At 34.6% G+C, this 72,089-nt stretch overlaps 1 protein-coding gene and 1 long non-coding RNA gene across 2 annotated transcripts; one reads left to right on the top strand and one right to left on the bottom strand.

Moving 5' to 3' along the window:
* Positions 1–40,565: 40,565 nt before the first annotated feature.
* LOC101263428 (uncharacterized) lies at positions 40,566–51,253 on the bottom strand. The gene is made up of 4 exons (XR_182919.4): positions 50,983–51,253; positions 42,603–42,708; positions 42,314–42,364; positions 40,566–40,809 (listed from the first exon to the last, which is right to left on the bottom strand). It is a non-coding gene; the product is annotated as an uncharacterized lncRNA (long non-coding RNA).
* A 7,187-nt stretch (positions 51,254–58,440) lies between these two features.
* On the top strand, positions 58,441–66,763 carry LOC101263039 (uncharacterized). Its single transcript, XM_004242916.5, has 7 exons — positions 58,441–58,845; positions 58,921–59,009; positions 59,113–59,251; positions 64,914–65,009; positions 65,437–65,559; positions 65,872–66,134; positions 66,243–66,763. The coding sequence occupies exons 1-7, from the start codon at positions 58,716–58,718 to the stop codon at positions 66,351–66,353; spliced, it is 951 nt and encodes a 316-aa protein (XP_004242964.1). The 5' UTR covers positions 58,441–58,715; the 3' UTR covers positions 66,354–66,763.
* Positions 66,764–72,089: the final 5,326 nt, after the last annotated feature.

The raw sequence follows: 72,089 nt of genomic DNA, 5'->3' as shown, positions 1-72,089 counted from the left end.
ATTGATGTATGTGCAGTACGGTGGGTGCAGGTGGGCTTCGACTGACCTACGAACCGTAGGTTAGGGTCTCATATGTCAGGTATGTTATGGACTGTCCAATTTTTAATGAAGCCATTTAATTGTTTAATTAGTTAGGGGTTTAATTAGGGGTTAAGGGATGTTTGTTTTAGTTATTTAAGAGACTATAAAACTCCTAACACTAATTAAACTAACCTAACACTCTTCAATTCCCAAAACCCAAATTCTCTACCCTCTCTCTACTTTTTTTTTCTCCCAAAAGAACACTCCATTGAAGACCAAGGTCGAGATTAGTGTTGCAAGAACTTCATTCTGTCTCCATCAATATTTAATGAATAAAAAGGTATGGGAACTCTTCATCTTTGAGACTCCTATCACCGAAGGGTTCTTTCAAATTTATTTCAAAAAGGTTAAGAAAATATGGGTTTCATTCTTAATACAAAATTGATGTTTCAAATTGTATTGTTCTTGATTTATTTTGATTATTATGAATTAATTATGATGGATTATTGTTTAACTAGGTTAGTTCTTGATTCTAGAACTAGTTTTATGAAAGATATCGTGAATTGACCCTATTTCTCTAACCGTAGATTAGGAATTAATGTTGAATTGGTTAGTGATGATGCAATTGACTTAGTTCTTGTGTTAATTACTATTTTATGATGTTATTAAGTCTATTATTGAATTAATATGGTTGGTTGATGGTAATACCATGGAGAAGGCTTGTGAAAGTGAATCTGTAATACCTATGCTCTTGAATCCTTATATCAATGGTGATGGCTTATACTTGATGATGGTATTCAATTGAAGTGTTGGTTGTGATTAGATTATATAGGTGATCGTATCATGAAATTAGTTGAAATGTCTTGATGATATGGATTTTGAGATTATGATAAAGGTGTAATGATATAGGGTTGATTATGAATCACTTATGCGCCTTACTATGACATGATGGTGATAGTGTGTTAATCTCACATATGAGTATTGTTATGAAAGGAGGTTCTCATGAAATTCCAAATGACCTAATGAATAAGATATACAAGGGGATAGTCCCCCATGACCTATACTAAGTTATGATGATAAAGGCTTAAATAAATTTTTAAAAAGGGACTTTAGATTAGCACCGAGTGAACTAGTTATGAGAGAGTGTCCCTTCCCAATGTGGGAAGGTAGGTTCATAATGGTTCTCATGATATAGAGATTACAATGCCATGGTGCATACAGAGGGTCTCAATCATGTCTCCTAGTTCTTGAACTATGTTTCCCACATAGGAATACTAGCTAATGTATCCACCTAGAATGTTATGTTAATGTTTTGGTACTACCTTGTCAAGTAGTCCACCTTCTTATGGTGTAGGGTTTCATGACACCAAATTCCACATTTAGCTCATGTGGTCTATGTTGGTTAAGGAAATTGTTACCGAAAGTAAAATGAAGTAATAAAGTGAACTCTAACTAGGGTGACTTAAGGGGTTTGACTTAGTCTAGGTAGTGGTATGGGACTCTACCTATACATTGCACTATTTGGCCTTGAGGGAAGTTCGAGGAGATTGCTCTTATGTTCTTATAAAATAAATTATATGCATATATTGAGTTTACATGTTGATGATCCTATATGGTGTTGGTTTTACTTATGAACAGGTTGTTTGTCTATATTGTTATATATGATGATGACTACTCATGTATGTTTATATGAAGTTAGACATTACTTTTTATCCTTTGGTTTGTTTTCTTGGTTGAGTGGGGTATGGGGCTTCACTTTGTCATTGCACTTGTAAGCTTGGTAATGGTTATGATTAAGGGTCTTGCCTATGTTGAATGTTATGAACTCTTGTGCATGCTTTATTGTTATAAAATGATGTTGGAGTTTCTTTGGTTATAGGTTCAAATATGCTACTATACATGTTGACTTGATCTATTTGATGATGTTGGTCTTGTGTTGGATATGGTCTTGTATTAAAGAATATATGATTATTGTCTTATATGTGTTATTGGTTGTTCTTAAGGTTTTTTAAAGTAACTTGGCATGGTTTTTGAACAAATGTCCCTTTAAGCATGATTTCAACATTTATGTGAATATGTTTCCATACTTAGTTCAAGTGGTGTAACTAACCCATATTTCTATGTTTCTATAATTATGTAGGTTCCAATCATTGAGCTCTTAGAAGGCCAATTGAATAAGACTTGGACCATTTTCCCTAATTGTTGGTAGGTCCACGTGTTCGCGGATGTTACCTTGTGTTGTCATAAAGACACTTTTCATTCCTTTATCATTTGGATATTGATGTAGGCCTATATTGGCATGTTGACTTTGTATTGGCTAAGTCCAAGATTTTGTACTCGTTTAGATGGTTCAGTATGCGATTAAGTATTAGACTAAAGCTTATGTATCAATTATGTTATCTGAAAGAGAATCCTATGTAAGCTTCATACGTGAGGAGTCTATGTAAACTCCATATGTAATATGCAAGAGGTCTATGTAACCTCACTATATAAATGCATGTGAAAAGTTTTAATTTTTCTGCATTTTAACCTATGAAATGTTAAAACGAATGCTAAGGGGCTAGTCTTAGTTCTCTCCATGGATGACGACGCTGGTCACGTCTAGAGGGTGCTCCACGGTCGTGACATAACATTTCACTACCATCATGCATAACCATATACAATCCATCATTCCAAAGGGAACTCCATTTAACTACAACATCTCTTAAGAAGCTAAAATCATATCATATCATAACTTCTCAACATAATAACTCAAACCTCATATATAACATATAGCCATAAATGGCATCGCATCAACATATATCAATTTTCACCTTCACATATACCCATGAAGCCACAAAATCAAAGTAAGCATCAAAATTCACCTTTTCTTCCTCAAGTTTTTAGACATCATCCCGACAAAGCAATCACGTCTAAAAGACCACGGGCAAGGAAACATAAGATAGAAATAATATAGATCTAAGCTCTATGTCACGACATAAGAGTAGTGAAGAAATTGAAACTCTATTGTCCTACAGCCTCTCGCTTATATATGTGTCGCGACTCATGATCGATGAACAATAATCTACTAGACATGGCAATAAGATACTTTGGACCCTAAATCCACTTTAAAATCTTTTTCTCAAATACCAAGTTTGTCATGACCCGCAAGTACACCCTGAAAGAAGGGAGCACTCTTGAGTCGTGACAAAGCGTACTTGACCTCTCAAAGGTCTTATTCAAGCCTTTAGACATCTTTCATTCCATAATCGTAATAAAAATAGCAGAAAATTTAAAAAAAATTCATAGCACATCATATGCTAAAATCATCACTTCATATATATATATATATATGTATATATGTATATATATATATATATATATATATATTAATATCATAAGTACATAACCAGACTCTAAGTCTCTTTGTCATCTTAAGACACAACTCAATAGAATAGAATAGGGTCAGACCCTTAAAAACATAAAATATAATCTAACTATTACATCATCATAAAGAAACGTCTTGACATAGGTAACCCTTGAATCATAATAGTTCCTTTAGTTGAACTTGGGAAATGTATCCATGATTTTCACTTAGGAGACATTTTCTATCCATCAACACCTACACTTTGTGTAAAAAGAAAAAGAATAGTGGTATAAGTACAATAATGCACTAAGTATGGCAACCATGCAAAACATGCATTTAAAGAGGACATTTCATTTGAAATCATGCAACATGTCTTTTTAGCAAAGTTCATGAACATAGGCACATATAAGCACAATATTGTTCTCATACAACTCATCATAGCACATAAAATCCTTTGTCATACTTTAAGGCACATTCAGTACATAACTACATTCAATAGATTGCCTCTCTTTTATCATACTTTTTTCCTTAAGTAACCCTGAAGTGCACTCAGTCCAATGTATCACCTTGAAGTCACCTTTCAATAGTCTATCATAGATATGCTTCATAAACATAACCACACATATTCAAAAGTCATAATCACATCATAGACATCAACTTCACATAGTGACCATCACCTAAGACAACTCCTAAATTACACTTGTGTCATGTGTATATGTTATTCCATTATACTACTTTCACAAAGTGTACCTAAGAAGTCACCCTAGACTAGGTATAACATACTTAACAAATCATAACATCTACATTTATCACTAGACATAAGGCAAATACTTCATAGTGTCATATAAGGACTTTGTCCTTTACTACAACCCTAGTCATAACTTATTTAATTCATACCATAAGTAAACCACTCTCATAAACCCTTCACATTCTTTCTTGTGTAATGTACACATGGAGTCCCATACCCCCACATATATTGAGTAAACCCATTTAGAAGCCATAAGTGCAGTTACGTACATACTCATAATTCATTTCTCGACATACAAAGTCACTTTACATGCATTCGTACAATTCATACATAACATCACATATGTCTTACTTACATATATGTACTAATCTTATCCTTTCTTTGATTCCACTAGTGAAATGCATGGGTAGGGTCCATAGTCCTACATCTACTAACTAACCTTCTCAAGGAGTTGTGATTAGAGCCCTTAGTCTTATCTTAGTTTATTTCTTACTTTGAGAGATTTATCCATAAACGACATAGACCATGTGAGATACATGGAATGCAGTATTCTCCCCCCACACCAAAAAGAGATGGTTAACACTTTCCTTAGGTGTAATCAATGATACATAGCTATATAGGTGGTATCCATAAGCTTTTAACCTACGGGGGCACGTAGTTATGAAACATACATATTTCTTCTAGAAACCTTGACTTATTAGCATGGAGGTTTCCATCTCATGAGACAACATCTATATTGGGAACAAGGACTTGCTAAAGGTGAAGGTTCTCTCTGAGAAGCCAGACTTAGTAAACGTGAAGCCCCCACTCTCATTTGTCATGTTCACTCAATGTTAGGCTATAACTTCCTTTTAAAATATATTTAAGCCTTTACTGTATTAATTCATAAAGAAGGCTTTAGGAGCATGCTCCATCATACATCATATAGATCAAAGGATTCTAAGATGAGAATGTCCTTTCATCATAGACACTAACTCATGTGATAATGTCCTCTCACATATTCATACAATCATACATCATGTGTGTGTGCGCATACAATGTGAGATGTACCTTCACATAAAAAACTCTAGTCGCACATGTTAATAAATTCATTAATCATATACTTCAAAGGCATAGAAATAGGTAATGATGCACATGAGAATTATCCTTTCCTTAATCCTCATAAATCTATTCTATTTCAAGGTATGCATGATATGTGTGTACATTGGTCAACATGATCACATAATGGATATAACGTAACCTTTAGTAATACACCCTCTAAAAATCACAACACATGTACCACATTCCTTAAATCGCAAGTCATACATATATAGAGCATTAACGACTATAGACTGCACACATTCACATTACATCATTGGATACATTAACATATTCATCCTTAGAAAGGATGATCCTAACATACATCGATAACACATTAATATAGGGTTCATATAGGTAGGGGTCATGCAACAAGAGTATTCATCATCATTAGCCATCTAGACCAATCCTAACCCTAACATATTCATCACATATAGACAAAATAATCCTCACACCTAGATCATGCAACTAATGTGGAAGAATATTCATATACTTAACATAACATCAATTTAGTTAAAACGTGCTATTAAAATAAAGGCTAAATCCTTCAACTTACAAAAAATGTAAATCATCATATTAATTCATCTTACATTTATGCCTTCAAATCCATGATCATACTAAGTAACAACCCGAAAATGACTATACTAAGTAATGCCTAGGTTAGACCGAGTTCACACAGCTTGATGAGCGTGGAACCAGACCTCAAAACATATACAAAAGCCATGACAACCAACTTGGTGAGTAAGTTGATATAGGCAAGGTTGGGTCCAGCCATGTAGGGCACCCAACTTGAAGAGATTCACCCGGATGAGTTTTAATTGGACTTGAAAGGGGTAATCTTAGGTTTGGAGTGTCTAGGGGTAAATGGTATTTCCTAGGCTAAGGGTATTATTATAATTACCCTAAATATTTAATTAATTAATTAATTAATATAAGGAATGGACAATTCAGGTAGGGTTGAGCCGAATTGACTCATTTTTGCGAGAAGGGCTTCACCCGGGTTCGATCCTTGGTGGAAGCAATATATAAGTTGAATTAATTGGTATTTAATTATTTGATTTAAGTAAGGGCATTTCAGTATTGTCAATTAAGACTTAGAAAATCAGTTTTTTATTTAAAATAACAAAGAACCTAGTTTGACTAAATCCTTACCTAAAACTCCTACTCCTAAGCTTACAATAACATCTCTCCACTCTCATTCTCACGATTCTCCACTCTCATTCTCACGCTTCATTATCAGTAAAAGAGCAAAATCAAAAGTTCATCACTCTTGAAGAACTTGAACGCAAAACGCAAAAGAAAAACTAAACTAAAAATGAAAAGCAAAAATATTGTTCTTCACGGGTGGTGTTTGAAGTTTAGTGGTGAGGCTTTGGTGTCGTGGGAGTTGGTTTTCCATTGGATCAGGTTTGAAGGGTGTTGATCGACAAAAGGTGTGGGTTTTCTTCCTCTTGGTCCCTTTCTCAAGAGACCCCTAAGATTCAGTCAATTCTAATCTGAAAACTAGGATTGTTACCCCGTTGCATTTTCTTGTCAGTAGTTCCTATTGATTGTAGTAGGTTGGGTATGTTTGCTTGTAGAAATTTGGGATGTAACATGTCTTCCTGATGATTATGTTCATGTATGTATGTTCAGATATATGTGACTGAGAATTATGTCTTTCCGGGGTTATGTGATAAAGTATGTGTGTGCATTATATAGGCCATAACTCGTGTCTCAAATTTAAGTGTGAAAAAGTTATGTTGAATCCTTGTATTTTATGTGCAAATGCTTGTAAAAATCGTGATGTTCATATGAGGTGTGATGTTGAATTGAGTGAAAACTCTTGACTAAATGTAACCACAAAAATGCACCTAAAAATGTACGAAATGCTCTTCGAATTGTCCTACAATCTAATGTATAAAATATGGAGAAATTGGACTGGAAACCGTAATCAAATTTCTAGATTGATGGAAATTTGGTTCGGCTATGTAACTTGAGGAATTGGAGAGTTAAAAATCATTTTTAAATATGTGAGGTCATTAAGGATTGAACCGGAGACCTCACTATATGTAGGCTGCTGAAAAATTTAATATTTAATGTGAGGTGAGGGGGATTCGAAATGGGGTAAGGCTGGGTGAAGAAACTAAAGAAAAAGGGAAATAAAATAAAATGGGGAGTGTGGGGATTGAACCCACAACCCCTCGAATAGGTGAGAGAAGTAGGAGAAATTAAAGAAAAATAAAATGAGGTTATGGGGGATCGATCCCACATCCTCTTGATCTCAAACGAAAATAGAAAGGAAAGAAAAGAAAGAAAAATAAAAGTGTGGGCATTGGGGATCGACCTTGGGTCACCAAGCCAAAAATGTAAACCAAAACAAATTAAATGTGAGACTAAGTGTTACTCAAGGGATTCGAAATCGGGTTCCCTTGCCCAATTCCATATTTATACATAAGTCTTACGTGATTAAATATTTAATGAATGATGCCTATGGGAATCAAAATTAAGACCTTGGCATATTTACAAGATGCATAAGTCTTGTACCATAAAATCTTGGGTAAGTATAAGTCACTTAGACGAATTATGAATGAAGCCTCATGACTTGTACGTATGGGTTCATAGGTCCAGTGTACCATTTAAAAGTAAGTAAACCTAAGATGTATATGATGAAATGATGTAATCCAAGAGGGTTAGGTAAGAGTGTGAAACACACCAAAAGGGCAAGTGCATTGGCATATGATGACATGAACATTCACGTAATGAGGTGAGTAAATATGAAGAGCTAATATTCTAAATGAAGAAAACTTACCCCAGAACAAGAACCAAGTTCTTGTAAGTTGCTTTTAAGTAAAGACACAAACACGTATTGAATTAAAAACCTTCCTCACTCAAAGAAGGAAAAACCTCGTTTTATTTATTCAACTATAAGATTTTGTGATTACAACTCAATAATCAAAAGTCTTATCTCTACTAACTCCTCGATTGACTGCAATCGATCTCTCCAAAAGGCCGAACCCACCTTTTGTTACAACTCTTACTAACACTCACCCTACAAAGAGCCAAACTCACCCTTTGTACAATAAACTGTAAATTACAATCAAAACAAAAAACTAGACAAATAGTTCTACACGATAAAACCTTCTCACTCAAAAATGTTTTAAACGTAGCAATCCTATCAACCTTGAAGACTTCAGTTTGATGAATAATTCTCCCTTGTTCTCTGCGTGAATTCGTGTTGTTTTCCTCTGCCTCGTGCTCTTCTTATAGAGTTTTGGCCTTGTACAATCCTTACTGATAAGGTAAGAAAGTTATGTTTAAACAAGGATTCTTTTTTAAATTAGAATCCTTATTATACACAACTTCCTTCCTTAATAATATATTTAAGGTTTTCATTATTTGTATTAACTTGTACCTTTAATATATTATTTTGGCTTTGACAAATAACTCTATTTTACTTGATCTTGGACTCTAGCTTGACTTCTTTTGTTGCGTACATTTGATACTGTTCTTTGCACTTTTTGTCTATCATCAAAATGAATTATCGATTCTATCATATTCCCCCTTTTTGATGAAGACAAACGTGTAACGTGTGATGCATGCGCAAATAACTCTTCCCCCTTTTGACGAATCAAAAAGAATCCAACAGCGGCTAATCAACCCTAATCAATATCCATAGCAACAAAATACGCCCAGCCAGTTGAGCACTATAAATTGTTCTGGCAACAAAACAAAGAGCAACAATACAGAGTGAAACCAACTAAGAGAACCAGGTTCAAACAACATGCTTTGTCACTGTGGAGGTTGACCAGGCTTAGTTGAAGCAGAAGCCAGCATATCCAAAACTCTGTCAACTCTTGCATTGTTAGCAAGTTGATGTTGCACCAACTGATCCTTCAACCTGTGTATTTCAGCATTTGAGAATCAAGCTCAGCACGTAACTTCTGGTTGTCTGATTCAAGAGAGACATTCTTTCCCCCAATTTAAAATTAATTTTTTTTATTTATTTATTTAAATTTTTTTATTTTTTAAATCCCCTTTTTTTTTAATTCCCTTTTTTTTGTTTTTTTTTAAAAAAAAAACAGATGAAATAAAACAAAATGTAGAACCAACTTAACTAAACCTGGTTTATATCTCCTTAGAACTTGGTTGGACAGAGATCAATCCAAAAAGATGAGCCCTAACTCAAGTCTATTTTTTTGAAACGACTCTCTTCCTAGTGGTGAAAATGTCTGCAACTTGATTCTCAGTTTTGCAGAACTCCATTACTATGTTTCCTTTTTCAACATTATCACGAAGAAAGTGATGTCTAACGTCTATGTGTTTGGTGCGTTTGTGTTGAACTGGTTTTTGGCCATGTTCATAGCACTTGTGTTATCACATAGAATAGGAATACAACCTGTTTCTATACCAAAGTCTTTAAGCTGCTGTTTTATCCAAAGGAGTTGGGCACAACATGAAGCAGCTGCAACATACTCTGCCTCTGCAGTAGATAGAGCCACTAAATTTTGTTTTCTAGTTGCCTAAGATATTAAACATGGTCCTAAAAAGTGTGCCATCCCAGAGGTACTTTTTCTATCAACCATATGTCCTGCATAATCTGCGTCAGCAAATCCCTTTAGATCAAAAGAGACCCCAGTTGGATACCAAAGAACCAGGTTCATTGTGCCTTTCAAATATCTCAAGATTCTCTTGACAGATTTCAGATTTGATTCCTTTGGACAAGACTAAAACCTTGCACATAGACCAACACTGAACACTATATCAGGTCTGCTGGCCGTGAGATATAGGAGTGATCCAATCATACCTCGATATCTGGTGTCATTGACTGGTGAACCTGGTTCATCTTTATCAAGCTTTGTTGTTGTCCCAATGGGGGTGTCATTTGACTTGGCTTCATTCATATCATACTTCTTCAGTAATTCCTTGATGTATTTTTGTTGATGAATTGATGTCCCAACGGGAGTTTGCTTGATTTGGAGTCCCAAAAAGAAGTTCAACTCTCCCATCATACTCATCTCAAACTCACTATTCATTAGTTGAGCAAATTCTACTCCCAGTGAGTCATTGGTTCCTCCAAATATAATGTCATCTACATATACTTGGACTATGAACAGATCTTTACCTTGTTTTTGAAGAAACAGTGTATTATCAATTTTTCCTCTTTTATATCCATGTGTGAGAAGGAAAGTAGACAATCGATCATACCATGCTCTAGGTGCTTGTTTTAACCCATAGAGTGCTTTGTCTAGTTTATATACATGATCAGGATACATTGTATCCTCAAAACTTGGGGGTTGTTTTACATACACCTCTTCTTGTAGGTAACCATTTAAGAAGGCCCTTTTGACATCCATTTGCTAGAGTTTGAACTCCATGTGAGCAGCATATGCGACCAATATTCTGATTGCCTCAATTCTTGCAACTGGTGCAAAGGTTTCATAATAGTCTATACCTTCTTCTTGGTTGTATCCTTGTACAACTAGCCTAGCTTTATTGCGCACTATTTGACCTTGCTCATCGAGCTTGTTTCTAAACACCCACCTAGTTCCTATCACTGTCCTTTTTTGGGGTTTGGGAACCAGGTTCCACACTCTACTTCTTTCAAACTGGTTGAGTTCTTCTTGCATAGCACCAATCGAATCAGAGTCTAGCAGTGCTTCCTTTATATTTTTAGGCTCAATCAGGGACACATAGGCAGAGAATGCACACATACTACATAATTTGGATCTTGTAAATATGCCTGAGTTAAGAGGAGTAAGAATGTTTTGAAAAGGGTGAGAACTTGGATGTTTCCAACTGTGAGTTGGAATGCATCCTGGTTCTTGAGGTGCAGATGAACCAGTTTCATTGGTAGACTTATCTCCTATTTCAGATGTTTTATCAGAGGGTATGGGTTCTTTTTCACCTATTTTTGGTTCTGATGGCTTGGAGCATGTTCCCTCATTTTGTTCATCCTCTGGATTTCCTTCTTCACTAGTATGTTCATTAAAGACAACATGGACACCTTCTTCTACACGGTTTGTTCTTTTGTTCAGTACCTTGTAGGCCTTGCTTTGTGATGAGTAGCCCAGAAAAATTCCTTCATCACTCTTGGCATCAAATTTTCCCAAATTGTCTTTGTCATTGTTGTGTATAAAGCATACACACCAAAAGTCCCTAAGATGTACTAGATTTGGTTTTCTTCCTTTTAGCAGCTCATATGGTGTTTTGTCTAACACTGATCTGATCATACATCTGTTTATTAGATAGCATCCTGTGTTCACTGCTTCTGCCCAATAGAATTTTGGAAGTTTGCTTGAGATTAGCATTTTTCTTGCAATATCTTCCAGTGTTCTATTTTTTCTCTCAACAACACTATTTTGTTGTGGTGTTATAGGTGCTGAAAAGTTATGCTCAACCCCATTTGTAGTACAAAATTGTAGGAATTGTGAGTTCTGAAACTCCAGCCCATGATCAGATCTGATGCTGATTATTTCTTTGTTGAATTTCTTCTGAACCAGCTTTGCAAAGATTTCAAACATAGTGAATGTCTCGTTCTTTGTTGCAAGAAACAATGTCCAAGTGAATCTTGAGTAGTCATCAACTATTACAAACACATATCTTTTTCCACCCCTGCTTAGTACACGCATTGGTCCACACAGATCCATGTGAAGCAGCTCTAGTGGCTTGGTAGTACTTACTGTCAACTTTGGTTTGAAGGATGACCTAACCTGTTTTCCTTGAATGTAGGTTCCACATACTTGGTTGTCCTTGAAACTTTTGGTTGGCAGTCCCTTAACTAGGTCTTTAGATATGAGCTTGTTTATAGTTGTCATGCTAATGTGTCCCATTATTTTGTGCCATAGCATAGAGCAATCAGACACTGCGCTTAGACATTTAAGAGTACCTTCCTTGGAGTCAACAATCTTGGCTTTGTACACATTCTTGTGTCTCTTACCTAGTAGAACCAGGTTCCCAGTTACTGAGTTGTTACTCTGCATTCCTTTTCTGTAAAAAGAACATTGTTTCCTTTATCACATATTTGAGATACGCTCAATAGATTATGTTGTAGGCCATTGACATAATATACATTCTCAATTGCATGAGTATCCATTGATCCAACCTTTACAATTCCCTGAATTTCACCACTTTTTCCATTTCCAAAGGCAACGTTTCCTCCTTTGATGTTCTTGAGTGAGAGGAAGCTTCTTTTATCTCCAGTCATGTGTCTGGAACATGCACTATCCAGGTACCATTGTCGCTGCTTCCTCTTCACTGATCCCTGCTGTTTAATTTTGGGAATTAGATTTTGGTACCCAAATCTACTTTGATTTATGCTTAGGGAATGGGTGGCTAAGATTTCTTCTGGCCCATCTAGGAAGAGATTTGACTTTAGGAATTTTTTTTTTGCTCATTGGGTTTCTCATGATGAGGTTTTCTCAAGGACTTCAAGTTTTTGTTATGAGCAGTTTGTTTTCTTTGACAATCATGGCTTTTATGTCCTTCCAGCCCACAGTGCATGCATAGACAATCTATTTTGGGATTTTTTACTTGAGAGCTAGTTCTATCAAAACCTATCCCATGTTTCTCAAATGTGCGATTCTTGTGCATGTTGTCAAGCAGTATGGAAGACCTGGTCCATCTCATTCCATTTTCTGCTTCAATTTTAGTCACAAGAAGCTCTTTGGAGAGTGCTTCTTTCCTTTTAGTTATCAAGTCTAGGTTTTTACTTAGTTTAGCATTCTTGGATAAAAGATAAAGATTCTGTTTTTCAAGAATCTTGTTTTCTTCTCTTAGTGATGCATAGTCTTCCATTATCAATTCCCTTTTTTAGTCTACGGTTTTATATGCATCAATGAGATGTAGAGTAGAGATTCCAGCTCCCTTTTTGAGTATGAGCTTAGATTGTCTTGTATGTGATGAAGACTAACCTTTTCATTCATATCTTCTTTTTCTTTCTCCTCTTCAGAATCTGATCCAGCCATGAGTGCTAGTATGGTTTCTTGTGATCTGCAAGTTTCCTTTTCTTCTTTGGTTTCCACTGCTACAAGGGCAAGAAAGTCATAATCATCTTCTTGTTCTAGTTCAAGAAGAGACTGGTTTACTGTCTCATCACCCTCAAACTATTCATCAGATGAATTCCCCATTGCTGCAAAAGCCCTCTTCATTGACATGTCTGGCTCTTGAGTTGTCATTCTTCTGTTTGAGGGGACAAACTTATCCTTTTTGATGTCTTTCCCTTTCTCAAAGTTTACCTTTTTCTGCTCCAAGGCCCAAAGTGGACAGAATTTGATGAAGTGATCTGGGATCCCACACTTATGACAAACCTGGTCTTTAGTGTTTTCAGATGGTTTTTGAAAAGCTTTCTTTTGAAAGGTCTGCCCTCTCTTTAGCATTCTAGTGAACCTTTTGGTTATGAGGGCAATATTTTCATCTTCAAAATCATCTCATGCTGTAGCCTTTAGAACCAGGTTCCTTTCCTTTCTTTTTCCTCCAATTTCCTTTTCTTGGTTTTTCTTATGTTCGTATGTGATGAGATTACCAATTAACTCATCCATTCCCAGTGAGTCTAGGTCGCGGACTTCAGTGATGGCCTCAACTTTGCTTTCCCAAGTTTCAGGAAGGACACTCAAGAGTTTCCTTACTGCCTTTCCGTTAGGCACTATCTCTCCTAAAGAGTACATCTCATTAATGATGGAGGTGAACCTGGTGTGCATATCTTGAATAGTCTCCCTTTCTGCCATCCTGAACAGCTCATATTGCTTGTTCAAGTTATCAATTTTAGACTTCTTGACTTACGTTGTTCCCTCATGAGCTGTTTGCAGTGTTTCCCATATGGATTTGGCATCTTGACATGACGAGATTCGATTGTATTCGTCTGGTCCTATGCCACATATCAGAATTTTCTTGGCTTTGGCATTGTTTTGAATTGCAAGCTTGTCTTCAACATTCCATTCTTTTCTTTCCTTTGGGATATTGGTGATTCCATCAGTTGCGGTTTTCATAGGTATGGTTGGGCCATCTAGAATTACTCCATAGATCAAGGTTTTCGCCAATAAGATGGTCCATCATACGATTTTTCCACCATCCATAATATTTTCCATTGAACAGTGGTGGTCGTGTTTGTGAAGCTCCCTCTTGTGGGGTAGGTGGTGCTGCCATTGAGTCTTTTCAAGGTGTGATTCTTTTAACGAAAAGACCTACTCTAATACCAATTGAAGAAAACTTACCCCAGAACAAGAACCAAGTTCTTGTAAGTTGCTTTTCAGTAAAGACACAAACACGTATTGAATTAAAAACCTTCCGCTAAAATTAACCTATACGATGCAACGATGACATATGTAAGCTTGTCTGTGACCTCTGAGAGATCAATGAAGCGGGTTTCGACTAGGGTCTAGACCCCGGTAGTGATATATATATGTGTGTGTGTGTGTGTGTGTGTGTGTGTGTGTGTGTGTATAATCTAGATCACAAGACCCAGAACATATCATAATTGATAGAATAAAGAAGATCACGGGTTCTTCATGGAATTGAACTTGAAATCATGTTGAAACCATATATTAATCACATATTAAACATTAGAATGCTTATGAAATCACTATAACAATGAACCCATGGCATGATTGAAAGATTGGATTTTCGACATAGAATCATGCTTGAAAAAGCTTTGAAAGGACTCCTTAAATGAATGGTTAACTAAGGATGAAGGATTACCATTCCTCTTTATATGAACGGACCACGAAATCTTGATGAAGAATACATGGAAATCAATCAACCAATTTGTTTTTGAGCTTTATCTCCCATGTAGGTTTATAGAGAGGATTTGTTTTGAGAGGGAAAGTCTAATTTTGAGAATGAACTCTAATTGGGGTTTTGATATTTTTAACTAACTTAATAAACCCAAAAATAGATAAAATAACTTATTAAGGTCTATTTTGAATGAGGGGTGAATATCTCATTCACCCCTTAAATGGACAGCACACAGGAAACAGAATCGTAGGTTTAACCTACATGCAGACTAACGGACCATCGTTCGAACAATGGTGTTGTACTGCACTTCCATAGTTGGTGACAGAAACTTCCTTTTTCGGGGATGATCTCACACGTAAGTTTTGAGAAATTCCCCCAATCGACAAGGCATTGATCAATGTACGATCTGTCATTTTCCAATCATAGATTGACGATGCCAAGGCAGTGTTTGGCTCCTTCTCAAGGACCTCTTACGTGGTCCTTGGGGATTCGTGCCAAGATTTTTGGAACCTTAATACGTCCATATAGAGTTAGGATCCTCACCTATAAATTTAGACCCCAAACAACACTTAAAACGTACCAAGGAACGCTAGAACACACTAGCACATCTAAGGTCTAACTTTCAAAGATGTTATTGGATGTTTGACCTCCAAATCACATAAAATCAAGTATACACATTGTAAATCACTTAATTAGTATGTTATTGACCTTTTTAGGCACAAGTGAGGTTCTAGACACCTAAACTATTTTTGAGGGTCTTGAGAATCTTCTTCACAAATTCATATAAATTAGGGTTCATAGTCATAACTCATATATAAATATATATGTATATATATATATATATATATATATATATATATATTTAAAACTTTAATATATCGAAGTCATTTTCATAAATTACAAACAGAAGACTTTTCTGACTCTTTTGTTCCAAACCATTTTTAACTTGTTATGAATAACAGTCTTTGGGAAGCAACCCATACAAAGAATTAAACATAAAAGTAAATGACATTAAGGTAAGTGAATGTTGGCCTCGAAGCTATGAGGACTCACCAAGATCTTCAGTCTTCTAAATCCTTGAAACATTATCCTTCAATAACAACTCAAAGCTCAAACCCTACATTTGGTTAGAATGTAGGCAATATGTGTTAGTACACAGGTACTATGTATGAAAGCTAACACAATGTCACAAGAGCATCTCAAATGGTAAGTCAAGATAAGCATCAGAGACAATAACATGGTCATAGTAGAATCATCATAATCACAGCACAGTCTCCAACATAAACATCATAGGAACATAATCCAACATAATACATAATTAATGAGCATAGGATAAACATCACATACATGGCATGGTCTCTACTTAGACCTACAAGGTTACAAACCTCCACCCTAAATATTTCGTATTACAAATTAACTACTTTACAAGCCACCTCGAAGTATACTTGTGTCATGCAAGGATAGCATCACCTACTACCATCCAAGCTAAGTACCTCTTTTTTGTCATTCTTGGCCATAGTCCACTCTCATCGTCAAGACCTAGGTTTACATGTCATCTTAACATAGTTTATATACATTATCTACTCTAAAGCTTCTCTATGACATAAGGGTATCATACTCTTAAGTAACCCCAAGAGACACTTGTGCAATGCATGAAAGGCATCCCATACTAATCTCCACACTAAGAGTAGTCTTGAAGTCATCATAGTTGTATTCACTCTACTTTGGCCTTCTTACTAACTACACACTCTAAACTACGGAAACTCTCTCCTTTAATAAACTATAACTAGGAAAGGAAACTCTAGCCTAATCCTATCTCAAGAATTCTATATAATGACCCTAAGTTATACTTTATGAAATGCACTCATAACGTCCCATAATACTAATCATGCTAAGTATTACTTTTAGGTCCTCTTACTAGTTCTTGTTTGTTGGAACCTAGCTCATTCCCTTATATCTAGAACAACATGAGGTACTCTCTCGTAACCACGTCTTATTTCATTAATAAGTAGAACCCTAGGTGATACTTCTTTCGCATGTCTAAGTTCCTTCTTCACATGGACCTATGAGATATCATCTTAAGCATGTCTAAGTCCATCTATACTCATACTCACTATGAGATACCACTTTTGGTATGTCTAAGTTCATCTATACTCATGAACATAATGAGTTACTGTGTTAAGTAAGTATTAGTTTATTATGCTTTGAACTCTATGAGATAATTCTCAAGCATATCTTAATTCATAGGATATAGAGATCTCTACTAGGAAACCTTGACTCAACTATGTGAAGGATCCCATCTCATGAGACTTATGTTCGGGAAAACCCTGACTCTACTACGTAAGGATTCCCCCTTAAACTTGGATAGTCCTCACATCTACTAGGTGGGGCTCTCCTTTCATCTTATAGTCCGGAACCAATCTTCAGTGACACTCCTTCTCATTGGCATATCCACTTGGATTCAAGAATATATTCTAAGGTTTACTTGTTAACCCTTGATAAACATTCATCTTATGGAAGGATGTCCTTGACAACAAAGTAATGTTCAAGTGATTCTATCACATCTAGCAAGCATTCCTAAGTAAGACTAGGTGAGTATAGACTTTACATCAAAATCCAACCTATTAGACATTTACACTCTTTCAGACTTTACTCTCAAAGCCTTAGCATAACTAGGTAATCACATTAGATTAACCATAAAGTCGTAACCATCACGATCACAACCCTACTCTCAAGGTTATTTCTTAATCTCTTCTTTATAAATAGATTTCAAGGTAATTTTATCACACCTCGCGTTACTAGGTTATTCAAGATTTAATTGATCATAAGGGATCAATTATAATATTTTATAAGCCAATATACTTCCTATTAAATCAATTCTAGGTCAATTCATATTTTGATGATCCTACTATGATCAATTAGCATTCAAGATAATTGAAAAAGGAAGATCACATTAGAATCTTCAGCATTGCCTCTATTGGCATAAACCACAAAGATCACCTTTATCAACTTGGATTAGGGTTCATCAAGAAATTCACACAAAAACATCATATATTCATCATACATACATAATTCAAACATAATTGAATGTTATCCACTACTTTGGAATCACAATGAAGCCCTACCCACAATGTAATCACAAACCTAGCTAGATTGGGGTATTTTGGATTCACAATTGAGGGATATCTACAGGGTATCCATGGATAGAATAAACCATGGATGAAGTATCTTCACATACCTTTAATCACAACCTTAAACTATGCTTGAGATCTTGGTGAAATCGACCTAGTCTCTTCCTTCCTTCTTCTGTTCTTCTTCTTCAATTCTACAGAGGGAAATTTATAGAGAGTTTCGGGGTCTTTAAATGGGTTGTTTAGAATGGTTAGTGTAGGTTTTATTTAGGCTTATATAGGTGTCTAAATAAATTTTTAAACGACCCACATTAACCCTTAACGAATAACTTACCCCACCCCTAACTCCTAACCTAAAACCAAAAGCTGAAAACTGGGCAGACTTACGAAGGGGGAACCTACGTACCGTAGGTCCATTTAATGTTTGTAGGTGCACTTCGTGGTATGTGTCTGACGGTCAAAAACTGTAGGAACCATAAGTCCTGACCCACTCCCATATCCTACCGGGCATAGGTGGACTTGCTGAGTGTAAGTCTATGTCGTAAGTCACCCATTTTGATAGTTTTGGGGACTGCTTTTGGGGTCCCCTTCACGGACCCCTTGGGTGGTCCTTGGGGGTTCGTATCCGGATGATTAACCCCTACTTATTTTATTCTAAGTGTATTAAACATTTACCTTGACTTTAAGCTTCATACCACACTCCAAAAGTCTACTACAAGACCCTTAAACACACTAGTTCATCTAGCTAGTTCAACTTACCAATTTACAGACGTCATGGTCGTTTCTTTAGATTTTACTTCTAAAATCGTCAAACTAACTTATACATCCATTTTTCATCATTTAAAAAAGTTTCCAACTATAAACTAACATGTGAGGCTCTAAAATCACCTACTTAGCACCATTAAACTCTAGCTTGTTCTTACTAGAAATTTCGGAGTATTACATTATCCCCCACTTGGGAGCATTCATCCTCATTTAATAAAGCCTAAAATCTAACTAAGCAGATCATTATGCATTAATTTCATATAATGCACATAATCAAGGGAAAAATCTCAATTACAAACTAAATTCATTTAATGTCATGAAAGGGAGTAGGAACTACTTTACCAACCTAAAAATGCATGAAACTCAAATTTTACTCATTCTCAAGGAGGAACTAAAATCTCCTAGCTAAAACATGCTCAATACATACACTTGGAGCATAAAATGAAAACCATTCTAAAATTGCACTTATTCAATGAGGAATCATTCAATTACAATACAAGGGCATGTTCATATGTGAATCACGAACTCTATATGTAAAACTTACTCAAATGCGAACATGAGGAAAAATGCATGTAAGTCATTTCTAACAAGATCTAAGCAATTACATGAACAAGCATATAAGGAAACATGAAAACACAAGGCTCACAATAACACACTAGATAAGCACACTATACACCACTTAGGGGTAAGCCTACACCAACTTTTCTAAACATAATATATGCTAAAATAACATCGAAATCCAACATAAGAAGTCATCAAAGATAAGAAATCGGGAAATTTCACAAAAGCATGATACACATAACAAAAGGGACATGAGCATAGAACTTATTTTTCGTTCGACAAATCTCATCCGAACCATTATTGGAAACATTATAATATTCTCATCCTTTATCCTTAAGAACCAGACAATCTCTCACTTTGTGACCATCCATTCCACACTCATAAAAAACATATGTGCTGGCTAGGCACTTACCATATTGACTCCTCCCACACTTGGAGAAAGTAGTCTTGAGAAATGGAGGCCCACAACCGTTCTTTTTATCAAACTTTTAGGTGTTCGAAGAATATTTGCCATAATATCTTGTTTTAGTTCTAAGCCTATAATGCCCCTTGGAATTAACATTAAAGGACTTATCACCTTCAAACCTAGACCTATTCTTTTCTATAGCCCATTCTTTCTTGAGTTTTACCTCCTCTATTTATTGTACAAACACCATACCACGTAAGATATCCATTTACTAACAAGCACTGTCATACACCATTCTTCTTCAACTAATTCGGACACTGCCTTCATGAACTTATTCGTTAAATCCCTATGATTGGCGACCAATCTTGGGGCATACCTATAAAAAGGTGAATTTCAAAGAGTACTCCATAACACTCATAATACCTCGCTTAAGGTTGTGAATTTTCCCAATTTTGATTCCCTCAACACCCGAGCGAAAAACCAATTTAAAATTTTTGACTTAAAAGCTTCAAACTATATTGGACCCGCTCTTATCGGCCTACTATCTTTCAATTACTCAGACCAAATTTGGGTAATATCTTTCAATTGATAAGGGGCTAGCTCCGCCTTCTCAATGGATAAACTACCATGATGCAAGCACCTTATAAGCCTCGTTTATGAACCCATTTGGATCTTCTTCAACCTTAGAGCCATTGAACTCCGTGGGGTTCATTCTCAAAAACTCTATCACCCTATAAGCACCCATTCCTCCTATAGGGTTTTCCGGAGCCACCACCTCTCTATTTATTTGTGTGCCAAGCCTTGAGCCGATATTTGCATTGAATCCCTAAGCTCACCAAAAGTATCATTCCAATTGGAGGGTCATTTGGAGATTGAATAGGTACTTCGTGTTGGCTTGAGAAGGATCTTCATTTGGAACTTAAAGAGGAATATCTTGCTCCCCTTCACCATCCTCAACTCTCCCTACATTAGCTCTACTATTTTCCATAACCAGAAAAATCATAGAACAACATTAGGAGAAAAACCTATTAGATCTAAACCTCTATGGCACGACCAAGAGAATGACGAAGTGACATTGTTCCTAAGCTTATGATAGCCTCATATTCATGATATGTGTTGCGACACACACCCATGAAAGACTCTACTTATATGTGGTTTGAGACATCCTAAAATTTATCAAAAAACCTGGCTCTAATACCAAGTTTGTCATGACCTCAGAGCAACCCCAAGTCATAAGACGGCGTACTCTACCTCAAAGAGGTTTTATACAAGGCCTTAGAATTCGTTCATCACATTGGCACTAGAAAAACATGAAGAATTTTAAAACCTTAAGATACACAATTGAAGTCATTTTCATAAATTGCCAATGGAAGTCTTTTGTAACTCTTTTGTCTCAAACCATTCTAACTTTTCAAGAATAATAGTTCTCGGGATGCAGCCCATACAAAGTCTTAAACATAAAAAAATTATGTAAAGGTAAGTGGATGTTGTCCTTGAAGCTATGAGTACTTACCAAGATCTTAAATCTTCTAAATCCATGAAACTCTAGCCTCCAATATTTTCCAACCCTATATTTGGTTAGAATGTTGGCAATATGCATTAGTACAAAGGTACTAAGTATGAAAGCTAGCACAATATTTAAAGAGTATCTCAAATGGTTAGTCAGCATAAGACATAAGCATAAGAGAAATAACATGGTAATAGCATTATCATCATAATAATAGCATAGTCTTCAACATAAGCTTCACATGAACATTGAAAGCTAGCACAACATTGTAAGAGTATCTCAAATGGTTAGTCAGCATAAGACATAAGCATAAGAGAAATAACATGGTAATAGCATAATCATCATAATAATAGCATAGTCTTCAACATAAGCTTCACATGAACATAAGTCAACATAAGACATAGTTAATATGCATACGAGAAACATCACATACATGGAATGGTCTCTACTTAGACCTACAAGGTTACAAACCTCCACCCTAAGTCTTTCGTACTACAAATAAACTACTTCACAAGCCACCTCCAAGTATACTTGTTCCATGCAAGGATAGCATCTTATACTACCATCCAAGCTAAGTACCTCTATTTGGTCATTCTTGGTCATACTCCACTCTCATCGTAAAGAACTAGGTTTGCATGTCATCTTAACATAGTCTATATACATTGTCTACTCTAAAGCTTCTCTATGCAGTGAGGGTACCATACTTCTAAGTAACCCCATGACACATTTGTGCAATGCATGAAAAGGCACCCCATACTAGCCTTCACAATAAATATAGTCTTGAAATCATCCTAGTCGTATTCACTCTACTTTGACCTCATTACTACCTTCACTCTCTTAATTATGAACCTCCCTCCTTTCGTCTCTTAACTATGAACCTCCCTCCTTTAGTCAACTATAACTATGAAAGGCAACTCTAGAACAATCCTATCTCAAGACTTCTATTTAATAACCCTAAGTCATACTTTATGCAATGCACTCATAGCATCCCATAATACTAATCATGCTAAGTAAAACTTTTAGGTCCTCTTACTAGTTCTTCTGGGGTTAGAACCTAGTTCCTTCGCTTATCTCTAGAACACTATGAGGTACTTTCTCAACAATGTCTTAGTTAATTATTAAGTTTAACACTAGGATATACTTCTTTAGCATGTCTAAGTTCCTTCTTCACATGGACCCTATGAGATTCTATCTTAAGCATGTCTACGTCCATATATACTCATGATCACTATGAGATACCACTTTGGTATGTCTAAGTTCATCTATACTCATGAACTATATGAGTTACTTCATTAAGTAAGTCTAAGTTCATTATGCTTTGAACACTATGAGAGGATTCTAAAGCTATCTTAGTTCATAGGTTATGGAGATATCTACTAGGAAACCTTGACTCAACTATCTAAAGGATCCCATCTCAAGAGACCTATGTTTGGGAAAACCCACACTCTACTACGTAAGAATTCCCCCTTGAGCATGGATAATCCTCATATCTACTAGGTGGGATCTCCTTTCTTCTTGGATTCCATACCTTATCTTGTGTTACAGTCTCTCTCATTTGCATATCCACTTGGAGTCAAGCATATAATCCAAGCTTTATTTGTTAATCCACGCTAAACACTCATATATTATGGAAAGATTTCCTTAACAACCAAACCATGTTTAAGTGATTATATCACTTTTGTATAGTATGCATTCCTAAGTTATATTAGGTGAGTATCTACTTTTCATCAAAATCCAACCTATTAGACTTTATCCTCTTTAAGACTTTACTCTCAAAGTCGTAACATCACTAGGTAATCACATTAGCTTAACCCTATATCGTAGACATCATGACCACAACCCTATTCTCAAGGTTTATTTATTAATCTCTTATTTATAACTACATTTCATGATCACATCCTTAAACAATGCTTGAAACCTTGATGAATTTGACCTAGTTTTTGCCTCCCTTCTTCTATTCTTCTTCTTCAATTCTAGAGAGGCAAATTTGGAGAGAGTTTTGGGCTCTTTATATGGGTTAGTTAGCATGATTATTTTAGGTTTTATTTAGGCTTATATAGGTGGATAAATAACCTATTAGCTGACGCACATTAAACCCTTATCAATAATTAAACCCACCCCTAACTCCTAACCTAAAAATAAAATCTGAAAACTAGGCAGACTTACGAAAGAGGAACCTACGAACTGTAGATCCACTTACTGGTCATAGGTGGCCTTCGTGGTTTGTGTATGAGGGTCAAAACAGCAGGAAACTACAGGCCTGACTTACGCCCATGACCTACTGGGCGTAGGTGCACTTACTGAGTGTAAGTCTAGGTCGTAAGTCACCCATTTTGAAAGTTTTGGGGACTTCTTCTGGAGTCCCCTTAAAGGACCCCTTAGGTGGTCCTTGGGGGTTTGTATCTGGACGTTTAACCCCTAATTATGTACTTATAATTCTATTAAAAATTTACCTTGACTTTAACCTTCATACCACACTCAAAAAGTCCACTACAAGACCCTTAAACACACTAGTTCATCTAGCTAGTTCAACTTTGCACTTTCCGAGTTTCATGGTTGTTTCTAGATATTTTACTTCAAAAATCACCAAACTAACCTAAACAAACATTTTTCATCAATTAAACAAGTTTCCAACTATAAACTAACATGTGAGGCTCTAAAATCACCTACTTAGCTCCATTAAACTCTAGCTTGTTCTTACTAGAAATTTTGGAGTATTATATTATCCCCCACTTGGGAGTATTCGTCCTCGAATGACAGTCTAAAAATATTATAAAGCCTAAAATCTAACTTAGAAGCTCATTATGCTTGAATTATATCTAATGCACATAAACAAGGAAGAAAAATCTCAATTCCAAACTAAATCCATTTAATGTCATGCAAGGGAGTAGGAACTACTTCTACCAACATAATAATGTATTAAATTCAATATGTACTCATTCTCAAGTAGGAACTAACATCTCCTAGCTAAAAAATGCTCAATACATACACTGGAGCCTAAAATGTAATCCATTCTAAAAGTGCACTTATTCAAGTAGGAATCATTCAACTCCAACTAGGACATGTTCATACATGAATCATGAACTCTATATGCAAAACTTACTCAAATGCACTAGAACATGAGGAAAATGCATATAAGTCATTTCTAACAAGATCTAAGCAATTACATGAACAAGCATATAAGGAAACCATGGAAACACAAGTCTCAAAATAACCGACTAGATAGGCACATTATACCCCACTCTGGTAAGCCTATGCCAACTTTTCTATACATCATATATGCTAAAATAACTTCAAAATCCAACATAAAAAGTCATAAAAGAAAAGAAATCAAGAAATTTCACAAAAGCATGAAACACATACCAAAAGGGACATGAGAAGATCATTCTTGAGCTACCCTAGATTTGAGAGCATAGAACCTATTCTTGTTTTTAGAAATATCATCCGGACAAATAGAGGTAATATTCTTATTTTCTCTTACCTTATGCCAAAGAATCGAAAATCTCTCACTTTATGCACATCCTTTCCATACCCATAACAACCATCCGTGTCGGCTAGACAGTTACCATAATGACTCCTCGCACACTTGGAGAAAATAATCTTTGGAAATGAAGACCCACTACCCTTATCTTAATAAAACTTAAATGTGATGTAAGAATCTTGGCCGGAATATCTTGGTTTAGTTCTAGGCTATCTTTCCCCTTAGACTTAACATTAAAGGGCATATCACCTTCAAACCTAGACATCTTCTTTTCTCTAACCCTTTCTTTCTTGAGTTTTAACTCCTCTATTTGTTGCGGAAACACCACAATAGGTGATATATCCATGTCACCAACAAGAATTATCGTACACCATTCTTCTTTAACTAATTTGGACACTCCCGTCAAAACCTATTCTTCAAATCCCTAGGATTGGATACCAAGCTTGAGGCATACCTAGACAAAATGGTGAATTTCAAAGAGTACTCTTCAAATATTACCTCGCTTGAGGTTTTGGATTCTCCATATTTATCTTCCCTCAACTCCCGGGGGAAAAACCAATCTAATATTTTTGACTTAAAACCTTTCCACTCTAATGGACCCGCTCTATCGGCCTACTATCTTTTCATTGATCATACTAAATTTGAGCAACATTTTTTTAATTTATAGGAGGATAAATCCACCTTCTCAAATAAAGAAACTCCCATTATTGCAAGCACCTTATAAATCTCGTTTATGAACCCATTTGCATCTTCCTCAACCATGGAGCCATTGAACTCCGTGGGGTTCAATCATAAGAACTTTGTTACCCTAGAAGCACCTATTCCTCCAATAAGGTTTTCCGAATCCACTACCTCTCAATTGGCTTGCACCACCAAGGCTTGATCCAATACTTGCATTGAAGCACTAAGTCACCAAGAGTAGCATTCCCAATTGGAGGTTCATTTGGAGCTTGAGAAGGTATTTCATATTGATCTTAAGGAGAATCTTCAATTTGGAACTTGGGGAGGAATCTCTTTCTCCCCATCACCATCCTCAACGCTCCTTGCATTAGATCTAGTATTTTTCATAACCTGAAAAATCATAGGCAAACATTAGGAGAAGTACCTACTAGAGCTAAACCTCTATGGCACGACCAAGAGAATGAAGAAGTGAGATTGTTCCTAAGAATCCAATAGCCTTTTATTCATGAAATATGTCGCTACTCACACCCATAAATAAGACTCTACTTAGAATGTGGTTTGATACATCCTAAAATTTATCCAAACACCAAGCTCTATTACCAAGTTTGTCACGACCTGAGATCATCCCTAAGTCGCAACACTGCGTACTGGACCTTAAAATGGTCTTATACAATGCCTTATCATTCATTCATCACATAGGCACTAGAATATGTGGAATTTAAAACTATAAGATATACAATTGAAGTCATTTTCATAAATTGCAAAAAGAAGTCATTTCGAACTCTTTTGTCTCAACCATTCTAACTTGTCATGAATAAAAGTCTTTGGAATGCAGCCCATACGAAGTCTTAAATATGGAAGTAAATGATTTAAAGGTAAGTGGATGTTTTCCTCGAAGCTATGAGGACTCACCAAGATCTTCAATCCTCTAAATACTTGAAACTCTAGCCTCCAATAGCAACTCAAAGCTTGAACTCTACATTTGGTCATAATGTAGGATATATGTGTTAGAAAAAAGGTAGAAAGTATGAAAGCCAGCACAACATTATAAGAACATCCTAAATTGTTAGTATATGTAAGACATAAGAATAAGAGACAATAAATTTTCATAACATAATCATAGAATAGTCTCCAACATAAGCTTCATATGAACATATGTCAAAATAAGACATAGTTAATGAGCACAGGAGAAACATTACATAAATGGCATGGTCTCTACTTAGACTTACAAGTTTACAAACCTCCACCCTAAGTCTTTCGAATTACCAACGAACTACTTCGTAAGACACTTTACAAGTATACATGTGACATGCAAGGATAGAATCCCATACTACCATCCAAGCTAAGTACCTCTCTTTGGTCATTGTTGATTATAGGCCACTCTCATCACCAAGTCCTAGGTTTACATGTCATCTTAACATAGTTTATGTACATTGTCTACTCTAAAGCTTTTTTATTCCATAAGGTTACTTTACTTCTAAGTAACCCCAAGACACAGTTGTGCAATGCATGAAAGGCATCTGATACTACCCTTCACACAAAGTATAGTCTTGAAGTCATCCTAATTGTATTCACTCTACTTTGGCCTCAATACTAACTTCACTCTCTTAACTAAGGAACCTCCCTCATTTATTCAACTATAACTATGAAAGGCAACTAGTCCAATCCTATCTCGAGACTTCTATTTAATGACCCTAAGTGATACATTATGCAATGCACTCATAAAATCCCATAATACTAAATATTCTAAGTATTACTTTTAGGTACTCTTACTAGTTATTCTTGGAACCTAGTTCCTTCCTTGATCTCTAGAACACTATGAGATATGCTTTCTCAAGCACATCTTTATTCATTATTAAGTTGAACCCTAGAAGATACCTATTTAGTATGTCTAAGTTCCTTCTTCACATGGACCCTACGAGATGTTATCTTAAGCATGTTTGAGTAAAAATATACACATGATCACTATGAGATGCCAGTTTTGGTAAGTCTAATTTCATCTTTACTCATGAACACTATGAGTTACTTGATTAACTAAGCCTTAGTTTACTATACTTTTAACACTATAGATGATTCTCAAGCATGTGTTAGTTTATAGGACATGGAGATATCTACTAGAGAAACCTAGACTATTAACTATATGAATTATCCCATCTCGTGAGACATAACTTTGGGAAAAATCTACAATGTAAGAATTCCCCATTAAACTTGGATAGTCCTCACATCTACTAGGTGCGGTTGTGACACCTTGAAAATGAAGGTGAAGCCATATAGTAACATGTTGTAAACAAGGTCTAAGGTCCTAAAATGTTTTGTAATGTGTTAATGATAGAGTGTCAAAAGTATAGGTTATTTGCAAGTGAAACATCAAGGGATGACCAACATGTTCGACGACTAGTCACCTATGTGCCTCATGCGTTGTTATGTGCCTATATCATTGTTTTATGATCTAATGAGGTATTTATATGATTTATTATAGTGTTTATAGTAATTGTTTCAACTTTCATGAAGTTTGGAGTCCAAACGTCCATGATGTTCAAAAGGTTTGCCTTGAAATGGCCTTGTGTGTCTTTGCATGTTTCGCTGAGTTTTATGTGTTCGTTTTCGATGATATTAGTGTGGGAGGTCCTAAAAATTCTTATACGGTCATATCCAAGTTGGAACTTCTGGGAAAACATATCCAAGGACCATTCAAGGGTCCTTCCTTGAGCCAAAGGTTGTCAAGACCAGCCCCAATCGACGGCCAGTAGGATGGTCGACGCCCCATCGTTGGAAGGAGTGAGTCAATACTTAGACTAGGGATATAAAGCTCCCAATTTCCAATATCAGTCCCAAACCACAGACCAGCAGGACGGTCCGTTGGTTAGGAAACACCCCATCTATGAACTCCATCGATGGGGAACTGTCTCCTGCGCACTCCATTGATAAGTAAAGGGGTAAACTTACCCCGCGTCCAAATAACAGTTTGGGTGGTTATTTAGGGGTATTTTAGGTACTTTAAGTGGATATATAATTCTAAATACCTATATGAAAATACTCTTCCAATTCAAAACCCCAAAATCTCTAAGAAATTATCTAGATATCTATTGAAGCCAAAACTCAAGGAAGGGCTTGTATTGGATATTTGAGTGGTGTTTCTTCATAAATTTTGTGTATTAACATGATTGAGGTATTTTTTTTAATCCTTGAAACTTTATTCATCAAGGAGCCCAAAATTCAAAGAGATTTCTAAAGTTTTCTAAACATGAACTTGTCTAATTTTACGATCTATCCATGGGTTATTGCACTAAAGGTTTTGAATCATTATATAATGATTATATTAATGTTAATTAGATGATTTTAACTCAATTAAAATATGACCCAATGTAATTGATGAACCCTAGTTTTTTACTACTTTATGGGTTAATTGATATTGTCTTAATGCTTATGAATTCTAGTGTAGTTTTCTATGGGCTATTGAATGATGTAAGAATTGTATTCAATTGATGTATAGGATGTCTTAGATTTATAAATATATATTTAATTGACCTAGATACATTGAGTATTATGGTTTTTATATTGAATTGATGTTCATGGCCATGGATAAGGGCTTTTTGGTATTGAATTGGATGATTTAACGATAGATTGAAGTGATGAGAATGGATTGGTGGTACACTTCCCTATTTCTACTTATTTTATGTAATTTAGATCTTGAATTATGTTGTGGTTGGTATGGTCCACTTATGGTGGCAGTGCTATGTGAATGATGTCGCCTTGTCGGCGTTAGTTTATGTATTATGATGTTAATGGCCTTGCCGACAACTACTTCATATACTATGATGCTTTGTGAAGTGATTTATGTGAAGTATCATCTTATCTATCTACATGTGATTAGGGATAAAGTATGTGTTCTTCTATTGTTATTAGGTGATCATGTTAGACTATGACTATGTCTTTATGTGTGTAGTCTTAGAGTTGATGCATGATTATTCATGTAGTGTATAGGGTTACTTAAAAGATTATAATGGTTATTCATATGTGCATCTAGAATGATATGCAATATGTGCTAAACTGAAGTATTGATGTCTTGTGTAGTTGACTTGTGTCCCTTACTTGATACATGTATGAATGTGAATATGAGATGTCTTGACTTAGGATGTTAAAGCCTCTTAGTCTTGTATGTATGAATGACATGAGACGTTGAATGATGCTAAGAAGGTCCTTTATGTGGACCTTAAACCTAGTGGTAAGGTTATGAACCTTGAATTCGAAAGTCGTAGTGGTATCCTTCTTGTATGAATAATGGACTTAAGGTTGGTTAGCTGGAATGGCATGATATTAACCTCAGAAAAAGTCATTAAGCTATCATCTTCGCCATTGTAAGGCAAACCTAGGGGACCTCTTTTGTTGGGTGAATGTGATTGGGTTATGAACTAGATATGGAACCTCTTCATGTGAATCCTTGATGTAAATTACTCTAAGAGAACAAAGGCTAGCACCAGTGAGTATAGTAAGGGAAGTAGCTCTAGTTAAGAATGAGTCTAGAGTGCAAATAAACTTTTCATATTCCTTAACCATGTGCCTACATGGAATTTGTCAAAGTTCTACCATTGGAAAGTAGAACACCCTTCATCGGAGTAGGTTACAACTCTGAATTCCATTCTTTGATACATGATCTATGACGGTTATTGTGTATTCTCATCATACGGGATACCTACTAGTATTTGAGAAGTTCTATGAAGTTTAGGTGATTGTATGGAACGCTATCTAGACATCGCACAATAGGCTTTGAAGATGTTAGTGAGAGTCTCTAGGTCTTCTCAAAGACCATTACTTGAATGGCCTTATATGTGATGAATGTATCTTAAATGAACTAATGAATGTAATGACTAAAGTTAGAAAGTATTATAAATGAATAAGTACTTATCTAGAATAGTTAAGGGTTGTCTAGATAAGGTGTGAAGGGGGCATAGGAATGGTCACTTCATATCTTACCTAGAGAAGTCTTAAGAATGAATCTTGTTAGGAAAGTTTGTTGATTAAGTAGACATGATCCAAATTAGGTGGTCTTAAGGATTACTAAGGTAATCTTGAAGAGGTCAAGTATGGACATTCTCTTCTTGATTTAATTGAGTAGGTCTTTTGATAACCTTTAGGAGGAGAATGTCATATTCTATGAATGTTATTGTGTTAAGTGAGAATGATCTTATCCTAGGTAATCTAAAGATTCTCTTAAGTGTGTGTGAAGGGATTGTATAGGCGGTTGCTTCAGAACTCACTCAAGTGAACCTTAGAATCACCTTTGGTAGAAAGATCTCATGTTTATATGTTGGGTGTATTATAAGTGTGTATATCTCATAATAGGCGGTCTTGAGGATCATTTAGGTGTGCATAGAGAGAATGTATGGATGGTCTCTCTTCGTCTTGCTTAAGTGAGTCTTAGGATAGCTTTTGTCACGACCGAAATCTAGACCCCAGACGAGACTGGCGTCATTGACCTCTCAAAGGTTGCAGACAAGACTACATACGTCGTCGTTACTTCATCTGGTTATTTAGCGGAAAGTTTGAACTTTTGTTTACTTAAAAATTATATTGGAAAACATTGATCTCGCATAATACTACCTACGTATACGCAGAAACATTCACAACAACCATCTAAATCAATATAATCAAATGAAAGATAGAGTAATAGAGTTGCCAAAATGGCACCAATACAACGTCTGAAAGTAAATACGAAAGAAACGCTAGTGGAACAAACTCCACTAGCTCATGACTGCTACGCTAGAATAAATCAGTAAGCATCCTCGAAAGAATGAGGGCCTACCAAATCCGAATGAAAGCTCCATGTCTGGATAACTTCTGCGTCGCCTCATAAGCTGTAAGTAGATAAATGTATTGAATTAGTACACACTTGTACTGAGTATGGGTATATTCAAGCACACACCACGGACATGCATGATTTAGAATGGCTCACTCCTAACGATATCAGTTATGGAAATTCAAGTTAGTGGACTTGCCAAAATCGGATTAGAAAAGTCATTCCATGAGAATAACATGCATCATCATATGTATCATATTGCACATATCACATAACATATTACATATAGCACATAACATATTGCATATAGCACATATCATATTTCATTTCATTCGTTCAAATGCCATGAGATCCTGCAACCATGGACTTAACATTAGGACTTCCCAAACACCTTTCGTATCGTTCATTTCATTGTGTGCATTACATGAGGCTGGCCTCATTCTTTCTTTGGGAACTTTAACTTTAAACAATATAGACAATGTGAGCATCATGAAATCCAGTGTCTACCCCACACCGAAAAGAGGTAGAATCACCGGCCAAAGTGAAATCAAAACATGCTAGCATATATAGGGAGTTGAACCTTGCTAGATCCCTATGTTGGCTGCATAGGTTCAATGACTAGGAGATATACGGAGACCCATACCCGTCTGGAAGGAAAATATCATCTCATGATAATTACACGAATCTATGCCTTCTCAAAAGAAGGAATCGCCACTCATAGCTAGCCAATCGGTGCTCAGTATAAAGTTCCATTACATTCATTTCATACATCATAGAAGTTGGCTTCTAGAATAAGGACACCATAGCTCATTAGATGATTTCTCATCTCATCATTAGTATTAAGTATATATTAACTTCAATACTTTCATTAGAGTGTTAATAGAGATTGGTCTCTTCATTAACTTTACACTCTCATAGGTGAGTACGTTTTGGTAACATTTACTTAGGCTCATTTGAGATTGCTCTCATATTTCGCATTAGCCTCTTATCATATTTTCACCACATTCATTAGCCTTAGCACATTGGCCCTTCATAATTACTCATCCTTTTTTACATGAATGTTCATTTCATCATATGTCAATGTAGTTGGCCTTTTAGTGTGTTTCACACTCTTACTTCCTTTTGGGGTCACATCATTTATCACATAACATCTTAGGTTCACTTACTTTATAAATGTATGTTGGAATTATGAGTCCACACACACAAGCCATGAGGCTTCATTCATAATTCGTCTAAGTGATTCATACTTATTCAAGGTTATGTAGTACAAGACTTATGCATCTTGTAAGTATGCCAAGATATCAGTTTCGATCCTTAAAGGCAGCATTCATTTAACCATTTATTCACGTACGACTTATGTGTCAATACGGAATTGGGAAAAGGAAGCGTATTTCAAATCCCTTGTACAAACTTAGTTTTCTTTATAATTTTTGTTGACATAAAATTCTTCGCTAGGGAACCCGAGATCCATCCTCCACACCTACACTTCCTTTCTTTCTTTTTCTTGATTTTTTTGTCTTAAATATTTCGGCCTGGGAGACCCAAGATCGTATCCCCACGCCCATATTCCTTTCTTTTTTTCTTTCTTTACTTGATTTCTCCATTTAGACCAAGAGGGTGTGGGATCGATTCCCCACAACCTCACCCTATTTTTATTTATATTTTCTCCTTACTTTTTCATTCAGCCAAGAGGTTGTGAGTTAGATCCCCACATACCTTATTTTATTATTGAATTGTTTATAACTTGTATATGGTCAGGTCTTGGGTTTAATCCCCACTGACCTCATGCATTTTTAAAAAAATTAAAACTAAATTTTTTTACAGTAAGCTGGCCGAAACCAAATTTCCAAAAAGCTGGAAATTTGATCACCTTTTTGCAGTCCATTTTCTCACCCTCTTTCATGTTAAACATTAAGACATTTCAAGTAGTTCTTAGGGAGATCCTTAGGTGCATTTTCAAGATTACTTTCAGTCAAGAATTATCATTAAATTCGGAAACTTTGAACTCATATGAACATCACGTTTTTAACATATCCGTACACACATAATTTATAACATTTTAACATGTCAATATCAAGCTTCAAACCGTGTCTAAATCACGACACACACATGCACAAACAAGTTAACGAACTTCACATTTTCGGAACACTTCTTTCATTTCTACATAATTCCAAATACACATTCAAACACGTAATCACAACCATCCCTAAAATCATCTACCAGAATTCATACCAACGCATACTTGAATCTTTGAAAGGATCTAATGACAGGGGTATGCAACGGGGACAACCTTAGTTTTCGATTGTGAACAGACTGAACCTTAGGGGTCACTTGGGAAAGGGACCAAGAGGGAAGAAAACTCATACCTAAAGTCGTTCAAAGATGCTATTACGTGTTTCCAAACCCCCTCCCCCACCCCCACCCCCCACTAAGCCGACGTCTCACCATCGAAACCACAAGCACAATCCGTCGAGAATTTGGTTTTTGCTTTTTGTTTTGAAGCTTATTTTGCTTTTGAGTTATAGTGTTCAAGTTCTTGATGAACTTTATTTTTTTGTTCTTTTATTTTCTTTTACTCAAAAATAATCATGCAAGTGAGGTAGAAGTAGAGAGAGACGTGAGAATGAGTGGTAGCTTAGGATTAGGATATTTAGTTTTGGAATTAGTCAAACTAGGATTCCTCGTAAATTAATAAAATCTGATTTTTTAATGGCTTAGATGAACTTACTAATTATACCCTTACTTAAATCAGCTAATTAATATAAATTAATAAATTTAACATAGCTTCCACCAAGGATCGAACCTGCGTGAAGCTTAACTTGTGAAATAGGGTCAAATTCGGCCAACCCTACCCGAATTGCCCTCCTCTTTAAATTAATTAATTAATTAATTAAATACTAAGGGTAATTACAATACTACCCCTAGCCTGGAAAAGACCATTTTACCCTAGACCCTCCAAAACCTAAGATTACCCCTTTCAAATTCGGTAAAGACTCATACGGATGAATCTCTTCAATTCGGGTGCCCTACATGGTTGGTTCTCACCTTTCCTAGATCAACTAACTCACCAAGTTGGTTGGCTTGGCTAGTGCATAGGTTTTGAGGTCTGGTTCTACATGTAACAAGCCGTGTGAACCCGGTCTAATCCAAGCATTCTAGGTACATTTAAACATTACTTAGCGTAGTCAATTTTAGGTTGTTACAACTTTACTGAGAAGATTGCATGTTAGAAAGTGTACAATGTGAAGTTGAGGAACTTCACTGTAACAGTGAATTGATTCACTATAACAGTGACTTAGTTCACTATAATGTCATTAAAATGTGAATATGTGTCCATGTTATCTTATGTGTTTCTAAGGTGATGTTTTAATCAAAAAGAGTATATTTCAAATAAATGTCTGTTTTCATGATTTTTATGCATTATGTCATACTTAGTACATGTGTTTGTACTAATTCCGTGCTTTTATCTATCTCTAAAGTGATTCATAGGTGAAGGTGCTTTTGGGAGATAAGCTTGGATTATAGGATCTTTCAAGCAAGTTGAAATATGTCCTCATTTGACTTGAGGGCATAGATGTATTTTATTTCTTTTATTGAAGTATTGTAAGAGACTTAATAGTTCTATATTTCTATTGTATAGGCCGTGTCCCAAAGTGTATTTTGAGTCTAAGATTTGATGAAATGAGACTTAATATTTCCTATGGTTTTTAAATGAAAGAGTTTTTGAAAGACTATTAGAATGTTGTGAAAAGTTTTACTTAGGCACTACCTTTCATATGTATGTATGCGATGAACGATACGAAAGGTCTTGTACAAGACCTCCAAGAGGTCAAGTACGTCGTGTCTCGATCCAAGAATACCCTATCTTCTAGAGTATATGTGCGGATCGTGACAGTGGTTCTCCTTTCTTCTTGGAGTCCAGACCCTATCTTGTGTGACACTCCTTCTCATTGGCATATCTACTTGGATTCTAGCATATAATCCAAGGTCTACTTGTTAAGCCTTGCTTAACACTCATATCTTATGGAAGGATATCCTTGACAACCAAACCATCTTTAAGTGATTCTATCACTTTCATCTAGAAAGCATTCCTAAGTCATATTAGGTGAGTATAGACTTCTCATCACAATCCAACCTATTAGACTTTTATCCTTTTTAGACTATACTATCAAAGCCTTAGAATAACTAGGTAATCACATTAGCTTTACTCTAAACCCTTAGCCATCATGATAACAACCCTACTCTCAAGGTTTTTTTCTAAATCTCTTCTTTATACCTAGATTTCAAGGTAATTTGATCAAATCTCTCATTACTAGGTTATTCAAGTCTTAATTGATCATAAGGGATCAATTCTAACATTATAATCCAAAATACTTCCTGTTCAATCAATCTAGGTCTACTCATATTTAGATGATCCTACTATGATCAATTAGTATTCATGATAATTGAAATAAGAAGATCACATTAGAACCTTCAGCATTACCTCTATTGGCATAAACCACAAATATTATCTTCATCAACTTAGATTAGGGTTAATCAAGGAATTCACATCAAAACATCATATATTCATCATACATACATAATTTAAACATAATTGAATGCTATCAACTACTTTGGAATCACAATCAAGCCCTACCCACAATGTAATCATAACCCTGGCTAGATTGGGGTATTTTGTATTCACAATTGAGGGATATATATGGGGGATCATGGATTGAAGAACACATAAATGAAGGAGATTCACATACCTTTATTCAAAGCCTTAAACTAAGCTTGACGCCTTGGCAAATTCTACCTAGTTACTGTCTCCCTTCTTCTCTTCTTCTTCAATTCTAGAGAGGGAAATTTGGAGAGATTTTTGGGGTCTTTAGGTGAGTTAGTTAGAATGGATAGTTTAGGGTTAAGCTAGGCTTATATAGGTGGATAAATAACATATTAACCTACCCACATTGACCCCTAAATAATAACTAAACCTATCCCTAACTCCTAACCTAAAACTAAAAGCTTAAAACTGGGCAGACTTAGGAAAGAGGAACCTACGGGCCGTAGGTGGCCTCCGTGGTTTGTGTCTGAGGGTCAAAAACTTCAGGTACCTGAATTACTAACCTATGCACATGACCTACGGGGAGTAGGTGGACTTACTGAGCATAAGTCTAGGCCGTAAGTCACCCATTTTCACAGTTTTGGGGACTATTTTTGGGGTCCCCTTCAAGGATCCATTGGGTGGTCGTTGGGAGGTTGTATCCAGACATTTAACCCCTAATTATATCCTTCTAAGTGTATTACACATTTACCTTGAATTTAACCTTCATATTACACTCTAAAAGTCCACTACTAGACCCTTAAGCACACTAGTTCATCTAGCTAGTTCAACTTATCAATATCTGGACGTCATGGTCGTTTCTTGACATTTTACTTCTAAAATCACCAAACTAACTTAAATAGACATTTTTCATCGTTTAAACATGTTTCCAACTATAAACTAACATGTGAGGCTCTAAATTTACCTACTTAGCTCCATTAAACTCTAGCTTGTTATTACTAGAACTCCTGGAGTATTACATTATCCCCCACTTAGGAACATTCGTCCTTGAATGACACTTTAAAAGTTTTATAAAGACTAAAATCTAACTTAGCAGCCCATTATGCACTACTTACATCTAATGCACATAATCAAGGAAGAAAAAACTCAATTCCAAGCTAAACTTATTTAATGTCCTGCAAGGGAGTCAGAACTACTTCTACCAACCCAAAAATGAATCAAATTCAATATTTACTCATTCTCAAGGAAGAACTAACATCTCCTAGCTAAAACATGCTCAATAAATAGACTTGGAGACTAAAATTCAAACCATTCTAAAAATGCACTTATTCTAAAAATATTTGTTTTTCATGAAAATATTTTCTAATAAAACATTTTCCTTCATGCCAAACACGCCCTAAAGCATGAAATTAAATCCTCATCAACAAGATGAAAGTTTGGATAAATTAATCAACTAACGTGTTAAAGATTTCTGGCAATTTATTATACTTTAAACTATATTTTATTTAAAAGAAAAATTACATAAATATGATATATATTAATAAAAGATTTACCATTTATAGTAATAATATTTTTTTTAGTTGGACATCCATAATCTATTTATAATATGGTTTTAATACAAATCACAGAGAATAATTTATAAAATACATATGATACAAGTTTTATTGATAAATAATACATTTATCTCACATTTTAATACACTTATAATAACATTGTGTTAATTTCTTAGCAAACAAGCATAATATATTTTAAAACAGTTACAATACATCTATATTGAGAAAATGACATAAATAGTCCTTTAATTATAGGAGTAGCTCTAAAAAGGTCCCTTAACTATACACTAAACAGATTAAGTCCTTTAACTATTTTAAAACTTGTCAACTTTAGTCCCTTAACTATACACTTACCGGTTTTAGTCTCTTAACTATAAACTTATCAATTTTAGTCCTTTAAGTATTCAAAAACTTATCAGGTTTCGTCTTTGTCCATTTTTTTAATACAAATATCTTAGATTTTTATCAATCAAAATCTTCGTACAATTAAATCTCTAACCCATTTTTTAAGTTGTTTCTCTATTAAGTCCTTTTTTTCAAATTATTTTTAATAAAGAACAATAACGTCAACGATTCAAAAAAAATTAATGAGAAAAGAAGATATAAGTCCAAATTTTATTCAATTGAGGATGAAATCGAGCACTTGAATATGCTAATCAGTACAGATATTATTTAATTCACTCAAATTTCTTTACATAAAATAAAATGAATTGAATAATAAAATTGATCTATATAAAAAAATTAAAAAAAATTGCAAATCTATCATGTTATAAATTTCAATTTCTGAAAAGTTAAACAACCTTTCAATGAAGTCGTTGGATTACAAACTTTGAATTTAACGTATAATAATATTTTTTATAATAAAGTTTAACATATTCAAGTCATTAGTAACAATAATAAGTTTATTTTATCCTCTATTGAATAAAAATATGACTTATATTTTTTCTCCTCATGAATTTTATTTTATATCGTTGAGATTACGGTTCATCGCATAAAGTTAATTTGAAGAAAAAGTAACAGATAGATAAACAATTGGAAAAATTGCTAAAAGATTTAATTTCTCGACGCATGGATTCTGTTAATATAAACCTATGTTATTTGTATTAAGATGGACAAAAACCAAACTTGATAAATTTTTGAATACTTAAAGGACTAATATCGGTAAGTTTATAGTTAAGAGATTAAAACTGGTAAGTGTATAGTTAAGGGATCAAAACTGACAAGTTTTTGAATAGTTAAAGGACTAAATCCGTTAAGTGTGTAGTTAATGGACCATTTTAGACCTACTCCTTTAGTTAAAGGACTACTTATGTCATAAATAGTCCCTCAACTATAAGCGTAGGTCTAAAATGTTCCCGTAACTATACACTTAGCAAATTTAGTTCTTTAACTATTCAAAAAATTGTCAGTTTTGGTCCCTTAACTATACACTTACCGGTTGTAGTCCCTTAACTATAAACTTACCGATTTTAGTAGTGTAAGTATTCAAAAACTCATCAAGTTTGATCTTTGTCCATTTTTTAATACAAATAGCTTAGGTTTATATCAACTGATATCTTCGTAAAATTAAATCTTTAACCCATTTTTAAGTTGTTTCTCTATTCAGTCGTTTTTTTCAAACTACTCTTATGAAAAGAACAATAATGTCAACGATTCAAAATAAAATTAATGAGCAAAGAAGATATAAGTCCTAATTTAATTCAATAGATGATAAAATTAAGCACTTGAATATGCTCTAATCAGTGGAGATATTATTTAATTAAGTCAAATTTCTTTATGTAAAATAAAATGAGTAGAATAATAAAATTGATCTATATAAAAAGAAAAATTCAAAAAAAATTACAAATCTATCATTTTATAAATTTCAATTTCTGAAAAAATTAAACAGTTGTTCAATGAAGTCGTTGGAGTACAGACTTCGAATTTAAAGGATAGTAATTATTTTTATAATAAAGTTCAACATATTCAAGTCAGTACTAACAATAATATGTTTATTTTATCCTCTGTCAAATAAAAATATGACTTACATTTCTCGTGAATTTTATTTTAAATCGTTGAGATTAAGGTTCATCGCATAAGTTAATTTGAAGAAAAAGTAACCGAGAGATGAACAATAGAAAAAATTGCTAAAAGATTTAATTTTTCGAGGCATGGATTTTGTTAATATAAACCTGCGTTATTTGTATTTTTAAAAAATAGACAAATACCAAACTTGATAAGTTTTTGAATACTTAAAGGACTAAGATCGATAAGTTTATAGTTAAGGGACTAAAAACCGATAAGTGTATAGGTAAGGGACCAAAGCTGACAGGTTTTTGAATAGCTAAAGAATTAAATTTGTTAAGTCGGTTAAGAGACCATTTTAGACCTACTCGTATAATTAATGTACTATTTAGGTCATTTTCCCCATTTATATTACATGTATAATTCACTTATTACAATAAATATATATATATATAAAAAAAATTAAAAATATTACTAAAATCATAAATATTTATCAAAATGTACTCACCCAAATAATTTTCTTTTCTTTAAATTTTTGTTTTTCCTTCTAGATTTTGTCTCTCCCTTTTCTCTTTTTTTTTTCTCCGGAATTCGCCAACACCTCCCTCTATCCTTCACGGCATTCTCTACTTTTTTTTTTATAATTACTATTTTGCTTCTTTGTAAATAAATTTAGTTCATAGATTTAATATTGCATATCATTAATTCAGAGATTTGACCACAATTATGTTTCCTTTCTAAAACATTAATTAGAACAGTTTCCGTATTCCCAAAAATATCTGAGAAATAACTTGATAAGTATTTTTACCAAGAAATTCAAATTCTCAAAATACTAGAAAAAAAATAGTAATATTTAGTTAAGTTCCACTATTCAGAAAAATTTTTAAAATGTAAATTACCTCAAACTTTAATTTTTTGTAAACATACCCATCATTTATAGTTTTGGATAGAATTTTAATCCTAGTTTCATTGTACAAAATTTTTACCGTTAAACACATATTTTATATAGTTCTCTTCCCTTTTTTTCAAATTTATATTAGTTGTGATTGCTATCATAACATTTCACGGAACATATTCATTATATAATGATAGCGAATATTTTTAATAATTTTTTTAACTTAGTGATATAATTCGTATTTCTTTAAAAAGTCAAATATTTCTTCAAACCCTATGGTATTTAAAAAAATTATGAACAGAAGCTAGCTTACAAGTAGAGACTAAAATCATAACACGTTTAACGAAAAATGATATTTGATGCCTTACTTTCCTATGTAAACTGAATGTTGAGAAGCCCTTTGAATTACATATGTGTATACAAACAAGAGAAGAGTAAATTGAGTGGTGGAAATACAAATTGTGAGATTTGTTCCACCTTATTCTCATTTTAGTTTACAAATATTTAGATTGGAGAAAACAGTAAATTAAATAAGAGCAACATATTTACAACTGTTGGACATCAAACTACAACTCTCAGTACCTGAAGGCCAAAACAAAAACAAAATTAAAATGAAAACTAAGACTAAGACAAAATTAAAGCTTCAGGACTAATCATAAAACGCTAGAGGTCATCTAGAGGTCGATAATTCATGATCTAAATTTTAAGATTACGGGATATGGAACAAGGTATGAATACGAGTGCAGAGATTCGGCTAAAAATAATTCAAATATCTAAAAATAGAATTATAAAACAAAAATTATGAGATTTTACATGGAAAACTTGGGGAAAAAATACTGATCACGAGGATAATCCCGGGAGGAGATTAATGGAAAAGAAGTGACATAAAAATTCCATTTTCTTTGATTACAGAACTCATAGAAACTCTCCGGAATTTCTCTGTCGATATGTCAGAGTACCCAAAATTAATTGACCAGATCGGGTTAAGGATCCCACAACCACAACCATTACGTGTCAACACAAGTGCAGCACCAAAAGTGAAGAATCCGAGATGTCAGTTCTTTCTCGTATGGAAACTAAAGCTGATTTACAAAGTTTATGAAGTAAAGTACTATTTATAATAAAGACATGATTTATCTATAGGCAGTCACAAAAGCAGTCCCAGAATGTACTGCAGCACTGCAAACAATTCTAATTGATTAAAAACCCTTACCCTGTGAAAAAGCTCACTTTTTTAAATGTGGGAATATGACAAACGTAAAACAACTTGAAAGATGTTCAGTAAAGTTAAACAAGTCTTGGTCTCTCCCCTGTATTTCAGTCAAAGAGTCTTACTTTGAATTGCATTAAAAGAAGATCAGTGAATCCACACTCTAGTTTTTCTTACAAAGACGAACACTTCATTCATCTGTTGTGGAAAAGAAAGGAAGAGACACCCAAAGATGTTTTTGCCAAAACTTGGAAACAGTAACACTTCCATTGGAAGAAAAGGTTGGGAGGCTGTGATTGGTTTGATTTAAAGATGGAATACTGTGAGGTATCTGAAGGATGACCACAAAATAACAGAAGACCTGCAGCAACAGGAGACATGAACATTGGCAGGCCAAAATCTACTTAATTGCATTTCCACTTGAGATGTTACTTACTCCTCAAGATTCTACATTCAATATCCACATCATTGATAATCCTAAATTGAACTAGCAGGTCTGGATGGTATAGATTTTTAAAAGTTAATGTACATGTACTATGATATAATGATCTATTAAGTGACATAACAAAAGTCTTTTAGTGCATACATGCAAAAGTATGCTTCAATCTTCAAATGCACAAGACTATATAAACACTCCCTCGGTTTTATTTTATGTGTCGGTATTGCTGCGCAAGGAGTTTAAATAAGAAATGATGACTATTGGAAGTTGTGATCTTAAACATGCTATAAACTTCTATATGGCTATAAAAGTAATATAGAAAGTTGTCATTCTTTTAGGAACGGAATTAAAAAGGAACGAAATGTCATATAAAAAGGAACAGAAGGAGTACGATAAGAGAAAATAACATTAGAAATTTGGCCAGTCATGATACTTACAATGAATGAAAGAAGTTGACCTAAGAGAACTAATGCTCATCCCATCTGCCACTGCATCCACATAATTGAAACCGGATCAAAGCTCAAAGTTCTATTTTCAGATATCTTTGAGTATTTAAGCTTGACAAGTACAGCATCAATCTCAAAAGAAAGGATTTGGGCCAATGGTAGAGGAATCTAAAACTTTGAGTATTGTTTTTAACTAATACGAGAAGTAGATACAATAAAAAAATATTAAGTATATAGTAGAAAAAACGGCGACCATCAGTAATTAGAAAGAAGGAAGTACTTTAAGAACTGGTTCTCCCTGGTTTGCATTCGTTGCTTGCTTGGCAGCAGCTGCCATTTGTGCACGTGCTGCTCTTCCTGCGGCAGATTTTTCATATTGTTCTTGCCTGTTACAACAATGGATAATTCAGGCCAAGAAAACATCTTATTTTGAAGATCTGGTATAGCAGTACCAGTAAACTGATGATGTGAGAAGAAGCTCCATAATATGAATGTAATGCTATGAATTCATCAACTTAAGAAGTTCAAATACAAAAGTGTGAGATATTTATATGCTTGTACTTAGGATGAGATAAGGCATCCCTAGTCACATTTAAGTATCTTCCCTGGGAGGTACATCTCATGCCTTCTGTGCTTCGTTAAAATGACATTAATGAAATATGCATGACCCGATACATCATTTAAAAAAGTGTTTGAGCTCTGATATTTGAGATTATGGTTATACAGATGTCAATCTCGATAAACTTCACATGGTTAGTAATAATCAGCTAGAATGTACTAAATTTAAATATTGCCTACACAGATTCAGCAATTAACTTTATTATATGCCTAAAGGTGCTCTATGTATAACTAAAGGGCTCAACTTTTCTTCCTCTCAGCCCTTATTGGTATGTTTGGTGTGAGAAATATAGGGAAAAGATATTATTGAATTGATGTTGTATCTACACTGTTAAATGAGACCCTATTTATATACCCTAGAATACAATCCTTTACCAAGTAGGATACTATTTAGTATTCCTATTAGGCTATTACTATTCTAATAGGATTGTATAAAGCTATTCCTATTTTAATAGGATTGTATAAAACTATTCCTATTCTAATGGGATTGTATAAACCTATTCCTATTCCAATAGGATTGTATAAACCTATTCTTATTCTAACACACCCCTTCAAGCTTGTGCATACAATTCATGTACCTGGCTTGTTACAAATGTAATTAACACGAGGACCAAAAGGGGCTTGGTGAGATATCTGCAAGTTGATCAGTCAACTTCACAAAATTGACAAAAAATTGTCAGTCATTCTCAATGTGTTTGTCTTCTCATTAAATATTGGATTTGATGCATAATGTCACACAGAGATAAAATTTCAGTATTTAACTTCCCAAACCAAACCCGTAAAGACTACTTCAGACCATAAAGTGACTCACATAATCGACATACAAGGCTACTAAATCCCCCTGAGCAACAAAGTGCTCAAAACCTAGTATAAAGTATATGGATCATGTTGGAATCAATAGATTGGTCAATATTAAAGAAGTCACCGAAAAACTAGCTGGAACATGCTCATATGCCGGAGTATTAGATTTGATGGCTAAAAGTGGTCACAATCTAAGAAGTAAAATTATATAAGTAGTATCGGAATGATGTCACAACCCAACTAGAAAATAGAAATTATATAGGATAAATTGAATTGATGGAACAAAACCACTGAGAAAGAGAAATAATATGGGTAAGATCATAATAATGGCACAACCCTAATGAAAAATAGAAATTATATAGGTAGGATTGGAATGATGTCACAACCCTACGCAAATTAGATTTGAGGAGTCAAAGACGAATGGAACTACGCAAATCAAATCGGAGAAGTCACTGAAAAGACACGGTGCTATGCAACTCAGATATGAGAAAGAAGTTCAGAAAAAAAAAACCACGATAGTACGCAAATTAAATATGAAAAGTAGTCCGGAGAGATCACGTGCTATGCAAATAGATATGCAAAAAAAAGATAGTAACCAGAAGGATGGCAAGGTGCTACACAAATTAAATATGAAAAAGTAGTCACCGAAATGATGGCACGGTGCTACACAAATTAATACTACACAAATTAGAAATACGAAAGTAGTCACCGGAATGATGGCACGGTGCTGCATAAATTAGATATGAGAACAGTTACCAGAAAGATACATGGTGACCCAACATTTGCTAACATAATCATTGGCCGGACGGGCGGCATATATGACCAATAGCCGCCAGCCGACAGCAGAACCTCTTCGATTTTCTTCAAGATCGTAGAGGCTTTGATACCATGTGAGAACATAAGAAAAAAAATATTATTGAATTGTTGTTGTATCTACATTATTACATTGAGGCATTATTACATTGAGACCCTAGAATACAATCCTTTACCAAGTAGGATACTATTTAGTATTCCTATTCCTATTCTAATGGGATTGTATAAAACTATTTTTTTCTAATAGGATTGTATAAACCTATTCCTATTCTAACAATTGGAAACAACCCCGCTACCTCAGAGAGGTAGTAGTAAGGTTTACGTACTCCCAAACACAACTTTGAGGGGAGCCCTTATTGGTGTAGTGTTTCGGAACATGAGAAAGGAGGAAGAAGTGGATCATATATATATATATATATACACACACACACACTCCGATCCTACTTGGCAAAATGCGTAAAATACACTCAAATTAGGCGCGTCAAATGTAAAAATTGAGGGGCCCAACAGTAAAAAAAACACTGAAAGCGCAATTAAACTCTCTTTCTCATTTTTCAACAATTTTCCCCTCTTTTTAGCATTATTTGTTGTTCATTGCAAAATGCAAGTGAGATTTAATTACTTCTTTGTTATTGTGAAAAAAATTATAATGAAGTTCTTTTTTTTGGCAATGGGGTGAGTATACACTTATTTATAGCTTAGATATTATATTGCTACTTAAACTTGACAAAAATCTCAAATAAATTCATTCAGACAATTTATCAAACACTTTAAGTGCACCATTTTACTTATAATTTTTAGCACTGTAAGTTCATTTTTTGGCCACTGAAAATTCATAATTGTAGTTCTCTTCACTATGACAATCATAATACTCAAAGCACCCTATTTTTTCCATTCTCGTGTCTTCTCATATTTATGGGTTGCTCTGAAATAATTTTGCAACAAACACATTAGTTTCCTCTAAAGATTCTCGTATTAGTTTGAATATTTGACAAACAATATACAAATTATTGTTTCTAAAATGTTGAATCTTGGTGCATTGACTAAATTAAGGAAGAAGAATAGATAATCGTAAATGAAATTTCAGCACATATCTTGAACAATTTTTTCTTTGATTTGAATACAAGGGCCATGAATTTTAGAAATTGTTTTTTTTAGAGAAAGAAGAGAAGAGGTACTAATTTATTATTTCCTAAAAATGAATTTGTTTTCACTTTCACCTTATTATATATTATAAATTATTTTTATTATTTTTAAAATCTAGGTGTATTTATTTTAGTTAGTTGGCAGCAACTAAGTGGTTTACTTTTCCACGTCAGAGCATGTGTGTATCACGCGTTTTGCTTGAAATTCGAGTGTTTTTTTGTTTAAATTCTGGATAGTTAAAGTGTCTCTTTGTGCACTATCAAAGTTAAAGGTCAAAGTTATAATTTGAAGCCAAGTTAAGGGTCCAATTTATGCATTATGCCTTCTTCTAAAGTCATACCAGAAATTGTGTATGTTACATATCATTCCAAAGCTCCTCTCAGGCACAGAAGTTGTGAACCAAATCAGACCTATAAAATTTAAAAGAACTAAACAGCAGGTATTAAGAAAGTAAGAAAGATGCATGAAAATCCATCAAGCAATATAAGCCAACGAGGATTTTCATGCAATGTACACATGACCTTTATGAATGTAACTAAATTCCTTTTTTGTCATTTTGAAAAGAATCATCTGCTATGGATTTGATGGACACGTCAAACCCTTAGATGTACCAAAAGGGATGAGCAATTAAAAAAGTATTTGAACCACTGTGTACCCAAATCCCAAAAGAATATCTCCTCTGCCAAGCCGCTAGAGAATGGGACAAGTTCAGCATTACAAAGAATAGCATAAGTAGGCTAAGGCACAGAGAAAAGGGTGTGAATGATCTTGCATACTTTATGTTCCTTAGAGTGTTAGATCTGGAAACTCCCTCTTTGTTTTCTTTTCTTTTTTTTTTTTTTGCTCTGTTTTATTCCAAGAATTTGAGGAACAGACCCCTCTTGTGGCCTGAAAGTCAGTTTATCAATCCTATACCAAGAGTTGATGATTATTAGATGAATTACACAATGCTTTTTTTTCTCTAAACTGGACCTTTTGGCTGGTTATCACCAAATTCGCATTCACTCACCGGACATCGAGAAAACTGTTTTTCGCTCCCATGACAGCCTTTCTGAATTCACTGTCATGCCAGTTGGCCTGTAAAATGCTCCCTCCACTTTCCAATCCACCATGAATTCTATTTCAAACCATTCCTTCGTCAATTCTTGTTGTTTTTAATATGACATTCTTCTGTTCTTCACCTTTGCCTACCTCATTCATGGAGGTTAAGAGGTTTTCTTGGCTTGACACGCTACGACCATCTATGACTGTGTCAAAGGTTATGCACAGTTAGCTTCTCCTCTTACAGACTTGTTGAAGAAAGATTCTTTTATTTGGACCGAGTGGACATCAACTACGTTCTTCAACTTAAAGATGTTTTGAGTTCAGTCCCTGTCCTCTCTTGACGAGATTTTCCAAAGTATTTACTGTAAAAACTGATGTGTCTGGCATAGGGATTGGAGCAGTTCTATCCCAAGAGCGTCATCCTATTGCATTTTTCAATCAAATGCTTTCCATTACGATGCAAGTTGCTTCTACCTACAACAGGGAAATGTTTGTCATCACTCAAGCTGTTCAAAAAGGCGACAATATTTGGTGGGTCGCTGTTTTCTGATTATCACTGACCAACAAGCTTTAAAGTCCCTCATCAGGCAAGTAATACAAACTCTGGAGCAACAGTGTTGGCTAAGTGAACTTATTGGCTACGATTTTGAGATTCTCTATTGGTCCAGAAAACTTAACTCAGATACAGATGCCTTGTCACGAGTTCCTGTTCTTCAAGCTTTGACTTTGGCCTTCACTGAATTGGCCTTGCTAGACCAATTATGTGCCTAAACAAACCTGATGAAGGCTCAGTTACATTACAACAACTCTTCATTCTTGCATTCGCATTCCACTTCTCTACCACATTTTTCTTTTCAAGAACAGCTTCTATTTCGAAATCAATTGGTTATACATCAAGATGCTAACCTTCGATCCTTGTTGCTTACTGAGTTCTACTCTTTCAAATTTGGGGATCATGGGTCATGCTGGTATCTCGCGCATTTCATCTTCTTTTTTCCAACTTCCATTGGAAGGGAATATGCGCCGATGTAGAGAAGTTTGTCTTGGAGTGTCAAACCTATCAACAAATGAAAGACTCGACCTTGAAGCCTGCTGATCTGTTATCCCCCATTGCCCATTCCAAATGTTATTTTTGAAGATATTTCAATGGATTTCATAACTGGACTTCCTCTATCGTGACGCCTTGTTGTTATATTGCTGACAATAGATTGTCTCTTCAAATATGGCCACTTTATTGCCCTGCCGACCAAATTTACTATAGCCAAAAAGTTGTTATGGTGTTTGCAGGAATTTGTTTATTTTACATGGATTTCCTGCCACCATTGTTTGTGATCATGATCCCCTTATTTCTCTCTGAATTTTGACAAGAACTGCACAGACTCCAAGGGACATGGCTTGCTTGGAGTTCACCGTATTACCCATTCAGAATGCCAAACCGAGGGTATTAATAAGTGCTTAGAGATGTATCTTCGGTGCTGTAACAACTCCAATTTCACAATAGAAATATTCAAATATTATAATCACTGATCTCAAAGTTACAACGGAAAATGACACTAACAAAGAAAACTATTGTAGGAGATAACTAGAAGGGAGATGAGAAGCAGACTCAAAGAAAGGGGATGAGAGGACTAGACATTTTTCTTAACAGTTTGCATAATCCCTTAATCAAATAACATTACCCCTTTTGATAGAACAGCTGTCATACCCACTACTCAATCTGGATCTCAAATTAACCTGACCTTATTGCTTGTTCTCGGCCAAATAGCTCTCGTCAGCCCAATAACAACTTATATGACATTAGTATCTACATTGGGCTGGGCTTGGTTTTTAACAATACCTTCATCCCAATTAAGAACCTTGTCCTCAAGGTTCAAGTTGTAAAATCCATCCACAACTTTCACAGTTGTTTGAATAGTAGCAATTTCTACATGCTGCAATGTCACAATTGTAAAATGAAACGACACTCCTCCATCCAGTAATAAAAGTCAATAAACTGATCTAGATGATCTGATGCAAAGTATGTTACCTTTCTCAAAAAAAAAATGATCTGATGCAAAGTTCAACTCTATGCTGTCTTGCGAGAGTATAAAGGAAATTGGCATTACTCCTATTTGCTCTTTAACCACTTGTTCAACTTTAACTAGAATCAGAACACATCTAAAGCGGCAGATGTCTCTGCAACATACTCCACTATGAAGACTGAAATTAAAATATAATCCCACCACATCAGTTACCGAAAAGAAACAATACTTAACAAGCTGACTGACCAGTGAAATTGTTGGGGTATGAAAATCAATTAGACAAAGAGTTGCCACCACCTTTGGCCGATCCAGTGGCATAAGGTGAGTAAACTTAGAACTTCAGCTATCACAGAAACTGATGTATTTATCATCTTAGCTACTAAAGCAATCTGGTAAATTCTAGTCCAGTTGGTGATAACTCCATGGTCAACCACACCAGCCACCCATGGATGAATCACACTAACAACATCCATGTTATATGCCACAACAAAATGTAGGAAGAGCCTCACAGGACTGGCAAAAAAGTCGGTGTCACAACCACTATAGACAAAATAAAACCATGCTAGCAAGTTAGCCATCTTGTCTAGACTGTAGTTCTTAATCATTTCCATTATTTTTTCATTTCTTGATAAATGTTGCCCATATATTTGTTACTATCTTTAAGATGTCTGGTAGTATGTAAGAAGGAAATGAAGGGTATTCGAGGACCCTTTTTCTAGAAACAGGTTTTCTTTTCGAAGGAAGGGAGCCAACCAGACCGTAGAAGTAGCTATTACCATTTCAGAGTTATTCCCATCGTGCACGAGCTTGCTATCCTGTGGTTTGTGTCATGTGCTGAATGTATAACCATTCCTACCATCAATAGTGCAAGTCTAGCATTCCAGCCAATGGAGAATCAGATGTGGAAATATCATCTACAAGCAAATAGATATTATTGAAGAAGGGGGGTGCGTTATCCACTGCTTCGTCTATGTCCCTCAATACAAATTCCTTAAAAAAAACCGTCCAACTAAGTTGGGATCTCCAATTAACGGTCTTGCGATCTTGTGGCTACAACATATGACACAAAACCTCCAAAGACTGTCATCGAACATACTCGGTGAACTAATTCTAAAATGTTGGAGAATTTCCTTGTCCATTGCAAACAGTCCCAAGTCATCAAGAATCTCACAATCATTGTACTCTCAACCAACAATTACCACCTTCCAATACTTCGCAACGGTCATTGCTTCCACGAGCTTAGCATCATCAACAACTTTACACAGGAAGAAAAGGTTCATGGAATGATCACCATGCACATCAAAAACAGACAACAACAGACTAGTGGGCTCTTGTGGTGTTTCATAGGATATGGTACGAACATGTTGTCCGCCATCTCGACTTGATTGGTCACTACCATACTGAGGCAGTTCAGGAAATGGGTAATATAACTCGCTCTCTGTGTCTCTAGTACGGGAGCGAAAACGAATCAGCAATTTGTCCACAAATGGTCCCAGCCAGCGAGTTGTTTGTTGTGAAACAGCCATCCATACCATTCCAAAGCCTCGTCATTAAATGAGAATGAAGCCAATGACAATTTATGCTCGGAGAAAATTTGTGGGAAGGCCAAATATTTCTCGGTATGAATAACCCAGACTGCAGGGTTATCCCCACTAAATCGCGGAAAAGAAACTGAATTTGGTATACACGACGGAGTGAAATGAGTTAGAATAGGAGACGACTGGAGTAAATCGAAATGTTGGAGGAATGCACGGATAGATTCTTTGAGGGAGGTGAGTGAAGTGTCCACCATGTTAGACAAATCAATGATAGGACCAATGTAACAACTCCAATTTCACAATAGAAACATTCAAATATTATAATTACTAAAGTCGAAGTTACAACGGAAAATGGAACTAACAAAGAAAATTATCGTAGGAGATGGGAGATAACTAGGAGGGAGATGAAAGGACTAGACATTTTTCTCTAACAATTTGCATAATAACTGTTCTCATACACACACTTAATCCGAATTCCAAATTAGCCTAACCTTGTTGCTTGTTCTCGATCCAATAGCTGAGGTGTATGTCCTTATCATGGTCAACTAAATGAAGGGAGTATTACTATTACTATAAATGAGCAAATTACATATATGTGGTAAAGCGAAAAGTTGAAGGTGATCGATCATATGTTTATTCTGCTTAATTAAAAATGAAAAGAAATTGATAGGAAATTTGCCTTTTTTGGGCGGCTTCGGCAGCTCTGGCACGAGCTTCTTCGGAGGCTAATTGTTCTTCTTCTCTCCTTTGTTCTCTTTTGCTGCCCCCATCGAAGCAATCGAAGCATCCCATCTTCTCTCTTCCTTTTCTCCAAATACACCTTTTTCTAAACTATTTTCACTTCAATACTTCCCAAAGCTGAGGGTTTTTTATTTATATTTATATTTTCTCAAATCTTTAAAATTACTTTTTCAACCCATCAATTATAAGTAAATAAGATACTCTCCTCCTAGCTTTTCTTTTTATTCTATTATATATCAACTTCTTTTAAAAGTCATGATATCTTTTTATTTTTTTAATTCAATTATTCATAAAAGGATGAACTTTATCTTTTGAACAAAAAACAATGAGAAATATTAATTAAGTATATCAACTCATGGTGTTCTATAATGAAATAAATTAGTATAAATTCATTGAAAAGTGAATTGTCCATTTAGTTTACTAATTAAGTATTTATGTACGTGTGTTTCCAATATTATATATATGAATCTTTTTGGGATGATAATGTATTTATTAATTTGACATTCATTATGGTGACATTTGAAGTGATTTCTCTACCCTCTACTTATAAATAGAGATAGGCTTAACCCATCAGTGATCTCCTAAACTTGGCACAAACTTCAGTTAGACACTTCAAATAAGGTTTGTTCATTTTAGGCACCTCATGTTGAGTCTCATTTTGTCATTTTAACACTAATCGCTGGCTAAGCATGGTACGTGTTCTTCACGAACTTTAAGTACGTCAGAGACGTTTTTTATAAATATTTTGACTTTTTTTTATTAATATTTTCTTCTCATTTTTCTTCCTTGCTTTTTCCCTTCCATCTTCTTCACATGCTACCATCCTCATCACAGCACAACTTTTTAAAGAAATTTTACAATACTTTACTAGGTTACATTCTTTGATTCTTTTATCTTCTTTGAAAATCAAATTTGCATCTTGATTCATATAATTTAAAAACAAAATTGATTTCAATGAAACAAAAAATGAAATCAACATCTTTCAAATGGAAAAATTGAATTATATTCTTACCTTCTCTGTTGAAATTATGAAATTAAATTGATTTCAAGAGATAAATTAATAAAGAACAACCTCCAATGAAAATAAAATAATTTATTTTACATATTCGTCATTGTAAATCTCAATCATAGTAGCACAAGAAATTATATTCTTCTAAATGTCATACAAAATCTTTTTGATTTGATATGATTTTTCTATTCTGCAACGTAGTTTACTTTGTGAACTAATATGTGTTCTCGACTTTTTGATGGAGAAGAATAAATCATAAAGGTAAGGAAGGAAAAAAAGAAAGAAGAAAAGAGGTGGGGGCATGAGGTTTGGGATCTAGAAGAAATAAAAAAGAAAGTAAAACTAACTTTTAAAAAAAAAAATCACATGTCAAATACTGATTTGTTTATTTTTTTCACATAAGAGGCATCTAGGTACGCACTTAAAATGTGATTTTGAAAACATAAAAAGTGTCAAAATGATACAATGAGGTTTGACATGAGGTTCTTAAAATGAATAAAGCCTAGTTGGAGTGTTAAAGTGAAAGTTGATGTCAACTTTAAGGGGTCACCAATGGGTTATCCCATAGAGATATCATTCCCCATTTATGATACACTCAGGGGCGGACTCACATGGTTTCCGCCGGGTGCTCGAGCACCCATGAACTTCGTTACGAAATATATATATCTATGTAGAAATTAATAGGTATTTGTATAAAATTAACATAGAGCACCCAATGAATAAATCATATAGTTGGCCCAATGGTTCAAGGATGGGTACTTAAGACTTTTTTAATGTTGTTGTACCAAGGTTCGAATCTCATTGTTAACACATATTTTTTATAGTTTCACTTCAGAGCACCCACAACCTTAAAATCCTAGATCCGCCACTGGATACACTTGAATAAGAAAAAAACTATCATCCTTCATCTACTTATTCTTGTCTTTTTCACTTCATAATTATATCGTTCTGAACTTAATTTTATAGCACGTTATCAGGAAGAATTTCTAATTACTTTATAGTTTCAAGATTACCTTTTATTTTCTCTCCGTAATAAGGTAAGTTATGTATACTATTGATTGTTGAGGTTTTGTTGATTTATTTTTTTTCGAACAAGATGAGTAACTACTATTATGTATTTTTCCTATTGCATGTTTTCTTTTTTATTGTGCTCATTGTAGTCATTTGAGCAATTCGTTGGTTAACCATTAAATATTACTTTGGCTATTTCATAAGCTAGCTGTTGGTACTTTAGATGTGTGGGGAATACTAAGATACTTCACAGGAATATTTGACCAGCAACAAGCAATTTTATTTTAGAGTAGTAAGTATTTTTTAGTATGCAACTATACAATGAAATCATTTGAGTTATTCATTAAAAATAAGAGTAAATTGTAAAGGAATATAGTAAATGACACTGTTAATCTATTTTGCAGTTGATAAATGTATTTAATTATTTTACGGCTTATTTGTGTGTAATTTATTTATTGTTTATAGTGAGAATTTTCTAGCCTCTTTCTGTGCGAATATGTTGATGTAACAACCGTAAAAATGGATAAGATAAGTAATGCTTAATGTCTCTAGAATGTCTGCGATTAGATCGGGTTCATACGAATTGATGCGCGTAGAACCAGACCTCGAAACCCTTGCTGCAGCTAAGCCAACTAACTTGGGGAGTGAGTTGAGCTAGTAAAGATTGGGTCCAACCATGTAAGGCTCTCGAATACGAAGATTTACTCGAATAACTCTTTACCGGACTTAAAAAGGAAAAATCATAGTTTTGGAGGGCCTAGGTGTAAATGGTCCTTTTTCAGGCTAAGGATAGTATCATAATTACCGTAAATATATAATTAATTATTTAATTAATAAGGTGGAGGGGCATTTTGGGAGAGAGGGCTGAAAATTGGCTCTTGAAGTGAAGTCTTGCTCCACCCAGGTTCGAACCTAGGTGGAAGCAAGGAACACTCTAATGAAAGTATTGAGATTAACACACTTAATACTAATGATGAGATGAAAAATCATCTATTGAGCTATGATGTACTCATACTAGAAGCCAGCTTCCATGACGTATGAGTTAAATGTAATGGAACTTTATACTGAGCACCGATAGACTAGCTATGAGCGGTGATACCTTCTTTCGGGAAGGGCGGAGGTTCACGTAACTCTCATGAGATGAGACTGTCCGGCATGCCGGGTATGGGTCTCCTTATATCTCCTAGTCTTCGAACCTATACTGCCAATATAGGAATCTAGCGGGGTTCAATTCTCATGTACGCTAGCATGTTTTCAGTCACTTTGGCCGGTGATTCCACCTCTTTTCGGTGTGGGGGAGACACTGAATTTCATGATGCTCACATGATCTATGTCGATTAAAGTTAAAGTTCCCAATGAATAAATGAGGTCAGACTCAAATGATGCCTATAATGAAATGAACGATATCAAAGGTGTTAGGATAGGATAATCAAGAGATAAGATAGACTTAAGTAATGACACTAGGTTATTCTTGATCATTGCACAACAAGCGCGATGAGAGTCTTAAACTATATCCTAGGTATAGCTCGTGTTTACACTAGCTTATGAATGAATGAAATGAAGTACGTATGAATGAATGAAGCAGACTCTGTGTTTGTTAAAGAAGGCTCCTTAGTTGAGGTCCCATATGTTGAGCCCTCATTTTGGGAAGTCTTAATGTCAAGTCCATGATTCCAAGGTCTCATGACATATGAATGAATGATATGAAAGATGTTATGTGTTATATGCAATATGATATGTGTTATGTGTAAGGTGTTATGTGTTGTGTGCAATATAATAAGTATGATGATGCATGATACTATCATAGCATGACTTTCCTAATCCAAATTTGGAAATCTCACTGAATTCCCTAAATCCATATTTGGAAAGCGCACTGACTTTCATAATCTAAATTTGGAAAGCTCACTAACTTTCCTAATCCCAATTTGGCAAGTCCACTGATTTGACTTTCCATAATCATGTTGTTAGGAAAGAGTTATTCTTACTCATGCATGTCCTTGGTGTGTGCTTGCATATACCCATACTTAGTACAAGTGTGTACTAACCTTATACAACTCTACAATTTTAGGTGCAGGCACAGGTGGACGCTAGAGCTATAGGTTGACATTGAAGCTATCCGAACGTGGAACATTCATCCGGACTTGGTAGACCCTCATGCTTTCAAGGATGCTTGCCCATTATATTCTAGCTTAGTTATAGTATTGAGCTAGTGGAGTATGTTCCAACTAGCATTTCTTTTCGCTTTTGTTCAAACATTGTATTGGTGCCATTTTGGGAAGTATACATTTAATGTTATGTTAAACTATTTCTTTCATTTGATGATCTTAATGTTAGATGGTTGATGGCGAACAATTATGAATATAATAGAATGATTAGTATGTATGTTAAGAAACAAAAAGTTTCAAATTTTCCGCTAAAATTAACCTAGATGAAGTAAGAATGACGTAAGTAGGCTTGTCTGCGACCTCTGAGAGGTCAACGACGCCGGTCTCGTCTGGAGTGTGGACTCAGATCGTGACAGTTGATCACTCAAATAAAAGATTTGGTGCATTCAATATTATCTTTAGTGGTTCATAACTCCATACTAATTGAATAAGAATGACATTTGACCTATTATGTCATTGGATAAAGGTAAACAATGGATTTAAATTTTATCGATTCAAGAGGATAAGACATCAGATTAATGACTCGATGCACCACAATATTACAAGATATTGAGTTAAGATTCTGATGTACTATGATGATAAAATATTGGTTCGAGTTTCTAATACACCTTTACAGAAATAAGACATTGTGTTTGAGTCTCAATACACTACAGTGATGATATAATAATTACTAAGGTAAAAATAGTATTTTTTTTTATGAAAAGTCATGAAATTCGTCCCAACGAATTTGCTCCAATCTCTAAAGAGAATGTGGTAGTAGCATATGATAATTTTGGAATCTGCCCAATTGAATTGCTTCATTCTATTGTATGAATTGATAGCAACAAATAATAAGCCTGAAAGAGGACAAATGAATGAATGTATGAATAAGGGAATACATCACCCGTGAATTTCAATTAGTCATGTAATTTTTCTTCATCGGAGCTCCAGGCAGACCACCACAGTGACTTCTTCATTTGCACACTTTTCCAAGCCTTGCTCCAATTTGCTTCTATGTGCGTTGCACACCATCTATAACGTGCTTTAGGAAACACCTGACTAAAAACATTTAGTAGCCCATGTAACAATAAAAATCATAATATTATTTATATAAGAATTTAACTGAAAATCAAAAACATATTAAAATTTGAAACACCTGCCTTATGCATATCAGACACGAATGTTACTCCTTCACCATATGTTAGGTCAAGAGAATTTCTCAGCAACTCAATAAACCATTTCCATGTTCTAGATGTCTCTTTGTCCACCATTGCCCAACTAAGTGAATAAAAGTGTTTCACTAAATCTTGTCTCATTGCAACCAATAAGATTTCCTTGCATTTTCCTTTAAAAAAAGTCCCATCGAGCCCTATACAAGGCCTCAAACCTCCCTTCCAGCCATTTTTAAAGCTTAAATGCACACATACATTCTTAATAATCTTTTTTTTCCTTGTTCCAAAGCCTCTCTAGATACGTTTATGCTAACAACAGTATCACGGTTTTGTCCCTTAGTTTTCTAGCATAACCCTCCAATTTATTGATTTCATCAATGTAGCTACCTTCCAATTACTCGAACACAAGCCTTTTAACCCTCTTCATCTTGGAATAACTAACATTCAAATAAAACTCATCATCCAAATCTTGTCTCATATCATTTACACTTTACTTTGGATTATTCTGAAGCTTTTTCTTAAAGTAACGTGCTAAAGTTTCTTGAGCGACTCTTCTATTCTTAAAAGCATTTTTACCACATGAGTGATAAGTGTTCAAGGTTTTAATTTCCTTGGTCTTTTTCTATCTTCAGATATGACATATTCAAATGGACAACCAATATCATAAAAATATCTCAATCTTGTAGAGTCACTTTTTTCAACTTTAAGTGCAACTTTTGTAACAATAGAGTAAAAAGTCACAATTTTTTTAGCTTTTGTAAGATCTTTTAAGCACGTACCCTTTTCCAACTTTATGAATTTGTTTAGCTTGTCATTGATCTCTCTGTATTTTTCCTTTCTAAAGACTTCCAATTCATTACTATTATAATCACTAGGAGTAGGTTCATTCTGATCCTCATCCTCCTCATTTGATTCACAATCAGTTCCTACCTCTACTGGCACAACAAGGTAATGCTTGTTCAGGTCACAAATATTAGGAATAACAACAGTAGTTTCACCCTCATCTACAACAAATAATTGAAGAATACTAAACTAAGTAGACAAAGTAAATTGTATAGTCATAATGCTTGGATCATCCTCAAGCAAATAATACCTACTAGTTGGCCTTGAAACTGACAGTTGTTTCACAGCTCTAAATCCACATTTCTGAATGAACTGTGAGCAAATGTCAATATATGACAACAAACCCACATCATAACCATGCGAGGTTTTATTTAATCTTTTAATGTATACAACTTGAGGATAAAGGACCCACTTGCCCCTATAGTTAAATACTAAATTTTTAGAAAAGAAATCGTCAGCCATAAATAAAACAAGTTATTGGAAAACTAACATTATTTAATTTGAAGATAAAGGTAGTAAAATTATAGGGACTACTAACATTATTTACCGAGAAAGTATATCACCGAACTTGACGTCAAAACTTACTTTAGTACTTTTTAATTATACGAGCGTTTAAATACCTCCTTAACATCTTTGAAGTGTACAACCCTCAGGGAGGAATACCACTCTCACCTTCTTCCACCCATTCTCTTCCACTCTCCCCCCCCCCCCTCTTCTTTTTGATTTTCACAATTTTTAGCCTTCATTGACTTTTTTTTTCTAACCATTTTCAACCTTCAATAGTTGTTTTCTTCTTCAACATTCATCAATATTTTAAAAAAAGAACATTTCTTCTTTTTTTTCAATATTTCGCGCGCTTTTAGGAGAGTGAGTACACTCAATTTTCCGCGTCAGCTCTTCAAAATTATTAAGGGAGTATTTAAACATACGTATAATTAAAGTGCTAAAATATGTTTTGACTCCAAATTCAGAGGGGATTTGATGTATTTTTACTTATTTATTTTAATTTCACATAGAATACAACACTGAAACAAACAAAAAAGTGCACAAATAGAAGTGTTCATTAGGTACTAGTCATAGTTAAGATATGTAAATGAATTACGCGAATAACTTTAAAGGACGCAAATAACTTAAGTCTATCCATTAAGTAACTCATTTTTAACCATTTATTTAAAATGTGAGTTAAGTCAAATAGTTAATACATTTTTATCCAACTCACAATATTTGATATGAGGATGCTCTAGGTACCCAAAAAAAAAAAAAAAAGGAGCACTAGAGTAGAGTTGGAGCTTAAAGACACAATTGAGTCATAAGTTAATTAAAACAAATAGTGAAAATCCCTATCTAATTTTGGGTTGAAATCCGTCGATCCGGATCCGGAAGGTTAATAGCCGGGAAATAATCATAAATAGAAGCGGGTAATGGAAATTGATGAATGAAAAAGGGATATTGTGGAGAGGGAATTTGAAGAGAAGGGAAGAGAAGAGAAGAGATGGGAAGAGGAGAGTGGTGGGCTTCTTCTAATTGGTGTTCCTACAAACGTACCACCATTCTTGTTTGTTCAATTAACATTTTTGTTGCTCTCTATGTGCTTCATTCATACACTTCACCAACCATCAATGGTAACCTAACTCTCCTTCAAAAATCATCCAATATTTAATACTTATTCAATATTTATACATTACATACATACACAGCTTTTAGGTATACTCCAGATCAGCTTACCAAAATGGAAGATTCCAATCGAATAAGAAAACAACTACAACCTCTGCAACTTATTCAACTAGTAATACCCTTTCCTCATGCTTTTATCTCTTTACTTTACTTTATGCCTTATGCTGTTGATGCCTGACATTGACACACACACACACACATCTCTCTTTTCCAAGATAAACGGATTAAAGCAAGAATTTTTGGTTGATGAAAACGTGCTGCAACTCCCACACAAAATTAAACAGAAGATATCACATGAGATACTAGCAACATTGAAACGTGTCAATGCCCGTGACAATGCAACACTGCAACGAGGTCATTATGCCCTTCACTTTTCATTCTTTATAGTCTACTTCTCAACTTCTTATCATAATAACTCTGAGCAACTGGGACACATGCACGAGACTGCCGTATTGTTTTTTTTTCATTAGTCACACTGATTTCATTGTTAGTATATCAAGATGCCATGAAAAATATTTACAGTATGGTACGACGCTCTATCTCATTGATTTAACTAGCTTGTCCAACTCTGTTCACAAGCTACCCTTTTACCAAAATAAGAAATTAGATTTTGCGTGATGTTATATTGGTTGAGGAATGGAATAAGAATGATGAGATAAATGTTAATTAATCAAACTAGAGTTCCGATTATGCAATATATTTGAATGAGTCTCTGAGGTTGTTTCTTTTGGAAAATGATTGTGGAGGTGAAAGCTAACTTAAACCTACTTCTGAAGGCAGTTTCCAAAGCATAATTCAAATAGTTCTCACAAGGTTTAATCTTTTGGACAAAAAGGTTGGTAGCAAAAAGAAATTAGTCTTGTCAGTTGTTTGATTGGATTTGGGTGTTATATACTCTTGGGACGCTTCATTAGCCATTTGCTGACATTATTATTTCTTTGATATGTGATCTGAATTTTATACTAAAAAGGAAATTTCTAACTTTACACTAATGAGTTGCAACAGTCATTTAGTAGTGATTTTAAATGCTCCGGCACTCGGTCACTGCAGTTAAAGGAGCTGTTGTATCAAGATCCAGAGGTCTTTATTTATCTTCCTTCTTTAACTAAGATCATAATCGGAAACCAAATTCTCAAGTTTGAAATTCCTCTTGCTCATAGAGCTTAGGCACTCCCAAGTTCAGATAATGGAGAGTTGTGGTGGGTTGAGAACCATAAAAAAATTGTAAAATTATGATGAATGCTCTTTGATGAGTTGAATTTATCCCAAAAAAAAAAAAGAATAAAAGAAGAAGCTCTTTCTAATGAGTTTATTAGGATGAGCTCTTCTGGACATGCTCTACATTGGCACTCAGGTATGGTTTGTTCCGGCAGATCGGGAACCTGAATCATGTTGTATAAGAAATGTTGATCTCCCATGTTTGTGGTCTCAACAGATATTCAAAGAAGTAGGCGACAATTGAGGAGGTTTAATGGAGACCGAAGTAGAGACCATCCTAAGAAGTCATCTTATATGGGCTTGATTAGAAGTGAAGGCTACAGTAGAGGAAATCCCAAGTTCTCTCGAGGTAGATTAAGAGGGATTTATCGACAGACTAGTGAAGGTTGAGGCTTTGGTGCTGGTCAAATATGCCCGGCGAGCTGAACAAGAAGCCAGGGCCTCTAGACTTTGCATAGTTTTAGAGGAGAGGCCAAGAATTACTGAGAAGATGGGACAGGTAGAAGCTGTAAAGCATGCATCAAATTTTAAAATAAGTGGTTGTGTTTCGTGTGCGGCGTGTGGGGTGGTTTTAAATAAGTTGGGTCTGGGTGAAGCAAAGATGACATTTTAGGCCTATCTGACCAACCTAACAAATATCTTTAGGAAGGGGATGAACTCCGAGGAAGGTCTGATGTTTTACAGTAGTAATCCCACATATTTTTGATCCTCTATTAGTCAAGATATATGCTAACCTCTCGAAAGAAAATCTCTCTAATCGACAGTGATATAGGAACAAAGAACATAGCCTAATCCCGTAGATAGCCTTCTACGGATTTCACAAAAATAACACGTAGGAGGAAGCAATTTTAATCTTACAACATGGGGAAGATACAGTTTATCTACTGTCCAAGGAGAAGGAAAACAATCAAATTGTTGAATATGATAAATCATGGCTTGGGAATTGCACAAATTGCATGACAAAGAGGGCAATGTGATTGTGAATAGAGATGAAATTTTTCCCTTTTAGCAGGGTGGTGAGCCCTAGCAACAGATTATTGAAATGGAAGCAATGTAGATTTTTCTTGTTGATAAACCAATCCCACTGGAAGTCAAATGGAGATGGCTAAAATGGGCGCGTTACATTGTTATCAAAATTCAAATGTGAAAAGCGCAAATAAGCTCTAAGGTCTGTTTGGGCTTTAATTGAAAAAACACAAATGGATAAAAATAATACAAATATATATGTTTAGTCCAAGTCTATTTGATAAACATGAATAACAAATATATTGACAAAGAAATTGATTTTATTTTACTATGAAGTGAAATATCAATTGTTTAGTTTCATCTCCAGGAAACGTCATTGTCAAGGAAATGTGTGTCTTCGTGCCTTGATGACTATACTAAAGCGCATATTTAGCGAGGTGAAGTGCTCAACATGTTTTGAGCTTCGATCTAGGTCTTATGACAACATGTCGCATCTCTATGGGTTTATAATAATGCGACGAAGATGAGCAAAACTTATGGGGTTGATTTTGAATGCTGTGAGAGGGAAGCTCTAACTTTGTTTCTAATGATAGACAGGATAAGACAAATAAAGAGAATTGAAGCTCCAATTTGTAGGACTCTGAGACCAGAAGGTAACAAAAGATTACAGACCTAATTTGTTATGTTAAGTTGGGGGCAATTGGGACCAGGACCAGCAGGAAGTCTGTTAGCAACATATCAAGATGAAGCAAAACCTGATTTCTTGGAATGTTGGGGGATTGAATGACTTGGCTAAAACAAGGACGGTGAAGCTTATGGTGTAGGAATGGAAAGGAGGAGTCAAACTGGAAGGGGAGTGGAAAGGATTGTTAAACTGGGCCAATAGATGGGTGCAATATGGTTGTTTAGAAATATGTGGTAGAAGCAGGACATCAGAGTAGTGAGAGGGGAGGTGATTAATATGATGAGTTACACAATTACATATAAAGTTACGTGAGTCTTGTAGAATATCTCCTGGCACCTTACAGGTGTCTGTGCCCCAAATGATTAAGGGTGCATATCAGGCGGTTCAATTGAATATTTGCGCTTAACGGTTAAGCTTGTCGGTTTTTAAAATGTATTAAACGGCTAATCGATCTGATAAGATACGGGTTTGTTCGATATTGGTTTAGCAGTTGAATCAAGAGGTACTTAAAGCTAGCTCATTATATTTTCTTCATGGTTAAACTCTGATGAAATTTAAGTCTTAAATTCAAGAAAAACCAGAGGATGATAGCGGCTTCAACTTTACCACAGTAATAGAACTGGAAAGAATCAAGTCAAATCAACGATAAACTTCTGAAACGATAGCAATGAGAGAATATTCATGTTTGCTTTACACAAAATTGAACACAAATAGGAATAATTGATCCGAGAGTGTAAACCATTTTTGTCTTTGTGGAGCCAACTGTTGTGTGACAAGGAATGAAGAGAAAATAAGTATAAGGTTTCAAAGGCCACTTTAAATTCATAGGGGAATATTTGTAAATTTAATAATTTTTAATGGGTTAACATGTAAACCATAAGGGAAGTGCGCAAATTGTACTCTGGTTAAACCATTAACTGTAAAATTTCAAACAGTTCCTCAACCGCTAATATGATAACCCGATACCAATAAGAAAGTAAGGCTATTTTGCAATTCGGAGTATTGGTTATGGTTCGGTTTTGAACAGCTCTACAGTTAATCAAAAAATGAGAATCCTCCCTATTGATTCACCTTTACCTGTTCGTAAACCAAGCACTTCTATAAGGTCTATGGAAAAGCAAAAAGCTTAAAGAGGTGCAGTTCATCCAAGATAAAAGGGAAATCGATATGGAAGATAAGATGAACTTTTCACATTTTTGAAGGGGATGAGATGAACTGTTATCTTTTGTTTCATTATTTGTGTAAACATTTTTTTTTCAATGAATCCCGTTACGAATAGGAAAGAATATCCTTTTAGTTCCTTTTAAGTACTTACTGCAACTTCTTCTTGCTATATTGTTATTACACTTGCAATTTTTCAGAAAAAACATGCAGTTCAGTGAAAATGTCTCCATCTGACTTTTTTTTTTTGTGATAAAATAGTTTCACTGATCGAATCAAGAAGATACAGTAGATACAAAAAGGAAATGTTAGCTCCGTTACATAAGAAAATTCTATCATAAGTTCAGGGAGCTTAAAGAATCTAGAAAATGATCAAAGGTTATTTACATAGGACAAGCTGCTCAAGCAAGTCAGGGATGATTTGGAGTTGAGATTCCATGTCTTTCCGTCCATACACACCAAAACATACCTGCAAATAACATTTGCCAGATCTTTTTCTTGATTTTCCAACTTCCATGAATTCCAGCTCACAAATGCATCTTTAGTAGTCTGTAGCATGGCCCAGTTGAGTCCAAATATTGAGAAGAACATGCAGTATAGGTCTGTTGCAACCCAGTTGAGTCCAAATATTGAGAAGAACATGCAGTATAGGTCTGTTGCAACTGTACAATGTTCAAATAGGTGCCTGATACTTTCTGAACTTTGTTGGCACATATAGCTCTCTTTCCAAGTTAGAAGCCCCTCTTGATGAGGTTGTCTTGAGTCAAACATGTGTCACTCAGCGGAAGCAAATAATTTTGGTTGGTATCTTTGTCTTTCATATTGCAACCAAGGTTATGGACTATTGATCAATAAAGTAGGTAGAGAACTATGAGCTCTCTTTCTCAAAAAAAATCAAAAACTATGAGCTCTCAGGTTCAAATTCCAGCTGATGCAAATCCACTTGGTGATTTCTTTTCATTTGTCCAAGCCTTGGTGGATAGAGTAACATGGTACTTTTACTGTGAGAGTAGCAGGTACCTGTGAAAATTGTCGAAGTGCGTGCAAGCTGCCTGGAACCCACTGTTATAGAAAATGAAGAAGAAGCTGTCTTTCATTTTAGTTTGCAGGGCCATGGCCATGAGTTAATAATCAGTTGACGAGCAAAAACATTGTATAACCTGATTTGATTTAATAGTTGTACAAACCATCTTTTTTTCTTTTCTAGGTAAAACTATGTCCTGTGCATCCATTTTGCTTCTTTCCAGTTTTAGCAAGTAAGCCTAGACTTTTGTTTAGTCTAAAGTTTTTTGGGAACTGCAAAACCAATCACCTCCAACTGCAATAATCTAATGAAAATGATCTCCCACCCCTTCTGTGGTTCCCCATTCGTTGGAGACACTGAATGACCTGCATGTCTATCCATCTTGAGTTGATAAACTGGGTTCAAAAGTATGCCATGAAAGATGTTACTTCATAATTTTGTTCGCACAGATGCCACTTAGAAGTGCAATATTTTTGAACATGTCAGCATTACTGCTTTTATGAGTATATAATTCCGTGTTGGTCTGATGTCTTCTTCGGCAACAAAAAATAATATTCCACTTAAATGCAAGTTATTCAAGACATTCTTGAATGATAGATGTTTTGAGAATGGTAACAGTTAATCTATATATCCACTGGTACACTACATCAAAACATGTAGTCCCCCTTCTAAAGTATTACAACTTACATCTTGAATATCTATTTGTGGTTCCTATGAATAGTCTAAAGCGTCAGAAATATCTTCTGTTTGAGCTATTAATTTATGTCTACACCAAAAATAAAGTAGAGCTAGACAATTTATTTTGAACTCCTGGAAGATGCTCTGCTTGTCTTCAAACATCTCCAATTTCTTCCTTTCCACACTGTCCACGAAGTGCATGCAATAGTTATGTAGTTTTCTTTCCATTGTTTCTCATTTACTTCTTCCTGGTTTTCATTGTTGATGGTTTTTCTTATGAACAGACACAGTTGAAAGTTGGCGCCGGAAAAAATTAAAAGAAGCCAGGGAGCTTGTTAATAGGAAGACATCAAATTCAACTATTGCCCCCGAGGAAGCTGGTAATTCTTTTACTTCTGACTTTATTTCTTTCCTTTATTTACGACTTTGTTTTCTGTTCATGTTAGAATCCCACAATTGCTGGGGAATGGACGGGTGGTCTGCTGATAGATTTTGGGGTTGAGTTAGACCCAAGTGCCTTATGCCGAGTTCACCCCGTTTGGGCTCCCATTCCATGCTCTAGTTGGGCTTGAGCATGAAGGGGGTGTTAGAGTCCTACATTGGTTGGGGAATGAACTGGTGGTCTACTTGTATAGACTTGGGCAATTCTCCCCTTAAAAGCTAGCTTTTGGGGTTGAGTTAGGCCCAAGTATCGTATCTTTACAGTTCACGCTTCCTATATCATCCTTACATTGATGTTAATCAGGACTTCTTCTTCCTAGTCCATAATCCATCTGTACTTTCACAAATTTATTTAATATCTTGCAGGTCTACTTGCACAAATTTTGGATGTTGACTGGGCTGAGCTGTCAGAAGAAATTGGTCTTTGGATACCTGTTGCAATAATTCATAAGGAACATCACGAAAAACCTGAGGGTGAAGAAGAATTTGGTAATGACATACATTTTTCAATCTAAATCATTTGAGTGTATTGTCTTGATTCGGAAGTATTTTTCACTTTATTCTCTATCTTAATTTCCCAATGGAAGTTTAGTTGTTCTGTGCATATTTTTTTATGAGTTGTTTTCTGCATAGAAGAAAAGGGCTACGTTTAATATTGTGGATAGATAGTATCTGCACTTAATATGTGCATAAGCACTGAAACATGAACTACTTTTTCTCACTATCTTGATCCTTTGTCATAAGAAACGCCTGAGAATAGTTTGTTTTGTTAAATTCTGATCCTCTACTTATGTTTTCCAGACAATGAAATCATAGCTGGCAGGCGGCTTCCTCCTGAGTGTAATGTTGAACTTCATACGGATTACGGTGGAGATGCAGTCAGATGGGGCCTTACCCACCCTAAGGAATCTGCATATGAGTGTTGCATGGCCTGTTTGAATCAAGCTAAGAACGCTGGACCTAATGACAAGAAATGCAACATATGGGTTTATTGCCCATCTGAGACCGGATGCTATTCTCCGGATATTTATCAACACAAAAATCAAGAATGCTGGCTGAAATATGTTAGTTCTCAGTGCCCTTCACTAACGATCATGTTGTACCGGATAGTTTAAGAATGCTGTTTCGCAGACTTAAGCTGTTCCTGATCACATCTTCCCTTTTATTTGCAGGCAGAGAAAGCTAAATCAAGTTTTAAGGACCGATATTCTGAGACATTCAGAAAGGCACACCCAAATGCACCAGTTGTTGTTCCATGGATGTCTGGTGTTGTCAGTGTATAAATTCCCACTAACAAAATAGACACTAAACCTTGATGCTTCCATTGTGTTACGGTGTCGTATAAGATCCCAAGTCAAGCCACTGTATGTTGAGATAATTGTGGAATGAGATTAATTGAACTGCAGCTTCTAAGCATAGCATAGCTGTTTCTCTCTCTCCCTCTGTTCTATCATGAAGAGGAACATAGAGCTTGGACCATTCTTTTGTATCACATGGTGGATAGAGTGGTAATGATAGCTTTAAGTTAGGAACTGACTACATATTTGAAAGCTTTTCATTTTTTATTTTTACCTACGTCTACCCCATCCATCCATCCTTTTTCACCTGATGGATGTAATATCCGAATTGTGCCCAAACATGTTTATTATTCTTTTTTGTTTTTATGCAATTTTTTTTCGTGTTTTCCATCTGATCATTGTTTCTTTTCCTTTTTTTTTTAGCTGATATTCATTGTGAAAGAGTATCCCTATTCCTTTTATGTCATTTTCATTAGTGTATTTGGAATCAAATATTCAGTGTAGATTCATTTATTTGGTATAGGAAAATGCATTAGTACATTCATCAATGTATCTGTGCATAGATAGGGAGAGCGAGGGGGGAGTTGACAAAAAGAGAGGGAGACAGAGAAAGGAGTGGATAGATGAGTGTGATTATCTCAAATTTAGTAGGTAGTTTAGTACTAAGGATTTGTTTCTAAATAAACATAAAAAGATGATAAAGGAGAGTGAAAATTCTATAGGAAAGAATACTGCCGGTAGACAACTTGAGAAGTCGACTTTGATATAAAGGTTAGAAATGGCTGCCATGGAAATTGTAGTGCAAACAAGATAGAGTAGAGTAAAAGGCGAGATGATCCTTTTTTCACATAAAAAATAGTCAGCAGTACATGCTATGCACTTCTGGAAGACAAAATAAGGTGAATTTACTATTTTGATCCTAATCTTACAGTTCAAGTCCTATTTGCTGTACAATTTACATTTACATTGCTTCTTCTACCACAGTTCGCCCGTCATTCCTAAATAAAGGTAATATAAAGCTTAATATAGAGAAGGTTATATATGACACCTCTCTATGACCTAACATGCCAATTCTTTTCTTATTTTTTTTTTCCATTTTTAATTCATAATGTACTAATTAATAGCTTAAGAAAAGCTTAACAGTAATCCTAATGGCTAACAATTATATATGTTAATTGTAAGCCCGCGTAATAATAACTTTCAATAAAGCACTTCACCCCTACGAAGTGACATTAACACATTATGCTAATTAATAGCTAGACCTTTGGCTTTTAATTTCTCCAGTTTTAATGTGTATTATCGTAACAAACGTAGGAGATAAAATGACAAAAGCCTAAACCTGAAAATTAAATGAAAGACATCAAATAAGTCTTGGTTTGATTTTTGGTGATAGATTGACCAAGAGCTGGTCAAATCCCCTTTAAAATGTAATTAAGTAAATTTTAGATCAAATTAACATTTTCAAAAACTTTTTAGTCTTTTATAGAATACAAAAGAACACATCATTTTTTTCAACTTTATAATTCTATCAAATCCATTTTTTTAAAAAAAGTAAATGAAAATAGGTTTTTCTCCTCTTCTTCTCCATATGTTCTCGCTTCTCTTCTTCTTCCTGTTTAGAAAATCTGAAAATTCGACTATCAAAACAAATATTCTCTTCCATTATCTTATCTTCCTTCTCATCTCCGGTCGTGACTCTCTCCTCTTTATGAACTGAAGATTGTGTTCGATTTAAAATGGGTAAGTCATTTTTCTGAGAGATTTTTACAATTTTTGAACAATACAAGGTTTTTTTCTTGGGTTAATGAAGAATAAATCGTTCTATAGATGTGAAAAATGAGTAATAGTGTAATGGTACCTATTATTTATTATTTTAGAAAGAAAATTAACAAACCCAAAAAGCCATAATTTTGAGAAAATATTTATGCAATGTTAACATTCAGTGAAAATTCATTTTTATTGTTTTTGTTATTCTTTTTGTGGCCATTTTGTTCATATGATTTAAGAAATATAGTTTTGTTCAGCTGTCCAACAAATATTTGAAGTGTAGGAGATTGAAAAAAAAATCTATTTCTCAATCACTATTTATAATTAATGAAAGAAAAAAATAATGACTACTCCTCTGTATCACACTCAAACTCAAAAAGCAAGGAGAACAAGAAGGAGAAAGGAGAAGGACCTAGATATGGAGAAGGAGATATTGAAAAAGAAGCGAAAGAGAAAGAGAAAAAAGTCGAAGTCAATTGTGATGTGAAGCAACAATTGATAAGTTGTATAAAACAATTCGTGAAGTGTTTATTTTTACTGATAATATTAGTGATTTTTGTTGTTGTTGAAACAAATGCAATTATGACGAAAAAGAAGAAATGTGGTGTATATGGCAACACATATAACATATGTCGTAATAAACACCACAAAATTATCACATGTGCCATAACAGAAAGGATATATGTGGCAACATATATAACCGTTGGTGTAAAAACCACCACAGAATTATCTATATGTGCCCCAACAGAAAGGATATAACTGACAACATATGTCACAGAAAGAAGATATGTGGCAACATGTCACATAAAGAAGATATGTGGCAACACATGTCATAGAAAGGAGATATGTGGTAACAAATGTCATAGAAAGGAGACATGTGCCAACATTTCATTGTTATCAATATGGTGTCTGTGGCAACATACCTTTGTTGTAAAACAAAACTATAGAATTAACTGCATGTACCCCAACAGAAAAGATATATGTGGCAACAGATGTCACACTATGAATTGTCAATTTTTTTTAAAACAATAAAATAAAAATGTCTAAAACAATCGTCCCTTCATTTTTCCTCTCTCCTCTCCTCTATAACAGGTCGTTTCGTTCATATTTCAAATTTAATTTATTTTTACTAATTTTCGTTTTCTTTTCTCTCTTTCCTTATTGATATGTTTTCTACAACATCAGTGATAATATGTTGCAATTTTCTTCTACAACAAAGCGTCGTTGCCCTCATCATTTTTAGCTCATCGTTGATATCTTCTAGGATAAAATTTAATAGTTATTGGTATTAAATCAGGACGTTTGAAGTGATTTTTATCACTTATATGTTTGAAAGATGGTTGAGTTGTTATTCATTTTGAAATATTACCTGATTAGAAAAAATATTTTAGGATGTACATATTGCCATATAAGACATGTCTGTTGCAATTTTTTCAACAGAACGTACATATGTTGTCACATATGTCACTTCAAGATTGACTTAATCGATAAATTGAGTGATTTAGGAATAAAAAATGTCAAATTGAATCAAATTTTAGTACTTTGGACCATAATCAAAGAATAAAAATATATTATAACACTTGGAACAACAATTTACATGAGTGTTATATAACCATCATAAAAAGTTTACTTGGTCATTGTATGATGAACTAGTGATATGATAGTCTTTGTAAAAATAATTGATAAAATTGATGAAAGTTGTTGTATTTTTAGACCACATTTTTATGCTTAGATATGTTGTATGACTATATATTAGTGTTACATGTTGAATTAGGTGACAATTTAATTGAATTATATGATACACATATATTGCCACATATGACATGTCTGTTGCAATTTGTCCAACAGGACATGCATATGTTGCCACGTATGTCACTTCAAGAATGGGTTAATCTATAAATTGAATGATTTAGGAATGAAAAAATGTCAAATTGGATAAAACTGTAGTACTTTGGACCATAGTTAAGTAATAAAAATATGCTATAACACTTGAAACAACGATTTACAAGGGTGTTATATAACTATCATATGAAGTTACTTACTCATTGTATGATGAACTAGTGATATGATAATCTTTGTAAAATTAATTGATAGAATTGAAGAAGGTTGTTATATTAGACTATAATTTTGTTCTTAGACATGTTGTAGGACTATATATTAGTGTTACATGTTGAATTAGGTGACAATTTAATTGAATTAACCCCTCAAAGACCATTTTATGATATAGATATGTTGCCACATATGACATGTCTATTGCAATTTTTCCAATGGGACAGGCATATGTTGCCACGCATGTTACTTCAAGAATGATTTAATCCATAAATTGAATGATTTAGGAATGGAGAAATATCGAATTGGATCAAATTTAGTACTTTGGACCATAGTTAGGTAATAAAAATATGTTATAACAGTTGAAACAACGATTTACACGGGTGTTATATAACTATCATATGAAGTTACTTACTCATTGTATGATGAACTAGTGATATGATAATCTTTGTAAAAATAATTGATAGAATTGAAGAAAGTTGTTATATTAGACTATAATTTTGTTCTTAGACATGTTGAATGACTATATATTAGTGTTACATGTTGAATTAGGTGACAATATAATTGAATTAACCCCTCAAAGACCATTTTATGATATACATATGTTGTCATATATGACATTTCTGTTGCAATTTTTCCAACAGAACGTGCATATGTTGTTACATATGTCATTTCAATGATGGATTAATCAATAAATTGAGCAATTTAGAAAGAAAAATGTTGAATTGGACCAAATTTTAGTACTTTGAACCATAAATTATGCAATAAAAATATGTTATAACACTTAAAACAATGATTTATAAGGGTGTTATATAACTATCATATATAATGATTGGTCATTGTATGATGAACTAAGGGTATGATAGTCTTTGTATAAGCAATTGATAGAATTGATGAATGTTGTGGTATTAGATCATAATTTTGTACATAGACATGTTGTAGGACTATATATTAGTATTACATGTTGAATTAGACAACAATTAAATTGAATTAACCCCCAACTATCATTTTATAATATACATATATTGCCACATATAACATTTTTGTTGCAATTTTCCCAACAGAATGTGCATATGTTACCACATATGTCACTTCAAGAATGACTTAATCGGTAAATTGAGCGATTTATGAATGAAAAAATGTCAAATTGGACCAAATTTTAGTACTTTGAACCATTATTAAGCAATAAAAATATGATATAGTACTTGAAACAATGATTTACAAGGGTATTATATAACTTTCATGTCAGTTGCGACATGTAAGTCATATGTTGCCACATGTCTGTTAGGATCGAATTCACGCACACACACTAGATGAATGAAGAACACAAGAACTTTCAAGAGAAAGAGATGAGAGATCTAGAGAGAGAAAGAGAAAACCCAATATTTTGTGGTAACACTCCGTGAGTAAACTTCCACGGCCGTGAAGTATATTTATATTAATAAATCAGAGTATTTTTGATTACAGAGAATAAATAAATAATAAATAGGAAAGCCTAAAATAGAAAATAAATAGGAAAGCCTAAAATAGAGAATAAATAGGAAAGCCTAAAATTAATTAGGCTCCACTACTTAACAATTCTCCCACTTGGAGACTGACTCAGTCATCCAAAAAATACATTCTAAAAAAAATCTCTTCATCATCAACATCTTTACCGCACCGCAACATCTGTAGCAACAACTACAGAAGACCAACCGAGGTTTTACATAACCTCAGTTTCCCAACATCAACACATTTTGTCAACATGTCTGCCGGGTTCTTTGCACCCTCTATATTCTCCAAGCACATATCACCATCCTCCACTGCCCTGCGAGTGAAATGATATCGCCTTCTGATGTGCTTTGTCTTCAAATGATAGACTGGATTTTTCACCAACTGTATGACACTCTGGCTATCTGAGTAAAG

Source organism: Solanum lycopersicum, chromosome 7, assembly GCF_036512215.1.
Source record: "Solanum lycopersicum chromosome 7, SLM_r2.1".
NCBI classification, from domain to species: Eukaryota; Viridiplantae; Streptophyta; class Magnoliopsida; order Solanales; family Solanaceae; genus Solanum; species Solanum lycopersicum.
This window is presented reverse-complemented; position numbering and strand designations above follow the sequence as displayed.

Coding starts and splice junctions, on each gene's coding strand:
- LOC101263039 (XM_004242916.5), top strand. CDS start 58,716: ATGGGAAGAGGAGAGTGGTGGGCTTCTTCTAATTGGTGTTCCTACAAA. Junction 58,846..58,920: donor CACTTCACCAACCATCAATG/GTAACCTAACTC, acceptor ATACATACACAG/CTTTTAGGTATACTCCAGAT. Junction 66,135..66,242: donor AAGAATGCTGGCTGAAATAT/GTTAGTTCTCAG, acceptor TTTTATTTGCAG/GCAGAGAAAGCTAAATCAAG.